Source organism: Mixophyes fleayi, chromosome 2, assembly GCF_038048845.1.
Source record: "Mixophyes fleayi isolate aMixFle1 chromosome 2, aMixFle1.hap1, whole genome shotgun sequence".
Classification (NCBI taxonomy): Eukaryota; Metazoa; Chordata; class Amphibia; order Anura; family Limnodynastidae; genus Mixophyes; species Mixophyes fleayi.
The window spans coordinates 17679741-17751829 of NC_134403.1; the positions used below are offsets into that span (position 1 = coordinate 17679741).

General features: G+C 42.2%; 1 protein-coding gene across 1 annotated transcript; it reads left to right on the forward strand.

Annotated features, from left to right (window-relative positions):
• The first annotated feature begins 3717 nt into the window (after positions 1 to 3717).
• Positions 3718 to 33177, forward strand: LOC142140744 (antizyme inhibitor 2-like). The gene is made up of 4 exons (XM_075198587.1): positions 3718 to 3878; positions 28844 to 28991; positions 31160 to 31273; positions 32811 to 33177. The coding sequence occupies exons 1-4, from the start codon at positions 3732 to 3734 to the stop codon at positions 32828 to 32830; spliced, it is 429 nt and encodes a 142-aa protein (XP_075054688.1). The 5' UTR covers positions 3718 to 3731; the 3' UTR covers positions 32831 to 33177.
• Positions 33178 to 72089: the final 38912 nt, after the last annotated feature.

Below are 72089 nucleotides of genomic sequence, written 5' to 3' on the forward strand. Positions count from 1 at the left end.
CATTCACAATTTATATATGAATTACTAACCCCTATATATTTATTACTTTGAATTACATTTCCTATAGTGCAAAAAAAAAAAATGACAAGTTGAAAAACCATAAGTGTAATATTATGATGGTTATTAAAAATATAACCATGTGTCAAGTGAATAAAGTGATTAGTGTATATTATTAAGATGATCAATATATATGTATATAATGTAAATATAACAGTAATTATATTTTTAAGTGAAATAATGTGATTATTATACTAACATTTAAGGTGTTATTCTATTGTGGGTAAAATACTTGAGAACATTACCTGTATAAATTTTAATATAGATTAAATTATTTTTGGTTACTGTTATTATGCTACTGTGAATATGTTCATAAGATACTATTAAAACCAGTACTGACCCTAGTATATGTATTTAGTGTTATATATATATATATATATATATATATATATATATATATATATATATATATATATATATATATATATATATATATATATATATTGTGGCAATGGGAGTGGTTTTCCACAGGCCTCTAATAGTGGAATTAGCTATGGAGCTTACAGTCTGCAGGTAAAAGGCTGCAGACCTAGTCCCACACATGAGTGTAGCACTGTTCTTATGTTAAGTAATGTACAGGTCAGAGACATGTGGTAAAGTAAATGTAAAAAGTGATTTACTTGCATGCTTTAACGTGTTTGTATCCACAGAGCTGATTGGGGTGGCTGTGCTGATTAGGCGTTACAGAACACCTGAGGAGCCATCCTTTAAAGACAAGGTGAGAGTGTCGCCTGTCAGTCATCCAAGCCTGTGGGAGGGGACATGTGTATTTAATCCTGAGTTGTGCTATTGTTAGGGTTGACTGATGTTGAACCAGTTGGCCAGTCAGTAGGGAGCTGTACTGTGTCTAGGTAGTGTTTAGGGTCACCAGGAGGTGCAAGTAATAGGTAGTTGTTTGCTGGTGTCATCCTGACGGAAGTTGTGCAATTTATTGTGATGAAAACAATAAATATATTTGATTTATAAAAGAAGTTTTGTGTTGCTGATGTCTACTGGGTATTCTTGCAACAGAATATAACAAAAGTGCCAAGAGAAGGGTGCGGTTTTTTTACAATTGGTGTCAGAAGTGGGATCGCCAAGGACAGCCAACACACAGCTGTCCACCCAACCTCCAGATGCAAAAGGTGGTGAGTGGAAAATATTGACTACCACCAAACTGTATATGCTGTCAGTTGCAGTGAAGAGATTGCTATTGCTGAGCAAGCAATTTTTTTTGTCTGTAGAGAGACAGAAGCAATGTTACTGTGAACTATTCAGCATTTGTTATAGCAAAAGGAAAGCAAAGTTTTTTTTGTATAAAATGACTGGGCATTGTAGTGCCATACCTTGTTTATTCACTGAGCTGTGAGTTGGGTGTTGTCCACAAGTCTGCTGTCTTGCCTATGCATTGAAGTTGCTGTTTTACCTGTGTGGGAGACTAAAGCACCTGTTTCACTAATTGCCTGTGGAAGTGCTGGACATATGTGAAGCTTAACAATTGAAAGCTGCTAGTACAAAATTGTCTTTACTCCTTAAGATGGGCAAGAAAAAGAACAAAATGTCTCAAAAGGAAAGTGTGCAAACAGGTGTGTCTGAGGTACATTCTCAACAGGAAAACATGGAAAATCAGAGAGGAGAATCTCATGCTCTCTGCACAACCCAAGTGTTACCTGGGTCAGAACATGTGACCAGGGAAGAGTATGATTCTTTAGAGAAAATGTGTATTGAGGAAAACTGCTGTCTTGTAAAAGAAGTGTGGAATTTAAAGCAGCAGAGAGAGCAAGAAAATGTGATTTTTGAATCTGTGGAAAATGAGTTGCATGCATTGCAAAAAGTATGTGAAGACAGACAAAAATCAGAGAAAGCTCTTAATGAAATAGTAGCAGAGAAAGACAGAGAAATTGCTGCTTTAGAACAGAAGCTTGTCTTGGCTCAGCAAGAGGTATTCTTAGCCAGAGAGTCTGCAAGAGAGCTTGAGGAGTGCAAGTTGGAGAAGCTTGTACTTGATGAACAGCATGAAAAGCTGGAACAGTTGCTCCAAGAGGAAAAAACTCTGTCTTCTAGGTATGCTGAGGATCGTGACCAAGCAGTGGCCTTGACATCCACTCAGAGGAGTTTAATGAACACCAAGGATGAGAGTGTTCAAGTGGGTAAATCCAAAATCAAGGGCCTAAAGGGGAACCCTGCTGCTAGTTTAGGTCAAAATGTAAGTGTGCCTGACAGGAGGTGCTTCAGGTGTGGAGAACTTGGTCACTATAAAGCCAGGTGCACTAGTCGCCAAAACCTAGTGGACTGTTCGGTTGGCCAAGCTGGGTCGTCTTTTCGCTTTGCTGTTGCCAGAGTTTCACAAGTGGTGGTTCACCTTTGTTTAAAGTGACAATGTGTTTGAACAACAAGATTGTACATGCAGTCGTGGACTCTGGGAGTGACATTACGCTGGTTTCCAATTCTGTCCTAGCTGGGGCCAAGATCTCGTGATTGCCCAAAATGTATGTGTGCTGCACACATGGTGTAGTCAGGAGATTAAAAGGAACTCTTTTGGCCATTAGTCTGAAAGGCCAAACTGTGAAGGTAGTGGCTGCTATAGCGCCCAAGCTGCCTTGTTCTGGGGCGAGACTTCCCACTCTATAAAGAGGTCCTCAGTGAGCAAATCCGGCCGGACATGCCGGCAATTGATTCACTGGTCGGAAGGCCGGTCTTAAAGGATCTGCTAAAAACACCACAACGTCTGAACCTCAATCACTGGGAGCCGTCAAGCCGGAGTACTTTTGTGGGGGTCACGGCAGAACTTTCACAGGCAACTGTACAAATGGAATCAGCATTGGCAGGTGACATCTCAGATGTGCCCACCTTACCGGTTGGTGACAATATAGACTGGTCTGAATATCCCGAATTGTTATCTGTGCCAAACCTTGCACGTCAACAGAAAAATGATGTAGCTTTAAAGCGTATCTTTAATTTGGCTAGAAATGTTGGGAATATATCAAAGCCGGTCAATTCGACAGACTTTTGGCCATCGTATATTGTTAAAAATAATGTGTTGTTTCATGTGACTACTGTTAAAGGGAGAAAAGTAGAACAGTTGGTAGTCCCACAAAACCATGTACCCTTAGTGCTAGAAGCTGCACACACGCAGGAGAGTGGCAGACACTGAGGGGAAGGCAAAATGAGGGAGAATGTTCTACGCAGATATTACTGGCCCGGAGTCTGTGGCAGTAAAAAGTTTTGTAGGGCTTGTCCGGAATGCCAGAAGGCCTATCCCGCTGTAACAGTACAACCACAATCAGAAGGAGCTCATAGACGTCCTATTAAGAAAATAAGGGGTTATGAGTGGAGAAAGAGATAGGATGGGCTGTTTCAAAACAGGGTTCTCAGGTGTCAAGAAGAGAAGGTACAATGAGTGCACTGGTGGGTGTGATTGTGAGGACAGTTAAAGACACAATAGAACCTTCCTTGTCTCAGGCTATAAAATGTCAGGTGGACAAAATGGTGGCAGAAGCTCTCTTCCATAGAGATGCGCTCCTCGCGAGATCCACGCCACCTTACATGGTAAAGCTAGGGGAAGGGATATGTGGCAATGGGAGTGGTTTTCCACAGGCCTCTAATAGTGGAATTAGCTATGGAGCTTACAGTCTGCAGGTAAAAGGCTGCAGACCAACTCATACATGGGTGTAGCACTGTGCTTATGTTAAGTAATGTACAGGTCAGAGACATGTGGTAAAGTAAATGTAAAAAGTGATTTACTTGCATGCTTTAACATGTTTGTATCCACAGAGCTGATGGGGGTGGCTGTGCTGATTAGGCGTTACAGAACACCTGAGGAGCCATCCTTTAAAGACAAGGTGGGAGTGTCGCCTGTCAGTCATCCAAGCCTGTGGGAGGAGACATGTGTATTTAATCCTGAGTTGTGCTATTGTTAGTGGTGACTGACACTGAACCAGTTGGCCAGTCAGTAGGGAGCTGTACTGTGTCTAGTTAGTGTTTAGGGTCACCAGGAGGTGCAAGTAAAAGTTAGTTGCTTGCTGGTGTCATCCTGACGGAAGTTGTGCAATTTATTGTGATGAAAACAATAAATATATTTGATTTATAAAAGAAGTTTTGTGTTGCTGATGTCTACTGGGTATTCTTGCAACAGAAGGTGACAAAAGTACCAAGAGAAGGGTGCGGTTTTGTTACTATATATATATATATATATATATATATATATATATATATATATATATATATATATATATATATATATATATATATATATATAATTATATATTAGTGCCAAGACCCCACTACTGCTGAAGCACACACAAGCAACTTCTTACTTTTGATGCAAGGATGGTTGCTGTATTTACCCCCATACAGATTTTAGTTTCTTGAGACCCCCAAACACTAGCAAGTCATGGACCAGCCAGTTTCCCCAGCACTGGTCTCCTTGATTAATGAAACAAGCAGCTTTTATAGAAGACACTCCTCCCACAGCCCTAGTTTGATGGGCAGGTGACACACCCAACTCCCCTTTAAAAGGAAACTCCTATCAGTGTTCTGTTTGCTCTGTCACAGATACACCCAGGCTGTTTGCTGGGAGGAGGGCATTTCAAACGATGTAAGTTAAACAAACTTAAAACTTGTTTGTCACATATAAGTCTTCAGTCTATGTGCATTACTGCATGAAAGTATTATCTTGCTGCATGCTTTCTCTGCGTATTGCCAGCTAAATGCCTCCCTTTGTTAGTGATATAGATATATATATATATATATATATATATATATATATATATATATATATATATATATATATATATATATATATACTTAGTTAATCCTTCCTTATAAGAATAAATCATTGCTTTTACATGCCAATTAACAATTAACCATTCACAATTTTATCATAATGAAATTGATTTTAACACTTGTCATGAAACAATGTGGATTATAAATGGACTTCATTTTCTAAATATAAAATTGACATTAAGAGTACACTAATCAATCCCATTGATAAAATATTAATTATGCAACCTGTACTATTTTGAATCCCATAAACAATTAGTTACCATAATTATATCTGCTATAAAAGATGAAAGATTGATACTCTCTCATTACAATTTGTTATCATAATTCTATGTGCTATAAGAGATGACTGATTGATACTCCATTACAATAATTTTGAGCGTAATCAATAACATCACTTCATTAATATATATAGTAACATTCCTAAATATATAACATTATACAGGCTATAGATTATCCTACTGAAAAAAGAGTTTATATTTAGTATATTATAATTTCCATTCTACAGTGTACCTACATAGAATAACTACATTTGTAGGTAAACCATATAATTATGATCATTAAATCCATGGGGAGTAATTCTCCCCATCAGGAAGATTTTCTTAACTTCCTTTTTAATAATTCTTGCTGAAAGTCTCCATCTCTGATGCCTTACGTAACATTTTTTCAAGATTTTAGTAATTTAGGATTACTCTCATGAGATATTAAGATGCTTTGCCATCGTTAATGGTTTAACATTTGTTCTTTCTATTGGGGAATTTCTAAGATTGCCCACATATTCAAGAAGACATTTTTTATCCAACTACTGCTACATGGGCATACTGCCCAATTTGTGCCATGGACCTTGTGCCCAAAGTGTAAAAGACAGAGTGCAGGCGTGGGCTTAGGGAGGGCTGCCCAAAGGGCCTCATGGTAGGTCTCCAGGGTTGAACTGAGCTAGCGCCGCACGGGGCAGCTTTATAATAGCCGTCACACGGGCCCATAGTGGCGATGTGGCCAGCAGTGATTGGCTTTCCGTGGCTCCAAAAATCCAAATGGCAGAAGGTAAACCCTGATTGGCTAATTTTAATAAATGTAAAGAAATATGGCTTTTTGTGCAAAATGACATACTCAAGAGGAGCAATTATAAGACAAGGACATGATAGTGGAAGAGGCTTATTTAATATGGCTCCTGGAAAAAAATACAAAGATATTTCAATAATACAGTAAGGTGACATATACAAGTTTAAATTAAATTTTGTGTTAACGCAATAAAACTATAAAATACCCTCATGGATATTAAGCACATTTTCTGCTAGCCGGGGTGGTCTATTTCCCAAGTATTTGAACTGTAATTTTAAGCACTGATAATACTCTAATTTTAAGTCTTGCCTTGCTATTGCTGACTTCTAGCATCTCGTCGCATTGTCACTAGTCACTGCCCAGCATATCAACATCACTGGGGCTCACTACCATCATCCACCATTAATATGGGGTGGAGTAACCTGACAGTGGGGCACACTGAGGATTTACCTGGTGGACCAGTCCGACACTGCATATGTGGACCTCTGAGTGATGTGGGCTGGGGGGCATGTGAGGAGGTGTGAATGGCATGTGTGGGGCATAAGCGGAGGTTTGAGTGACATGGCTTCCACTGATCATCATTAATGTTAATTTCTAAGGTGTCACAAGGTATAGTAATACAAAACAAATATATACTCTAATAATACATAAGTAGATTAATAATACATAAACCAATACATAAACAATTTCAACAATACAGAGCCATAAATTAAGATTTTAGCTCCTGTGGCGAGAAACAAAAATGTCACCCCTCTAATTTTAACCAAATGAACCTAAAATATCCATAAACTGAGCCCCCTTTCACCGATGCGCCCTGGGCGGTTGCCCTGATTGCACAGCCCTAGGTACGGCCCTGCAACAATACACGTAGCTAACTCGGTAAGTAGCACAATACAACATACCATATGCAACGTGCAATTTAATACATATAGACAGGGCTGACAGACAGAAGACTAAGCATAGAGAGGAGCCTGCCCGTGAGTGCTTACTTTCCTGAGGAACTTTGGCACATGGCTTAAATTCCTCCTGTACAACTCTCATATAATAATCCTTCAGGCTGTCTCAGTTCTCCTCTGTGACTCTCACACTGCATGCTTCCTCCAGGTAGGACTCTCAATGCAGCCACACTGTTAGAGGGAGCAATCCCCCATCAAAAGCTCCTCTCTGGGTCTCTTCTTTGCTCTACTATGGCTCCTGGTCATATTCATGGCTCATACACTCAGCTGATGGATGTGCATAAGAAAAAGTGTAAACTTCCATTTTAATAACTATGTACATGTCTCTCAAACTGAGTATCTACAGTGAATACATAACAACTTATTACCCTTTGATTGCATGTGGGGGACATCCTGTGGGATTGAAAGTACAACCCCTCCAGACCCTGGCAGATAGTGGGATCACAGTTTTAAAACGAGGGTAGGGGAGCAATCCTCATCATTGTTCATTCATAAGGCAACACATAATTACACATTGAGATCTTAGCACCCCTAGAGGTGGAAAAGTAACGTCTGATCGTATCAGGGCTCGTACATGCTTGGGTACACATTGGAGGTCTGTGTAAACATACAATCAAGTCCCTTCCAGTTACTCCTGACTGTGATTGTCTTTTGGTATTAAAAACTATGCGGCAAAATTTTATTTGACTGTAGTGAGAACAAGAGTCTCAGAATGAGGGTGTTCGGAGAAGGATGCCATGAGTGAATACCATGAGGAGTCGGAGGGATGCTGAGCACACAAGTGTTTGATGTGAGAAACTTGTGCAGTGTTTAATAAGCCTGATGTGTTTTATTAAATAGTGAGGGTTGCGAAGCCCAGCCAGAAACACTGCTGCCAGAGGCATGTGAATCAAGTCTGCCCCACTGATGATCAATCAAAGCTAGGAGCGTGTGACAGCCCGGAGGGAGAGAGAGTGGTAGATCTTGTGATCATCTGTTTGAGCAACAGTCTTTACAAAGAACTGTGCCAGAGAGAAAAAAGGTGATAAAGTGCATTTATTTTATCACGAGAGAGTCTGAAACCAATTCTTTACTACAACTGTGCATGTTCTATCCTACTACTGTACTTCTGTGTCTGGTGGGCACCCTGGTACCAGGCTTACCATGTTCCTCCAGCTCTGAGTGTCATCCTAGACTTTAGCGGACTGTGCCCAATCATTTTACTGCACTGTATCTGCCATATCTAGTTATTAAACGTACCCCTTATAGGTCTGCAGGTGCTTTCACCGCACATTTATTTAGAAAACATATAGAGGCATAACGGATACATTTTCTAATGACCTACACAGGCCTGGGGCTACCAGGCTATCTATCCATATCTATCTCTCTATCTATATAGGTAGCTAGATATCTATCTCTATCTCTATCCATCGATAACTAGATGTATCTATCCATCGATAACTAAATGTCTCTATCCATCGATAACTAGATGTCTCTATCCATCGATAACTAGATGTCTCTATCCATCGATAACTAGATGTCTCTATCCATCGATAATTAGATGTCTCTATCCATCGATAATTAGATGTCTCTATCCATCGATAACTAGGTGTCTCTATCCATCGATAACTAGGTGTCTCTATCCATCGATAACTAGATGTCTTTATCCTTCTTAACATATCTAGATCTCTCTATCCCTCTTTATATATCTATATCTCTCTGTCCCTCTTTACAGATCTATATCTCTCTATCCCTCTTTATATATCTATATATCTGTCCCTCTTTACATATGTATATCTCTCTATCCCGCTTTACATATCTATATCCCTCTTTAACATAGCTATTTCTCTCTTTACATAGCTATTTCTCTCTTTACATAGCCATATCTCTCTATCTCTTTACATAGCCATATCTCTCTATCTCTTTACATAGCTATATCTCTATCTCTCTTTACATAGCCATCTCTCTATACATATCTATATCTAGATAGATAAGGGATCGATGGATAGATGAACAGATATATAGAAATGTATATATAAAACTCTACAGTATGAAGATTTTTTTTTTCATTTGTAATGTATATATTTCAACATATTTTATAGCAGTGTACAACACCTAAATAGATTAATATAAAAGGGTTAAATAAGAATATATATATTGTAACAAAAGGAGGCAATTAGCTGGCAATATGCAGAGAAAGCAGGGAAGTAGAGTAAAACATTGGCACAGTTATGTACCTAGGTGGAGATTAAACCAGGTAAAAACATGTGTAGTTTAAAATTGGTTTACTTACATGATTTAAAAGCTGCTTCCTCTCAGAAAACTGACAGGGTGGGTCTGATAGTCTAAACAGAGCCAGGGATGGGCGTTTCCTTTTAAAGAGAAGGTGGGTGTGTTGCCTGTCCATCAAGCTAGGCCTGTGGGAGGAGTGTCAGGTATAAAACCCTGCTTGTTTCATTGTTCAGGGAGATCAACGCTGGGCTAGCTGGCTGATCTGGACAGAGAGCTGGACTATGTATAGTAAGCGTTGAGGGTCTCCATAATTGCTGTGCAAGTATACGGTGTCAAAACATTATTACCATCCTGACAATAAAGAACCATAAAAAGGAAGAAGTTGTACGCGTGTGCTTCTGCAGTAGCGGGCTCTTGCCACTATATATATATATATATATATATATATATATATATATATATATATATATATATATATATATACACACATACACACACATACAGACACACACAGTGTATATTATTGTGGCACGCGCAACCTTCAGGTGCTTTTTACTTTGCTTTTATTGTCAGGATGGGAAAGGCATTTGACAACATAAAATTTGACACACTTTCTTGCGACCCTCATGCTAAGTTAACAAAGACTAGCTCTCTAGACACTAGCCGACTTACTCAGAATTGGTCACACTGAAAAATGAAAACGGATAGGTTTAAATATTTTATACTCCTTATACAGCCCTAGCTTGAGGGACAGATGCCCACCCTGTCTTTAAAAAGGAGTTACGATAAACAAAGTTTTAAAATCCCCTTAACCAGTCTGCACCTCGTTTCTCACAAAATGGACTACAAAAACATACTTTTTCTAGCCCTCTGGTTCCCCATGTTTGTCATTCATATTTAAACTTGTATATATTTTATTTGTAAGTAGCTAAAATGTCTGGCAGTATGTTTTTTTTTATCTTGCAGACTGGTCCATTGTTTCAGCCTAGGCAAAAGGATTGTCCACTATTCCTGAATGAATGTACATCACACCAGGGTTCTCCTGTGTCAAGATAGGGAAAAGGTCCACAGATAGAGCTCTGTTTAATTACAGAGGGCTACATTGTGTATTTAAATGTAATGTGTCTGGATTGTGATCTCTCCTGTTTAAACAACTCTGCTGTGTAGCTATAGAACAATACCTGTCCCTAATTGTATCAAGAACAAATCATCTGCTATGAAAAGGTAAACACAGGAAAGAACCAATTGTTGCCTTTAAAAATGAACACCAGAGAAATGTAAATTGGCATTCAACACCCAGTGATTGCTGAAGTCAGGCTGGTGTTGAGATTTAGATCTTTGCCCCTGGCAGGAAAGAGACAATTGGTCCTTGAAATACTGCCTTTGCCCTGATCTACCTCTCCATGTCTTGGGGAGCTGTGTGTCCGCCAAGCAGAGTGTCAGTGACTCAAGACCACTGCCTTGCTGGTTTCCTTTAACGAGAGAGGGGGAGAAGCTTGGATGGATAGACAGCAGTCCCTGTGTCACTCACCGGACTGTGAGTGCCATTTCCCGTGTGTTCAGGAACTGTGGCCGTCCGCCATCCTGAGGGTCTGCGCATGTGCAGCCCTTATCAAGCCTTCAATACCTGTTGCTTTTAATTGATTGGATGATCAGACAACCCTCCCTATTTAAACCACCTGTGATCATTACCTGGTGGCCTGATCTTGGAGTCTCATTCCCCATGAGCCTCTGAAGGTGTTCCTGTGTTCCTCGTGTAGTCAGCTTCTGCTGATTCCTGTTTTCTGCTATTGTGGTTGCCAGACCACTTCAACTCTCCTGTGTTCATCGTGCCTGCACTCAGCTAATTCCTAACCGCTGCCTCCGTTACTACTACAGAGTTCCTGCTCACTTCAACTTTCCTGTGTTCATCGTGCCTGCACTCAGCTGATTCCTATCCGCTGCCTCCGTTACTACTACAGAGTTCCTGCTCACTTCAACTCTCCTGTGTTCATCGTGCCTGCACTCAGCTGATTCCTATCTGCTGCCTCCGTTACTATTACAGAGTTCCTGATCGTCTCAACTCTCCTGTGTTTATCGTGTCAGCTCTCCGCTGCCCCCACCACTACTACTGGATACCAGACAGCCTCAACTCTCCCGTGTTCATCATGTTTCCAGTTTCACTTACTACTGCTTCCTGAGTATTGCTTCGTTGATTCTGGATTACCTGCCGTGCGCTGCACCAACCTGATTACCGCTTCCACCCTCCAGTGGTCTCTCCTCCTGGCGGCCTTCAGCCGTTCAGGTATCCCTGCACGTCGCTCTGACAGCCTGCTCTCCTGAACCGCGGTATGCATACTTTCCATTGACTTTGCTTTTGTATTGCATATCCATCTGGACTGAGTTGTGTTCTTCTCCGGAGCCTCCTATCCACTGAAGCTATTGTTACCATTGACTTTGTTTTCTATTGCCTGGATTGCTATTGTGACTTTGTATACTTCAAGCAGCGCTTGTCAGTTATTGTTGTATTGTGGATATCATCGTGGGATCAGTTCTGTGTGCCCCGTGTATACTCTGCTATACATTCATCTCCTCGTGCCCCTCCTCACATATATAGCAGTGGTACAACTTGCTGACGCAGACCACTGACTCCTGTTCCCTGTGACACCAGTTTCAAAAATCCTCTCACATAGCAGTGGTACAACTTGCTACACGCAGACCACTGACTTCCCCGTTACCTACCTTCACCTGGATTCCATTCCTTCACTATAGACAGCGGTACAACTTGCTATACGCAGACCGCTGACTCTCACTACCTCCTCGCTACTCCTGGACATTCCTCCTCACTATAGCAGTGGTACAACTTGCTATACGCAGACCACTGACTCTCCTCACGTTTCCTTGTCCATCTGGTTCCTCGTGTACATTCATCTACTCATTACCAGTTGCTGCTAGTCATAGACTTTCCTTGAGCATTCTCTCACCATCTGCTGTTTCTCCTGTTCCGTTGTCACCCTGCTACCAGAGAACCATAGTACCAGCTATATTACTCTGGTAAGTCCATCATCTGGTGATATCCTGGGCAAAGACTCCTAGTGCCCGTGACAGTAAGATCAGGCCATGACAGACCCAGGTGCGGAACCTACGGCTAAAGAGATGCTCCAGTATCTGGTTACCCGTATTGAACAACAGGATGTTCGCCAACAACATTTGCTGCAATGTTGCCAGGCGTTAGCCTCCCAAAGAACATCTGTGCAAAATATCACAGCTACTGTTGATGCTCCTGTGCCTTCCTCCGTTTCCCCAGTGCCATCCCAGGTGTCTACTGCTTCCACGCTACACCTGCCTACTCCCTCAAAATATGATGGAGATCCCAAAACATGCAGGGGTTTTCTAAATCAATGCTCAGTTCATTTTGAGCTTCAACCTCACAATTTCTCTACTCATCATTCCAGAGTGGCCTATCTCATTTCCTTGTTTTCCGGACAAGCTCTCGCATGGGCTTCCCCTCTATGGGAAAGAAATGATCCATTATTACAGGATAGTGCCAAATTTATTTCCACGTTTCGAAGTGTATTTGATGAACCTGGTCGTGTTATTTCCGCTGCATCCAGCATCCTCCGTCTACGTCAGGGTTCTCGTACTGTAGGCCAGTACGTCATTCAATTTCGGATATTAGCCTCTGAACTTCAGTGGAACACTGAGGCGTTAATTGCCGCCTTCTGGCAGGGGCTTTCTGATAAAATTAAAGATGCACTGACTACTCAAGAATTACCTACTTCTCTAGAAGATTTGATTTCTCTTTGCCACCGTGTAGACATGAGATTTCGTGAAAGAGACAACTTCATTTAAGGCACCTCTTCGTTCAAGCCCTCAAGTTCGCCCAGTTTCATCTCCGGCGATACCCATGGAGATAGGTCGCTCCAAATTAACTTCAGAGGAGAGGGACCGAAGAGTAAAAAATAGACTTTGTATCTATTGTGCTGATTCTACTCCTATGCCCAATTCATGCCCTAAAAAATCGGGAAATGCCATGCCCTAACCAGTTCTGGAGAGGTGAAGTTAGGGTCCCTGGAGTCCTCTCCATGTTCTACGAAATTAAAAGTTTGTGCTTTTGATGTTACAGTTTCCTTTGCTACCAAATCCTTTAAGTCCCAAGCACTTATTGACTCTGGAGCTGCAGGAAATTTTATTTCTAAATCCCTCGTGAATCAATGGTCCCTACCAGTGATTACTTTGAAAATACCTATTACTGTGACTGCTATCGATGGATTACGCATTATTAATGGTCTTATCACCCAGAGTACGTCACCAGTAACCCTTCAAATTGGTGTATTACACCAGGAAGAAATTTCATTTTTAATTCTTCCTGTTACTACCAGTCTGATTGTATTAGGCCTTCCATGGCTTCAACGTCACTCTCCTCAGATTGACTGGCACACTCCTCAAGTTACGTCTTGGGGTCCTGAATGTCATCATCGTTGCCTCTCTCAAGTCGTTCCTCTCAAAATACAGCAATCCTCCATTTCACCTTCCTCACCGGGACTTCCTCCTCAGTATGCTTCTTTTGCCAAAGTATTTGATAAAACTCAGTCTGAACGTCTTCCTCCTCATCGTTCATGGGACTGCCCAATTGATCTTCAACCTGGCAAGACTCCTCCTAGGGGACGTGTGTATCCACTTTCGTTACCTGAAACTCAAGCTACATCTGAATACATCCAAGAGAATCTCCAGCGGGGATTTATTCGACCTTCTACCTCTCCCGCTGGAGCAAGGTTTTTCTTCGTAAAAAAGAAGGATGGGTCATTACGCCCCTGCATAGATTTTCGTGGACTTAACGCCATAACTATCAAAAATCGGTATCCCATTCCATTAATTACTGAGTTATTTGATCGTATCAAGGGAGCCCGGATCTTTACCAAGTTGGATCTTCGTGGTGCCTACAATTTAATTCGAATCCGGTCCGGTGACGAATGGAAGACCGCTTTCAACACGAGAGACGGGCATTATGAATATTTAGTAATGCCCTTCGGGTTATGTAATGCCCCCGCTGTTTTCCAGGGTTTCATTAATGAGATCTTCCGGGACTTGTTATATGTTTGTGTCGTCGTCTATCTGGACGACATATTGATCTTTTCGCAGGACCTGCCTTCTCATCATCAACATGTGGCAGAGGTCCTTTCCAGACTCCGGAAAAATTCATTATTCTGCAAGTTAGAAAAATGTTCATTCGAGTTGCCCCAGATTCCATTTCTGGGATATATTGTCTCCGGAGTTGGTCTGCAGATGGATCCAGAAAAGGTGAATGCTGTGTTACATTGGCCTCAGCCAACTACTCTTCGTGCAATTCAGCATTTTTTAGGTTTTGCCAATTACTATAGACGCTTCATTCAAGATTTCTCCTCGATTGCATCTCCTATTGTGGCCCTAACTCGTAAAGGGGCCAATACTAAACAATGGTCCTCTGAGGCCCTTCAAGCCTTCCAGTTTCTCAAAGAGTCCTTCTCCTCTGCTCCTGTTCTTTGACAGCCTGATGTGACGCTTCCCTTCTTCCTAGAGGTAATGTTGGTTTAGGAGCCATTCTCTCCCAAAGATCGGAGCAACAAAAATTCCATCCTTGTGCCTTTTACACTCGGGGTCTTCTGCCTGCGGAGAAGAATTATACCATCGGGGACAAGGAGTTGCTGGCCATAAAAGTAGCATTAGAGGAATGGAGATATTTGTAGGAGGGAGCTCGTCATCCTGTGACAATTTTTACTGATCATAAAAATTTGTCATATTTACAGTCTGCTCAATGTTTGAATCCTCGTCAAGCAAGATGGTCTCTTTTCTTTTCTCTTTTTGAACTAATCATAACCTTCAAACCAGCTGCAAAAAATAAAAAAGCAGACGCTCTATCTCGAGCTTTTGTGACGTCCTCAGACGTTGAAGATGGTCCCAACCACTCTATATTAGACCCCAAATGTGTTTCTCTGGCTGCTTCTTCCACTAAGGTGCTACCATTTGGGAGAACCCTCGTGCCTCCTGCTCTTAGGAAGAAAATCCTTTCGTGGTTTCACTCTTCTCGTTTTTCTGGACACTCTGGTGAACGCAAGACCTTTGAAATTCTTTCTCGAATTTACTGGTGGCCTTCTATGAGGAAAGATGTCAAAGATTTTGTGGCTGCGTGTGATTTGTGTTCCCAGTTTAAGACTCCCCGCAGAACTCCAACGGGTTTGCTTCAACCACTACCCATTCCTTCCAAGCCGTGGACCCATATTAGTATGGACTTTGTTACTGATCTTCCTCCTAGTAAAAACTGCAATACTATTTGGGTAGTGGTGGACAGATTTTCGAAGATGGCACATTTCGTTCCTTTGACCGGTTTACCTTCTTCATCTACTCTGGCTGATTATTTAATCAAAGAAATCTTCCGTATTCATGGATGTCCTTCCGAGATTGTTTCAGATAGAGGAGTACAATTCGTTTCCAGATTCTGGCGGGCCCTCTGTAAGACCTTGGGTATCCGATTATCACTCTCATCCTCCTACCATCCTCAATCAAACGGACAAACCGAAAGGGTCAATCAAGATCTTGAGACTTTTATAAGGATGTTCTCTTCAGCCAACCAAGAAAACTGGGTAGATTTGCTTCCATGGGCTGAATTCGCTCATAACAACATGTATCATGAGTCATCTTCTAAAACTCCATTCTTTGTGGTTTACGGTCACCATCCGTCTTTTCCGGAATTTCCTGCCCTCCCTCCCACCCAAGTTCCTGCTGTAGAGACTGTTTGTCAGACCTTCAAAAATATTTGGTCTCAGGTCAAAACCTGTTTAAAGAAAACATCTGCCAGATATAAGTCTTTTGCAGATAAAAAGAGACGGGCTATTCCACCACTGAAAATCGGAGATCGTGTGTGGTTATCAACCAAAAATTTTCGTTTGAAGGTTCCATCTATGAAGTTCGCTCCTCGTTTTATTGGTCCGTATAAGATCATTGAAGTGATAAATCCAGTTTGTTTCAAACTTCTACTACCTAAGAACCTTCGTATTTCCAATGCCTTCCATGTGTCTTTGCTCAAACCGCTTATCAACCGTTTCTCAGTCCCTCCTTCAGCACCTCGGCCAGTTCAAATTCATCAAGAGGAGGACTTTGAGATTACTCACATATTGGATGCAAAAATTTCGCGAGGAGTTCTTCGTTTCCTCGTTCATTGGAAGGGCTTTGGTCCTGAAGAGCGGTCATGGATCAAAGCAGAAGATCTTAACGCTCCAGCTCTTCTTAAGAAGTTTTATTCCAAGTTTCCGGACAAACCCGGTTCCAGGTGTTCTGTGACCACCTTTAAAATGGGGGGTACTGTCACTCACCGGACTGTGAGTGCCATTTCCCGTGTGTTCAGGAACCGTGGCCGTCCGCCATCCTGAGGGTCTGCGCATGTGCAGCCCTTATCAAGCCTTCAATACCTGTTGCTTTTAATTGATTGGATGATCAGGCAACCCTCCCTATTTAAACCACCTGTGATCATTACCTGGTGGCCTTATCTTGGAGTCTTATTCCCCATGAGCCTCTGAAGGTGTTCCTATGTTCCTCGTGTAGTCAGCTTCTGCTGATTCCTGTTTTCTGCTATTGTGGTTGCCAGACCACTTCAACTCTCCTGAGTTCATCGTGCCTGCACTCAGCTGATTCCTAACCGCTGCCTCCGTTACTACTACAGAGTTCCTGTTCGTTTCAACTCTACTGTGTTCATCGTGCCTGCACTCAGCTGATTCCTATCCGCTGCCTCCGTTACTATTACAGAGTTCCTGATCGTCTCAACTCTCCTGTGTTTATCGTGTCAGCTCTCCGCTGCCTCCACCACTACTACTGGATACCAGACAGCCTCAACTCTCCCGTGTTCATCATGTTTCCAGTTTCACTAACTACTGCTTCCTGAGTATTGCTTCGTTGATTCTGGATTACCTGCCGTGCGCTGCACCAACCTGATTACCGCTTCCACCCTCCAGTGGTCTCTCCTCCTGGCGGCCTTCAGCCGTTCAGGTATCCCTGCACGTCGCTCTGACAGCCTGCTCTCCTGAACCGCGGTATGCATACTTTCCATTGACTTTGCTTTTGTATTGCATATCCATCTGGACTGAGTTGTGTTCTTCTCCGGAGCCTCCTATCCACTGAAGCTATTGTTACCATTGGCTTTGTTTCCTATTGCCTGGATTGCTATTGTGACTTTGTATACTTCAAGCAGCGCTTGTCAGTTATTGTTGTATTGTGGATATCATCGTGGGATCAGTTCTGTGTGCCCCGTGTATACTCTGCTTTACATTCATCTCCTCGTGCCCCTCCTCACATATATATAGCAGTGGTACAACTTGCTGACGCAGACCACTGACTCCTGTTCCCTGTGACACCAGTTTCAAATATCCTCTCACATAGCAGTGGTACAACTTGCTACACGCAGACCACTGACTTCCCCGTTACCTACCTTCACCTGGATTCCATTCCTTCACTATAGACAGCGGTACAACTTGCTATACGTAGACCGCTGACTCTCACTACCTCCTCGCTACTCCTGGACATTCCTCCTCACTATAGCAGTGGTACAACTTGCTATACGCAGACCACTGACTCTCCTCACGTTTCCTTGTCCATCTGGTTCCTCGTGTACATTCATCTACTCATTACCAGTTGCTGCTAGTCATAGACTTTCCTTGAGCATTCTCTCACCATCTGCTGTTTCTCCTGTTCCGTTGTCACCCTGCTACCAGAGAACCATAGTACCAGCTATATTACTCTGGTAAGTGCATCATCTGGTGATATCCTGGGCAAAGACTCCTAGTGCCCGTGACACCCTGAAAGGGACTAGGAAACTGATGAGGTGTTCATTATACTTTGTATGTTGTCTGTGCCTTTTTGTAGTGTTATTTGTTGCAGGTTATTTAAATATATTGTGGTTTGGTGCTACCATTTTGTTAAATAAAACTGTATTTTATTTTGGAAATTTGTCTGGGTAATTTTGAACCTTGGATAGGTACCGGGTAGGCCACCTGTGCAGCACAGAAGGTTAAATTAGACCCAGTATCACAGAAGTCTCTGCAGGTGTTCTATTTTGATTAGCATCAGTGCAGACCCACCCTGTCAGCCTGCTGCTAGCTGTTGAAAAAGACAACTACAAATAGAGATGCTCACGGACCCCCGTGTTTTGGTTTTGGTTTTGCCAAACCGCCATTGCGTGTTTTGGTTTTGGTTTTGGTTTTGTTTGGTTTTGTTTTGCTATTGTGTTCAAAAATCAATATTTTTGGTCATAAAAGAACCAAATTTAGTGCTCCACCTGTTTCTTGGATAAGTAATGTAGTTGTAAAGCTAATAATTATCAAAAAAAACTGTTTAATTTCTGGTAGGCCTTCATTAATTCTACACACAAACCAGATTGTCTTCCTCTCCATCTATGCATATTGGCAATGCAGCCCTCGTCTTTGGATGTTTATTACACCCTACACTTATAGTTAAATATGTAAAGAAATGGACAAGGGCAGGTTGGTTTCTGTTTCTCTAGGCCCCCCTCCACTTGTAGAAAATACCCCAAAAGTTCAGCCGTTATAGACTGTACAATATTAATTGAAATGGACAAAGGCAGTTTGGTTTCTGTCGCTATAGGGCCCCCTCCACTAGTCGAAAATACAAAAAAATTCAGCCGCTATAGACTGTACAATATTGATTGAAATGGAGAAAGGCAGTTTGGTTTCTGTCTCTCTAGGCCCCCCTTCACTTGTATGAAATACCAAAAAATTCAGCCGTTATAGACTGTACAATATTAATTGAAATGGACAAAACCAGTTTGGTGTCACTCTGTGTATGACACCCTACCCTTAAGGAGAAATTGCCCAAACAGCCTTTCAAGACGGTACGTGATATGGAAATGCCCCAAGTCCCTTTCCTCTTTGGGGGTAGATTGCACCCTACACTTAAATAGAAAATTTTAAAAAGATGTTATCGTCATCATCTTCAGCTTCATCCTCACCCTCATCAGTGTGTACATCATCATCACAGACTATCAATTCATCGCTGCTTGAATCCACCATTAGAGAACAGTCAGTGCTTGGATGTCTTGGATGGTGAAGGCCTTCCTCGTGGAAGATGTAGTTCATTTTTATAAACATCATTTTCTCAACATTTTTGGGAAGTAACCTTCTACGGCGATCACTGACTAAGTTCCCTGTTGTGCTGAACACTTGTTCAGAGTACACACTGGAGTGTGGGCAGCTTAAGTATTGCAAAGCAAGTTTGTACATGGGTTTCCAAATTGCCTGCTTTTCCTCCCAGTAAGGAAAGGGACTGTCTGACATTTCCATATCAATTACCTCTTGAAAATAATCCTCCACCATCCTTTGCATATTAATACTCATATTGGATGGAGTTATGGGCAAGGTCACACATTTTTTTGAAAAATCCTTCAAACCAGCCCAGATGTTAAACTGTTCTGGTCTGCCTTCTGCGTCTTCCCTGCTTCTTTTTGGAAAATTTAATTTTTTACGAGCAGCAGCTGCTTAAGAAACTGAAGGAGGACACGTCGTCAAGCCAAGGCCCAGTTCAGCGGACAATTTGCTGAGCAATAGCTCCTTGCAAAAGTTCACATCTCGTTCATTTTGAAGCAAAGACTCAATGTAGGTCTTGAACCTTGGATCAAGCACAGTGGCCAAAACGTGCTGATCCGAGTTCAAGATCTTAATAACTCGAGGATCACTGTGAAGCGAATTAAGTACTTGATTGACAAGGCCAACATGCTTTGTGGAATTGCTTGCTTTCAGCTCCTCCTCCAATTTCTCAAGCTGCTTTTCCAATAGTCCAATTAAAGGAATGACTTGGCTCAAACTAGCAAAATCTGCACTCACTTCACACGTCACAACTTCAAATGGTTTAAGCACCTTGCACAGCACTGAAAGGATTCCCCACTGTGCAAGAGTGAAATACATCCCCTCTCCTTTCCCAATGTCATGGCTTGTGCAATACGCTTGAATGCCTTTGCGCTGTTCCTCCATCCTCTGAAGCATGTACAGGGTGGAATTCCACCTAGTTACCACCTCTTGCTTAAGTTGGTGGCAGAGCAAGTTAAACTGCTCTTGGAGCTGCTGCAATCTCCTACATGCTGTGGCCGAATGCCTGAAATGGCCTGAAATTTTACGGGCCACCGAAAGCATCTCCTGCACCTCTCGGTTATTTCATAGGAAGCTCTGCACCACCAAGTTGATGGTGTGAGCAAAACAGGGAATGTGTTGGAAATCACCCAGCTGTAATACTTGCACTATATTGTTGGCATTATCAGAAATGACATATCCTGGGGAGAGTCCAAGTGGTATAAGCAATGTATCAATCACATCTCTCAGTTTGCGTAACAAATTGTCAGCTGTATGCCTGTTAGTGAAGCCGGTGATAGAAAGAGTGGCCTGCCTGTGACAAATGTTACATAGTGGTGTACATGCTGCTGCTGATCCTGCTGGTGAAGGTGAATGACCAACCCAGTGGGCTGTCAGTCATATAGTCTTTGGTTTGGCCACTTCCACTTGTCCACATATCTGTGGTTAAGTCGACAGTGGGCAGAATGGCATTTTTCAGCCCAATCTCTACATTTGTACACACTTTTTGGTATAGTTGTCGAATAGCTTTATGGGAAAAATGGTGTCGCGATGGAATTCTGTAACACAGACACAAAACCTCAATTAACTGTGAAAAACGAGCTGCTTTTATTGTGGATATTGGACGCAGATCTAACACTAACATGGCAGCCATGGCGTCTGTGATTCACTTGGCGACTGGGTGACTGCTGTCATATTTGCTTCCCCTCGCAAATGATTGTTTCACAGTTAATTGTTGAAATGTAGGACTGCTCTTTTTCTTGCCCTTCCTCTGGGCTGACGATTCACCCCCAGCAGCAGCCACAGCAGCAGCAGTGGGACTAACGCTTTCTTCAGAGGAATCAATAATAGTGCAGGAGTCATCCAGCCTTAATAAGTGGGATGCAGGGCTAACTCCGAGCACTACTGAGGATATTGATGAGGATGGTGTGGTGGGTGTATTTTGTAGCCGTCGGGATGTAGGTGACCGGAGGGTCCAAGCTAATGATGGAGTGCCTGTAATTTTTTTGGAAGAACTTTCAGCTTTTCACAACACTTTGCCATGAACTCTCGTCAAATGGCGTAACATAGACGAGGTTCCAAGATGGTTAAGGTCCCTCCCTCGACTGACTGTGGCTTGACATACACTATAAATGGACACTACAAATGGCTATACAATTGTTGTCTGGATTGGGGTAGAAATAATTCCACACATAGGAAGTGGATTTTTTTGTTTTATGGCCAGGCATGGCAATGGCCTTTTTCTTGTCACGGGCCAGAACTGCTGCCACTGCTGCAGGACTTACACAAACAACCTCATCCTCATCAACATCCTCATTAGCGCCCTCGTCGCCTACACAAATCTCCCCCTCATCCTCCTCTAATTCTAAAGTAGCATCCTCAATTTGTGTATCACCGGCTACACTCGGGCTGTTCAGGCACACATCAGCAGAACTGCTGAAAGGGCCCTTCTTTAGGGGTACACTAACAGAATGCTCACGATTAGACATACCACTGTTGGATGGACTCTCCACAGGGATTGTTGTCATTTCTGATTCATAGCATACATTATCCTCTAATGCCATACTGTTATCTTGCAGCTCGGCTTTGACGCGTAACAGTAGTTGTGCATCACTTGGTCTTGCTTGGTCACGAGTGACCGTACAAGAAGAAGGCTCGGTAACAATTTTGGATCTGCCACTAATAGAGGAAGGCAAAGGCCTCATTCTTTCTTTGCCATTGCGTGTGTAGAATGGCATGTTGGCAATTTTATTTTTATCGGCATTTAACTTTTCCTCAGTTACACTTCTTTTTCGCTTCAACACAGTAAAAATATTTTTGGTGTGTGTTTTTTTCCCCCTGATTTAAAAAGACTATGTACTTTGACATCGCCTTTCCCAGATGACGTACTGGAAACACTATCATCAGGACTGGTGACAGAACCGAGTTGCTGCCAAATATGACTTTTGGCAGCCAGAAAAATTACTGTAAAAGAATGGGGAATAAGGGACACCCCAAAAGCACTTGGAGTGCCAGAAATTGAAAAAAAAAAACCCTCCTCTATCCTCCTCTTACTGCTGTAACAATTGGTATTAATATTAGATTTGTCTAGAATAGAAACAATAATGTGTTTAATTATTGCTCTGTCCCTGTGCTGATATAGCGTGTGACCTAACCCTGCTCTCTCCCTTTGTCAAATGGCGATGGATTGCTGTGGAGGCGGGTATTTATGCTTTTCAAATCTCGCGAGAACCGAGCTCAGAATACGAATACATCTCGATGATGTTTTGCCTCGATTTCGATTCCGAATGGGCGGGAGAGTACCGAGCCTGCTCAGCTCGGTACTCGGATAGGCTAAATTCGGATGAATTCGGATCTCGGGGAACCGAGCCCGCCCATCTCTAGCTACAAACCCTTTCAAAACATAAGTTGCGTTACTATTATTTTGTCACACATATGTCCTCTACCTGTATCTCTTTAACCTAGGTGCGCTGTTGCACAAATGTGTAACTCTGTTCGCAGCCTTGTTTTGCAGATTTTCAGTTAAATACCTAACTCCTCTCTTAGAAGACTGTGGCAAACACCTCCTTTGGTCACAAAACATATATACGACAAACTGTAAACATACAAGACCAGCTTGCTACTCCTATTTGATCACTGTTCGCTTATATAGGCGTACACCAAATTTTCACTCTTTACAAGTGCCCCACTGTGGATGCTTTGCACAACCATTTCTGAAATTGTGGGCTGGTAATACGCAAACCTAAAAGTAAAAATGTCACTAAATCCTCTTTGCTATAGCTTGGGCACCACCCTCTTAGATGCGTACAATTTACCTCTAGAAATAGTGCTCACTTGGGCCTACTTTATAGCTTTAAGTGTGAAGAAACAGAGGGTTAACTTCGCCCTACCACTAAGGCTCCTCATTTTTCACAGAAATTGGACTGTGTTCAGGGTACTTTTTACTCCTTATGTCATATTATCCCAATATATATATTATACAGAATATATTTTCAAAAACTGTATCCAAGAAAGAGCTGTAGTCATCCTGGGGGACCAATTCATCAAAGATTAGACCAAGCACACGCTGTCCAGAGGTGCGCTAAGCGTTGGCTCTTGCCATTGCTTTTAATGGAACTATACACGCATAGGGCCAGCTAACGCACACAGGATGTGGAGTCTTGAACTTTGCAAGGGGTTAATTCCTGGAGGTTACCATAACTAGCCTAATCAGTTACCAGATGGGCTTACTTAACTGCCTGGTCTGGGGGGATCTTACATGGTTTATCTGGATTGATTTCACACCATCAGTAACCGACTGTTACTGATCGCTTCTACTAGTGTCAACTTGCCACCAGACACCCAGCGGCTTGGTCATGCCAACTATGCAATAGTTGTAGGAGGATAGGGCTGCCACCACTAGGCTTCTTCACCGGCACTTGGAAATGCTTACTCCTGGGTGGCTGGTTAGTTGCTGTGTAGGTGAAGACTCCAGGGTTGTAGCCCTTACTGGACCACCAGGGACCTGGAACACTATCAGCATTTCAGCACTCCCGTCCCCATGAACGGGAACCGGAACAGGTGTTTTAAAACAGTCGGTGGAGCCAAGATCCCCATTGGACCACCAGGGAAGGTAGGAGACATAATTATTTTTATTAAAAACATTTAATATACACTTAGTTTAAATGTACATATACACTTTACACTCCTGGTGCCTAGCCAGTGCTGCAGTGCCGATACATTCAATATTAGCATATATTTAGATAAATATATATATTTTTACACTCCCAGAAAAGAGGGTTAAACCATTTAATGCTGGGGCACCGGTTATTACTCTTTATATTTATCATTTGCACTTTTAAATAACTATTTAATACCATTTCGAAGCTGGGTATTAACCCTCCCGGAGCCAGAAACACATTTATAGATGGTCAAACGTGCGGCGACCAGACACTGGTCCCGGCCACACTCAGTCCTAAGGCACCACTGTGCAAGTCTGTTATCTTCAGACTTCATGGAGCCAGGCTGGTAGGGTGTTCAAGAGTGAGATGGGCACCTGTTGGTCCATGTGCAGTCCCCAGGAGTAAAGGGCTGCCAACTAGGTAGCCAGTAGAGATGGCTCCCTTCTCTACTCAGAAGCTGAAAACATGGGAATCAGAGCCAGATTATAAATCTTTGCTGGGGAACAGACTAGAAGATTCTGCCATGAGATTATGGAAGTCGGAAATCAGGGCTGGTGATGGGTTATAGCTCTTAAGTATAGGTTACAGCGAAGAACTACCAGGACTAGCAATCTTCTATCATTTATTATGGAATTGTGTGCTGCCAAAATCGGGTGACAGTGAAGCAGGAGAGTTGCCGTGCTGGCAGCGGCAGGAGATGAGCCTCATTTTCATTGGATTGAGCCTGAAGCAGAAACCCCAAGTTGGCTTAAAGTAGACCTGTATTGTGTTCCATGTGTGTTCTTGAAGATTATATAAAATCTATTATAGATGCCATTTCCTTTCTTAGGAGCCATTGATAAAATAACTGTTTTCCCTGGACATTCCCCTCACCCACTTTATATGGCAGGTGTCATTTGTCTAAAGAGAGCTATGAGGCCAAATGCATTTACATTTCAATAGACCTGGCTTCCAATCATGTACATCAACCACTCTCAGAAGGTTTGTAACTCTACATAAAGATTTACTATAAATACCAGTGCTCAAAGTGTGCTGGTACAAGATGTGGCATACCGGCACTTCTAAAATGGAACTGTCCTCAACTGTTCTTGCTTGCAGATTGTTCCAGGGCTCTGAATTATTTTTCTTAGGGTGGTTTGGTGTGCTGCGGTCACTAGTCACACAAAGGGAGGGGGGGCTGTAGATCTGTGGGTCGCAAGGGGGGGGTGTTAGTGCCGCAAGTTGCAAGTCATGCGGGGGGTGTCAGTAGAACCGTGGGTCACAACTTTCACTGGCACAGACAAACTAGTGTCATCAGTGGGGAGGGTGTAGTAGAGCTCTCGTGGCGCAGCAGTGTGGCAAACTTTGCTCCCTTTTGTGGCGCGGACAGCGGATCCCGACACCCATGACACAAAACTGTGTTTAAAGGAGCTCTGGTCAAGTAAGTTGTAACATATGACCACATTGAAATTAAGTTAAAATACTGAATTCTGATAGGGAAAGAAAGGAGGCATGTCAGGTGTTATATTTGCTTTTCATTAAATTTGTTCTACTCCTCTCCTCCAGATATAAATCAGGAAAGACGATATCCATATTTTACTAGTTTTACATTAGTGAAAACCTTTCCAAACACATGTACTTTATATACAGCACAAAGATTAATGCAGCTGTGATTCTCTCAACAGCCACAATCATTTTCACTAAGCCAAAATCTGAATTTAGTCAGCTGAAATGTACCTGCTTCACATCATTTAAATGGGATCTAGATCTAGGTAAATACACATAGGGAAGTGGAGTCTATGAGCTAATGGTAGATAGGGGTTATGTAATCTATTACATTGATTCCCAAACATAAGGCTCGTCATCACATTTAACATCCAAAACATATGAAGGCCCCACAATACAAGCATATATTTCCTTTTCATAAAATTTGTTGTTGTTTTAAGCATAGTAGTTTTATGCCACCTTTTTACAAAGTCTACGTTTAATACCAAATTCTAAATGCATATTGTGACTATTTTGTGACATTCCAGAAAGTGAAAAAAGTATCTGGACTGCGTAGTGTAGTGGTCCCCACAATATAATAAAAAGATGATTTTAAGTTTCTCTTTTTGCTACTTTTACTGAACTTGTACTTTTTGGATTTTACATGCCCTGTACTAGGAGATTGGGCATCAGGCTTGCCAGACGACGTTGATGGCATTTCATCGTCTATGTCATGACTAGTGGCAGCAGCTTCAGCATTAGGAGGAAGTGGGTCTTGATCTTTCCCTACTTTATCCTTCAAATTTTTGTTCTGCATTATATGTAGCACAAGAGAGTGTACCCCGAAGCCACACACACTCGGCAAAGCCTTTAGAAATTATATGCGGCACAGGAGAGTACCACTGGACTTATACTGCAGAATCAGTGAAATTTGTAATATGGCAGTAACAACAATGGACTTATACTGCAGAATGAGTGAACTTTGTAATATTGCAGTACCAATGGACTTATACTGCAGAATGAGTGAACTTTGTAATATAGCAGTACCAATGGACTTATACTGCAAAATCAGTGAACTTTGTAATATAGCAGTACCACTAGACTTATATGGCTTAATCAGTGAACTTTGTAATATAGCAGTACCAATGGACTTATACTGCAGGATTGTTTTGGGATATTATTTTTTTTTTTATGATTACTTTTTTTTGTAATTTTTTATAATTTGGGAATAATGGGGAAATAACAATGCCCTTAGAAGGACAGAGCACAGGACACAGCACCACTGGACTGAACAGGACACAGCACAGGACCCAGCAGCACCGCTGAACTCAGAAGGACAGAGCACAGGACACAGCACCACTGGACTGAACAGGACACAGCACAGGACCCAGCAGCACCACTGAACTCAGAAGGACAGAGCACAGGACACAGCACCACTGGACTGAGCAGAACACAGAGCATAGCACAGAACTGAACAGCACGAGATATAGCAGGACAGAGGACCACCTAACACACCCTCCCTCTACCCTGATCAATGCCCGAGTGAAGATGGCGGCGACTAGCGGGGAATTTATAGGATCCGAGTATCGCGAGATCCGACAGCGGGATTATGACTCAGAGCCTCGGTTTCAGTTTTGCAATTGGTGGGAATACCCGGATCCGGCTCGGATCGGCAACATTCGGGTGGGCTCGGATTTCAGAAATCCGAATATATATATATATATATATATATATATATATATATATATATAATATATATATATATATATATATATTGTATAATTATTTACATCAATAAACGCAAATCCTTCATTGCAGAGCCGTAACTTAGATTTCTAGCGCCTGGGGCGAGAAAGACAAATGCCGCCCCCGTAGCCCTCAGTTTTAACCAAATGCACCTAAAATATTCCTAAATGGCACCCCCCATTCAGCGTTGCACACTGGGCGGTCGCCCCTGTCGCACAGCCCTAGTTACGGCCCTGCTTCACTGCTGCTATTCACAGAAGCCTTGCATATTTCTCCATACACTATACAAAAGAGACCACTAAAAAGAAGAGCGCTGTGAAACTACCCTAGATAATTCACCATACACCAAAACACACAGGCCCTGATTCCCAAACAAATTGTAACTTTGCACGTGGACAAAACCATGTGGCATTGGAGGGGGATGTAAATTAAAATGTGAGGACAGGTTTATAGTTAAGGTAGGGTATGTCCTAGATCAACTTTAAATTGCAGTGTAAACATAAAGCTAGCAAGTATTTGTGTGTAACATTAAAAAACAGCCAGTATTTAACTTGTTTGCAAAATAATAAACTAATATATACCCCTTGCATTGTAACATGGTTTTCTCCAGGTTTGCATGAAATCTCAGCTTCATACATCTGCGAGTTTCATCTCTCACGATAAAATCGCTGGATTTGCAAAATTGGGCCTTGATACATTTACCCCGTGGTCTGCTAAAGCTTTTCTTAATTTTACTATCAAAATATATTTCTGTATATCAACCAATATTTAAGAGGTAGGGGTAGGATGAAAGTAACACTTTAAACATTAAAAGAAACTGAACACAATTGGCACATTTACCCATTTACGAACTTTGTATTAAGAGTTACCTCCGACCAACTTAACCTCGCTAGTACAGGCACATTGAAACTGTAGGTCACACATGCTTACAGAACGGGACTGTTGAGTGCTGAAATTTGTAGAAATTGTCTGTTTTTGGCTGCAGTACTCACTACAGAGTTCTATACTGCTTCTGGCACAGGAACTATTCATTGGGAGCTCCATGGATTCCTTTTATATGGGTTGCACACAATCCTCAGATCACCATTTGCTATGCCAAAAGTCATGTGGGGTGGTGCAAAGCACACAGCATTGGACTGTAGAACATTGGATATGGGTTCTCTGGAGTGATGAATCACATTTCACCATCTGGCAGACAGATGAATATTGGCTTGGCGGATTCCAGGCAAACACTTCCTACACTAATGCGTTCTGGTGGAGAAGGAATAATGATCTGTGGGTATTTGTCATGATTTGGCCTCAGTCAGTGAAGATAAATTTACAATGATATTCTAGAGACATTCTAGAGAATTGTATGCTTCCAAATTTGTGGCAACAGTTTGTAGAAGACTCTTTCCTGTTTCAGCATGAAAATGCCCACAAAGCGAAGTTCATCAAAAAGTAGGTTCCCAAGTTTGGTGTGGAAGAACTTGAACGACCTGCACAGAGCCCTGACTTCAACCCCATCGAACACCTTTGGGATGATTTGCAACGCTTACAGTGAGCCAAGCCTTATCACCTAACATCGGTGCCTAATCTCTAGTGGCTGAATTGGTGCAAACCTCTGCAGCCAAGTTCCAAGATCTAGTTGAAAGGCTTTCCAAAGATTAGAGACTGATATATCAGCTAAGAGAGGACCAACTACATATTATTGCCCATGGTTTTGGAATGAGATGTTCAACAAGCACATATGGATGTGATGTTCGGGTGTCCACATACTGTTGGCCATGAATATAGGGATAGCATATGTTCCCAGCTCAGAAGCTCATGGTTCAGATGACATTTCATTTTCTTTTCCCAGTTTACAGCTGTGATAGTTGAATCATTGGATCAGTATTTTCCCAGTAAAGAGGACGTAGAAATCATTGCAGAGCCCGGGAGATATTATGTGTTCTCTGCTTTTACTCTTGCCACCAATATAAACACAAAGAAAGAGGATTATGGGAAAGGTGAGTAAGTATAATTACTATGTATGTGTGTGTATATACTGAGTATTCACTCAAGTTATACTTTCACCATTCATCTGAAACCCACTTTGATGATATTTGTCTTCTCTTTGCTTGAGTTTAATGATTTCCATGGAACAACTACCATTTCTGGAACTAACAGTTACTCATATGCTCTGTGGAAATCCTACATAATGATCTCTTAGTGTCGGAGAAGGGTGAAATCCACACTACTAGAAGTAACCATCGGCTCCTGTTTAGGAGTTTGCTACATTCATGTAATAAAGCCAACTCTTCTATATAGCAATGGACCAGACTCTGACACAAAGAGGTCCTTATCGGTGACTATGAAAGGAGCCCACCAAAGTAATAGCGTGGGGGTATGGGAAGTGATAAAAGGCAAGGCTAGAAAGTGGAAAACATAGTTATTATGTGTGGGGTTTTTATGTATGTTTTAACAATTTTTAATTTAATAAAGAATTACAAATTAATGCACTTCCAACATGAAAGTCAATTTAGAAATGTTTGCAATCAATTCAGAAAACAATTTATGTACAATTTTTTTAAAATTTCTTTAAGGGCTTCTTTCAAGATAATTATATAGATGTAGGTAGATGATTTTACAATAACACAATTTTTAATTTCCATTAAAATTACAAATTGGTCTCAATAACCTTTTATTTTTTTTTACCATTCCAGTGTAAATAGCTCTGTGAATATCATGTTGGTAGGATTTTAAGAAGAATTTTGAAAATTCCACCAGTAATTTTTTAATTTTAATTTTAATGCTCATACACATATAGAAAGTCTAAAAAAACATAACAATTGAACTTACTTGCAAAAAAGTACCAACCATAATTATATCAATTATATTATTTATATATCAATAAATGGAGAACACATTCCACAAAAGGGACAAAAAGCAAAGTAATTTAGGATTGTATATTTGGAAGTTTTCGATTGATGTTCAACTCCATATTCCCCATTGTTGTAGGATAGGATGAGCATAGTCTGTAAACTTATTATGGTATTTCTAGGTCTGTATTTTATGTATGTCATGCAGGGTCATGTTTACACTTGACACTGCCCATAAGCGAATATGTCCAACATTCTCAACACTTCCTCATTCCCTTTAACTATAAACCTATTTTAACTAGATAATACAGGTGGTTCATGGAGACCAAGATTCTGAAAATGAGTAAGTTTATCATTATTCATATTATTTAATTTTTTTCTGAATAGGTCTTACATAGGCATGTGACCAGATTGCCTATATATATATATATATATATATATATATATTTACCCCCCAGTAAATATATATCTCCCATTCTCCAATGAATACATTTACGCCATCTCCCCATTCTCCAATGAGTACATTTAACCTTCCCCAATCTCCTATGATCCCATTTACCCCCATTCTCCAATGGGTGCATTTACCCCCACTCTCCCCATTTTTCAATGAGTACATTTACCTCCACACCCCCATTCTCCAATGAGTACACATACACCCCCCTCCCATTCTCCAATGAGTACATTTGCCCCTTCCCCATTTGCTAATGAGTACATTAAGCCCCCCATTCTCAATTGAGTACATTTACCCCTATTTTCCCCAATTCTCCAATTAGTAAATTTACCCTCACTCCCCCCATTTTTCAATGAGTACATTTACTTAGCAAGGAGTACTCATTAGTATGTACTTCTACAATGTCTTCACTCTTGTCTACTTTATGTGACAAAGATATCAATATACTTAACACGTGTTCATTCACTGGTTTTATACAATAAGTATGGCATCTGTGTTTCTTTCCTCTTTACCTCTAGTTCATTAAGTTGGCTAGAAATTACACTGCCCACATTATGCCCAACCCCAAGCCAAGAAGCTTAAACAGCTGTGTTTCGTGATACAATTCCGTCTAGCAGCTTTCCACGCTCTCATTAAAACCAACATTACACAATTAAGCAAAAATTTAAGTATACCTTACCATATTTTAATAACAGTATATTTACCCCACAGTTTGATGCCCTGAAAAAGAGAACTGGCTTCTGTATACTTGTATTTTTATTTGGTCATGGAACTTCTCAGAGACCTCTAATATCCTTCTATTACACAATGTGTTATCACATGTAATATAAATGTAGAGCCGTAACCAATGCTCTTCATCTTATAGGAGCTGATGGGAAAGAAAGAAGAAAACTCTCCTATTATCTAAATGTTGGGCTGTTTGGGTCATTTTTATACTCCAACATATTCAGAGAAGAGCATAAAACCAACAGTGGTAAAGGTAAGTGATTATATTTATTGCTGATCAATACAGGAAGAAACTGGGACAGCACACACACAAAGGAGTATTATAGTTGTGCAAAAATCACTGGCAAAATGTCTAAAATTATGTAAACCGTTTCCTTTTAAAATATCAATGTTACTATGTTACCATGTTTTTAAACCATTTAAATAGTATTATTTTTTGTGTACCTTTTTGGGGCACTGGTCCCAGTGCAAACAGGAATCCAGTTCTTTTCCTCTTCTCCCTGCCTGGGGAGATTATAATGTACAATATCCAGGGAAAGCTACATGGTGAATTCATAGTGGTCTAGCGATCTTCTAGAATATGAGACTGCACGATCCTCTACATTGCTCAATATGAATGTTATGCACAATACTGCAGGGTCAGATCAAGTACCTACCTGTGAACTTCCCGGCTGTCATAGTCATAGTCCAGTAATGAGCTAGACCTTCTGTTCTTGCAGGCCATCAGATATCTTAGTGCCAAACATTCTTCCAGTGCTTATGTTATGCTTATAAATACCTGTAACTAATTGTTGTATGATAGGAGTATAGCTATACACTTACTATGTGCTTATGATATTTATATGAATGTCAAGCAGGACCATATTTACAATTAATGCTGCCCATAAGTGAACATGTCCCACATTCTGCATCAGTTCGGTGGTTGTGAAGAAAATAAGTAAATTTAGCTGTGTTGCTGCCCACTGAATAGGTCTTACCTATGCATGTGCCCAGTTTGCCTATATGTTAAACAGGCCTTGATGTTAACAAGGGTGACTTTATGTAATCTACCAATGCAGCATGTAAGAAACACATGTCAACTGTCATGGCTGGTGGAAAACACCATAAGCAGGGCTGGCAATAAGATAGCAAATTTATTGTGGCCCCATTCTCTCCCAAACTGATATAAAATAGCTCTAAATCTGGCTCTGTATCACTACCCACTCACTGCTGTATCATGATGCGAAACGCGTCATCACACAGCAATGGATACCTGAATCGTATCACACCCCACCCATAGATGTGTAATAACACTATTCACACCACTGTGCATCATTTGGTCGGCCATACATACATATATTAGGTTGCCCTGACTTGTAGACCTTTCCTCTGTATCTCGCAGATGCTAGGTCTACAAAATTGGAATGCATGATTTATTGTGACGGACAAGTGGGATTTAAAACATTTTTGGAGATTTTTTTGTGGGTCTTTTAGGTCCTAACTGTAAATGTTTTTTGAAACCCATCACTACCCTGAGCCCTAACATAACAACGGGACTCTGATGAGTATAGAAGGGTTATTGCTTCCAGCTTCAGTGTGTGGATTTATTCTAACACTTTGTTGATTCAATTATTAAATGTCAGTGGAGGAAGCCGTCTGATTAGGAGAACCACCGACTCTGAATAGGTCATTCAAACCTCATCACTATTGGATTTACCAATCCATGTAATTTACTTTCTAGAAAGAAAGTCCCAGCTATTCTAAAAAGCCAATCTAATAAATATAACCATGTTATAACTCTCTCCCCACAGGACGTCCTCCCTTCAGCTGAACGTTTCTCCAGTAAACTGTGGGGACCCTGCTGCACAGAAAAGGATGTACTCTTTGAAGAAATTGATCTCCCAGAGCTGGAAATGGGAGATTGAATCATTTTCCAAAATATGGGAGCTTATCGCATGACTCTGATAACCATCTTTAATGGATTTCTTCCCCCGAATGTGCAGTACATTGTCAGCAAAGGAAATAGAAGATATTTGAGAAACTGTGTCACAAGTTGAGCAATATATCTCTCCAGGCTTTTTTCTCATTTTAAGATTTCATATACATTTCTAATTGCACAATATTTAGCTTTTGCCTTTTACAGTGGTGGTGCATCACATGTTATCTGTCTTATTTATAACAAATACTGATTATATATTCTCAAATATACTGCTTTAAAATGCATATTATTATCCAAAATAAACTTTATTGAACATTATTAAATGAGAAACTATTATATATTTTATAACTGTGGCCAGTGGTCAAAGTGGTGGTAAGGGAATTTAAAAGTGGTAGAATGGCCTTGAGTTTGACGCCAACGTGGGTGCTATATGTTTGGAGTTTTTCTGTTTCCACTGTCTATCTAGTCCTCCTCTCCCCACCCCTCCCTATTGCCAATTTCCAATGTGTCCTCATCCTTCCCCTTTTTTCACAGTCCATCTTGTCCTCCTTCTTCCCCCTGTTCCACAGTCCATCTTGTCCTCCTTCTTCCCCCTGTTCCACAGTTCATCTTCTCCTCCTTCCCGCTTTTGATGCTGTATATCTTGTTCTCCTCCTTTCCCCTGTTGCCATAGTCCTGTCACAAATCCGGGTCTTAGTCCTGTTTACACCACTTGGCGGTATCATATCACTGTATATCTCCCTCCTGGTCTAATGCAGCATTCTATCCTGGGACAAGCGTGACTTTTGTCTGCAGTACTGGAGGCTGTCATCTTGGGTGAGACATTTGCTAAACATCCTGCTGAGTCTGAACACCTGATCTCATCCACCAATTAGCTTCCTCTGCAGACTATAAGAGTCTCCTCCTATACTCAGCCACTTGCCAGTGCAACACTTTCCTAGTTCCTGGTTCCAGATTACCACAGTTGCTGTTTGTTTGCTGCTTCACTCTGCCTGCTGTATATAGATCTCAACCATTTACCCTCTGAGTGACTTCCAATTCATCCTGTTGTTGTTATATGGACTTTAACCATTAACCCTTTGTGTGATTTCAGATTCATTCTGTCTGCTTAAATAAAGACTTTGGCTATTTATTCCTCATTTGGATCTACCTTCATTCTATCTGCTCGTGTACAGATTCTAGCTGTTACCTTCTGTGTGGATCCTCCTCTCACCAATCTATTCCTGTCTCTCCTACTGGCTATCTGGAGTAGTAGGCTGTTGTTCTGAGTTATCCCCTTTCTGGAGTCATCTCTGTGTCTCCGGGTACCGACTTCCGGCTCCAGGCTTAACCCAGGTTCTGAGTTGTTCAGGGCCAGTTCCAGGCTTATTCTATACAGGAGGTTGTCACCCCTGTATATCCTCTGCCTGAGTTCTGAGTCTTCACAGTTGTCGTTTTGGTACTATATTTGTTTGAGTTCCTGGATGTGCTAAGTCTCTGGTCGTGTGTTCAGGTTATCCTTGTTCCCACATCCAGGTTCCAGTCTATCTGGTCCAGATTCCAGTCATCTCTTTCAGCACGGAGTCCAGTCCAGCGTTCCTCCTCCTAACATCCAGTATACAGAATTAGAGCAAGCTCTATGAGCGAGACATTAATCCGGTCCTGTCACCCTCAGTTTTCCCTGCTGTAGTTCAATAATTCAGTGACATATGGGGCATCTGAGTACCTAAGCACAGTCACAAAGAGAAGAGCAGCCGCTATAGGCCCAAGAGCATGCTAAGACCATAACTCTGTTGTCCTGTTGTGGTGTGGATGAGAGGCCCTTTCCCATCCTCAGCTTTGTGTTGTTATTGTTTCAGTCTTGTCTGATATCCATTGTGTTTGTGCCCTGTTTGTTTTTTATTTCTTCATACTGACCCTTGCCTGGCTAACTACCTGTTATAATTTTAATGATTTGCTATATGAATAAGTGGGATGGACTCTGTATCCTGTCCTGTCTGACCCCTTCCATTGGTAAATATATCAGTCTTACTATGCACATAATCCATCCATCTCTGAATAATCTCCCAACCTGCATATCCTGTCAATTTATGTTTGCTCCCAAATGCTATTCTCCCTCAGTTTCTGATTAGTGACCACCTGCTAATCAATACACTATTTTTATAGTTGACCAGTGCACTAAGATTAAGTCCATCACCATTAGAAGAAAGTTATGAGATGGTGAAGCTTTTCTGAATGCTACCCTTGGATAAATCTCCACACTAAACGCCCGTCTTTTTACAAGAAGGTTCTTACTATATTAGCATTAGGGGAGGGTTCATTTCTAGAGGGTATTGTTCAAGTATTATCTACCCTCTATACAGCAGAAGCTGCTGATCCATATCTTACACTGATGATCTCTAACAAGATACTGTCACTCACCGGACGGTGAGTGCTTCTTCCCGTGTATTTAGGAACCGTGGCCGTCCACCATCCTGAGGGTCTGCGCATGCGCAGCCCTTTCAAACCTTCAGTACCTGTCCCTTTAGTTAATTGGCTGATCAGGCAACACTCCCTATTTAAAGCACCTGAGTTCCATACCTCGTTGCCTGATCTTGGAGTCTCATTCCCCATGAGCCTCTGAAGGTGTTCCTGTGTTTCCTCGTGTATTCAGCGCTGCTGATTCCTGTGGTTTCCAGACCACTTCAACTCTCCTGTGGTTTCCAGACCACTTCAACTCTCCTGTGGTTTCCAGACCACTTCAACCCTCTTGTGTTTCATCGTGACTGTTTAGCTGATTCCTATCCGCTGCCTCCGTGCACTACAGTCTTCAGACCACTTCAACCCTCCTGTGTTTCATCGTGACTGTTAGCTGATTCCTATCCGCTGCCTCCGTGCACTACAGTCTTCAGCTCACCTCAACACTCCTGTGTTTCCTCGAGACTGCCACAGCTGATTCCTATCCGCTGCTCTCCGTGCTCAACAGTTCCAGCTCAGCTCTACTCTCCCGTGTTTCATCGTGACTGCACCTGCTGATTTCTATCCGCTACCTCCGCGTACCAGCAGAGTCCTGCTGGCTGCTACTCCTCAGTTCTACTCGTGTCTGCAGCAGCTGATCCGCTCTCCATGCTTCTCAGTGTTCCTGCTGGTGTCTACTCGCCAGTCTGCATCGGATCTACGCCTCGCTGCTTTCATCTCGTCTAGACCATCGCTACTATTTAGGGTCCTCCAGGAGTTCAGTTCTACATACTACTGCTTCCTGAGTATTTGTGCTATCCCTGCTGGTCTACCTACCTGTGCGCTGCACCTACTTGATTACCGCTTCACCCTCCAGGAACTTCGTATCCTGCCGGCCTCCAGCCGTTCAGGTATCTCTGCACTCCTGTCTGACAGCCTGCTCCTGAACCACGGTATGCATACTTCTCATTGACTGTGCTGGTGTATTGCATATCTTGCTGGACTGAGTTGTTCTCCTCTGGAGCTTACTATCCGCTGAGACTATTGCCATCATTGACTGTGTTATCTTTTGCCCGGATAGTTTCTGTGACTTTGTATTATTGCAGTGCTGTTCAGTCATTACTATATTGTGCATGTCATTGTGGATCAAGTTCAAGGTGCCCGTGTATCCTCTGTATTGCAGTCTCTCCACGTGCTCCTCCTCACATATATATTCAGTGGTACAACTTGCTAGAGGCAGACCACTGATCCCTGTTTCCTGTGTCACCTGTTCCAGTGTCCTCTCACATAGCAGTGGTACAACTTGCTAACGCAGACCACGGACTCCCCGGATACCTCCACCTGGATTCCATTCCTTCACCTAGACAGCGGTACAACTTGCTACACGCAGACCGCTGACTCTCATCACCTCCTCGTTGCTGTTGGACATTCCTCCTCACCATAGCAGTGGTACAACTTGCTACCGCAGACCACTGACTACCCTCACGTTTCCTTTGTCCATTCAGTTCCTCATGTACTACTACATATATATTACCAGTGCTGCTAGTCATAGACTTTCCCGAGCATCTCTATCATCTGCTGTCTCCTGTTCCGTGATCACCCCGCTACCAGAGTACCATATTACCATCTATACTGCTCTGGTAAGCTTATCACCTGGTGATCCCTGGGTAAAGACTCCTAGTGCCCGTGACAGATACGCTGTATTCTAGTTGGTTTTCCTACTCTCCATAGCTGTTTCCATCTTAGTAATCAACAGTTTTGGATGCATAATTGAACGATAAAGGCAACTACGGAGCAATTAAGTATTTAATTGGGTGAGATGTAATTATTTGTTCTTTGTGGAATTGTACCTATTGTTCTACAGTACTGTAAGCTATGAGCATGTGAATATCTTCTGTTAAAAGAAAGTGGAACACAGCTGGATGTTGTACATGAGTTTATTCCATATAGCGTATAAACTCTTCTATAGGTAATACACCTGGCCAGGCGTTATGCTTTACTAGCTGGTGAATTTTTTTCTGGATATAAGTCCAACTCTTAGACTTAAAATTTTGTTTTGTTATACTATGTATAGACTTCTCATCTTCTGTCTTGCAGTAATACAAGATGAATCCAATGGAAAAATGAAAATTTGGGAATGGCTGCCCTAGCTTGCTGGAACTAGTAGTTCCACAGACTTCTTTTCACATTCTAAGAACCCCCCGTGCTGCTCATCACACCACTGATTTTCCTGGGGGAACATAGTTTTTGCAAGCACAATTCCCCTAAGGAATTCGGCCTCTGTTGACCAGGTTGGGTTTGGTCCCACTATGACAAGGGGTCCCCATGCTGCAGGTCTCCCTGTAGTAGTGTGACGAGCCCAGCCTGGCACAGCCTGGTGTTGGACGAGGTTTCTCCACACATTGTTTGTCCCCCACATGAACTGTAAATTGCCCAGACTAAGAGCGTTGGTGCTGAGTTTAATTTGAGAGGTTTGAGCGTTGTTTGTTTTGTTTTTTCATTTTTAAACTGGTCGCATTTGCATATCACACTGTGTGCCACTTCCTGCGGAAGGCTGTCTCCACCCAGAAGAAAGGTATTATCTGATTTAACACAAGGAAAAGAAGCTTTTTCTTCTGTGCTCCCACCATAAATGGACACACAGCTCCCAGCAGACGGAAACTGTAAGTTGAATGGAATGGAGGTTTGTGTGTGTGAGAGGTGGCCTGGAAGACCATTTATATCAGGGGTCGGCTAATTTGTGAAAATGAATTATATTGTATTTGAATGGATTGAATGGAAACTGTAAATAAATGTGATGTTGGAAATGAGAATTGTACTTTTTGACAATGGAGATAGGATTTTGGGACTAAGTTTTTAATTGAAGGAAAAATATTACAAGTGTGATTTGTAGCATAAATGATTATCTAAGGAGTTCCAAATTGTGCCCACTTGAGAGAGTCAGAGGACTATGCCATTATTCTATGGATTCTGACCAATGAATTTGAGTTGTTTCTGAGGAAGCAAAACAGAGAATTATATTTAAAGTCAAGTTTGAAAAATATACTTGCTAATATATGTTTATGATGTCAATGCTAGTTTATGATATGTGATTATTTATATTAAACGGGTTTAGAGATTATAGTAAAATTATAGATTAGTAGTTAGCTAGGATAATGGGGAAAGAGGTACCTCTTAAAAATATAGAGGGTTGTGATTTGTATAAAAATGAACTGTGATTATTGCCTGACAGCTATGTTTCTACAGTTTACAAAAAAAACATTGTAAATAATTGCTCTTTACTCTAGGCTTGCAAACTAACCCCAATTACCCATTCGAACTAGAGTTATATAATATTTGATAGTAAAAACTTACAAAATAACTTTAGGAGTCCATACCCACCAATAAATGAGCTTGTGTGGCTTTTAAAGATCCATTTGGTGCATTAATATTGTTGGGGTTCTTTACCTATGTTGACAGAATAACCACCTGTAATTGAATAAGTCAGTCAGCAGTTTGTCAAATATCTATAGTAACGATCGATCGGAGCACAGGATAAGAGACCACACAAGTGTCTGGTTTCCAAACTGAAACTGCTTTACTCCAGAAATAAATCATATAATTATACATACCAGTTTTTAGGGGTGTAGAAGTGTAACAACCAATTAGAAGTTTTAGAGGCATAGAAGCGCAACAATAAACTAGAAAACAGCAAATTATGAATACAATAAGCTGATGATACATTATGCGTATTCTGCAATTTGTAAGTTTTAAACAAATCTTTCTTATGTTTTTATCTTCTCAGGCATTTTCCCACCAGTCTTAATGTTACTTTTCATAAAACATTCAGCTGTGTGTCCTGGGCTTGTCCATATTCTCTGAGAACATATTTTGCAACATTTTTCAAAGCTTCAAACTTTGTCTTTTCTCATTCTAAGTACAATATCTACTAATTTCTTTTAAAGCTATAACATTATGATTCCTTATATGGATATATCATTTTTATTTTGCAAACTAATAACAATATATCATTTGTGTGTCTGTTGTCCTAAGTAGATGGCTGGAGGGTTCTTTAGTGTCTCTCTGGTGTTATTATTCCATCAACATTACCTAACGAAGATCGTACTGAGCCCTGTCTAAGGTGGAGGCACTGCGTAGAAGACATCAAGATAAAATTTGAATACTCAAAAAATAAAAACAGGATAGAGAAGCAGATAAGGAATCCCATGATGAGTAGATGTCTGGAATGGGGATAGACGTGTTATTGAGTTTATCATCACCATTTATTTATATAGTGCCACTGATTCCGCAGTGCTGTACAGAGAACTCATTTACATCAGTCCCTGCCCCATTGGAGCTTACAGTCTAAATTCCCTAGCATACAGGCAGACAGATAGACAGAGAGACTAAGGTCAATTTAATAGCAGCCAATCAACCTGCCAGTATGTTTTTGGAGTGTGGGAGGAAACCGGAGCACCCGGAGGAAACCCACGCAAACACAGGGAGAACATACAAACTCCACACAGATAAGGCCATGGTCGGGAATTGAACTCATGACCCCAGTGCCGTGAGGCAGAAGTGCTAATGACTGAGCCACCGTGCTATTATAGAGGGAAACTATATTAGTAAAGGCAAAAAATTATAAAAGTGTGGGTGGCGTCTTCTGAAAGTATGGGACATATTCTAAAAATGCGGGTTCTCTAGACTGTGGTCCTTAACTTACTCGCCAGCTGGATGATTCTTTGCAACCAGTTCATTCTCACAGTCAAACGTCATCCTGTTGACTCCATGCTTGGCTGCATATCTGATGTGGCACGGCTGTTTCCAGGGATTTGCATAAACAATATTAGCGGCAGCTAATCCCATTCCTATTATCTTAATTTCAGCCTGAGGACAAAATAAAAGTCTTGTGATGGCCATAAAGTGCTATATATATATATGATGAAATTTCTATGGAATAATATAGGACCTTATTTATCACTAATAATGTGTCACACGCCGACCCCGAGAGTGATTACCGGCGCCCTTACCCTCCTCCTGCAGACGGTGATCCCAGCATGTTGGCCGTGTCTGTCCAATGGTGGGCGCCATCTTGCCGTAGCGTCTGTGCAGGCGCAGATCCGCTCCCCCTTCTTCTGAACTCCCACTCACTCCTCATTGGGCACAGACTCCTGGAGGGATATTTAAAGCTCCTGCAAGTGCCTGTTCTTCGTGCTCACACCCTGCAGCAGTAAGGACCTGGCTCATTCTCTCCCTGCTCCTGATATTTAACTCCCGCTTTTCTAGTGGATCCATTGCTGCTGTCCTGAGTTACTATTATTGTGTCAGCTACAGTTCTACCTCTCTAGCCCACTGGCTATATTGAACTCCCGCTGTTCCAGTGACTCCATTGCTGCTATCCTGAGTTACTACTCGAAGTCCTCGTCATCAACAGTCTGAACCATTCCAGTCTCCCTACGGTATGTGTCTTCTGTGTATCGTTCACATGCCTTACTAGACTCGGGTGCTGCCGGAAATTTTATTTCTCAATCTTTAATTTTGCAGTGGTCCCAACCCACAATTCCTTTGGAGAATCCTATCATCATTTCGGCCATCGATGGCTCCCAGCTTCCAGGAGGTGTAATTCGCCTTCAGACCAACCAAGCCTCTCACCCTCTGCATAGGAGCTCTCCATTCTCGCAGTATTGCCGTCGCTTCAGCACAGGCGCAGATTCGCTCCCCCTTCCTCTGAACTCCCACTCGCACCTCATTGGCCACAGACTCCTGGAGGAGTATTGCCAGCAAATATCATGAAGCGTTGGAAGGATGCTGAGTACATAAATGCTTGATGTAAGAAACTAGTGCAGAGTTTTAGTAACACTGATATGTTGGGGAATTGAATAATGATGGTTGGGAAACCCAGCCAGGAAGACTGTTGGCACGAGCATATGAATCAAGTCTGCCCCTCAAGCATGACAGATAGGAGAGTATGACAGTCCTGAGGAAGGGAGATTGTCAGATATTGTGATCATCCATTTGAGCCACAGTCTGAACAAAGAACTGTGCGTGTACTACACTACTACTGTACATCTGTGTCTGCATGTTGACCTACTTACTTGTTGCTAAACTTATATGTGCAGGGGAACCTGTTTACTTTTTACCGACCTCTCTTTCTAAAAAGGAAAAGTGGAGGTGTTGCCCATAGCACCCAATTAGATTTTAGCTATCGTTTATTAGCATGTACTAGTAAATGCTAGATAGAATCTGATTGGTTGCAATGGACAACACCTCCACTTTTTCTTTTTTAGAATGTTTAGTAAATCGACTACTTTGGCTCAAGCCATAGAGCCAAATATCTGGCATTCCTAGTCATTAAACTTGCCCCTTATATCTCTTCAGGTGCTTTCACTGCAAATTTATTTGAGAAACATACAGAGGCAAAACAGTTACTGAATTTCCTAATGACATACACAGGCAGAACTAAACTCACACAGTTAACTGACATACGTACAGGGCTGGATTAAAACCCCATTGACCTAGGCAAGTCACTTGTCTGGGGCAGCCCTCATCTCCATCCCTGTTCAAATGGCTTTTCTAGCCTTGACAACATCAATATATATATATATTTATTTATAGTGACAAAGAGGGTTATTTGCCACACAGAGTCTGCAGGTACAGGCTGCAGATGCAGACAGGTTTAAATTCTTGCACAGTAAATCCCCTAGGCTGAACAGACACAGGTGGTGAACCAGAGCTAATGAAAAAATAAGACCAAAGGGAGGGGTTTATGGTATTTAAACCTGTAATGGGCATATGTGCTGTCACTCACCAGGCTGTGAGTGCTTCTTCCCGTGTGTTTAGGAACCGTGGCCGTCCACCATCCTGAGGGTCTGCGCATGCGCAGCCCTTTCAAACCTTCAGTACCTGTTCCTTTTAGTTAATTGGCTGATCAGGCAACACTCCCTATTTAAAGCACCTGAGTTCCATACCTCGTTGCCTGATCTTGGAGTCTCATTCCCCATGAGCCTCTGAAAGTGTTCCTGTGTTTCCTCGTGTATTCAGCTCAGCTGATTCCTGTGGTTTCCAGACCACGTCAACTCTCCTGTGGTTTCCAGACCACTTCAACTCTCCTGTGTTTCATCGTGACTGTATTAGCTGATTCCTATCCGCTACCTCCGTGCACTACAGTCTTCAGCTCACTTCAACTCTCCTGTGTTTCATCGTGACTGTATTAGCTGATTCCTATCCGCTGCCTCCGTGCACTACAGTCTTCAGCTCACTTCAACTCTCCTGTGTTTCATCGTGACTGTATTAGCTGATTCCTATCCACTGCCTCCGTGCACTACAGACTTCAGCTCACCTCAACTCTCCTGTGTTTCATCGAGACTGCACCAGCTGATTCCTATCTGCTGCTCTCCGTGCTCAACAGTTCCAGCTCAGCTCTACTCTCCCGTGTTTCATCGTGACTGCACCTGCTGATTTCTATCCGCTACCTCCGTGTACCTGCAGAGTCCTGCTGGCTGCTTCTCCTCAGTTCTACTCGTGTCTGCAGCTGATCCGCTCTCCGTGCTTCTCAGTGTTCCTGCCGGTGTCAACTCGCCAGTCTGCATCGGATCTACGCCTCGCTGCTTTCATCTCGTCTAGACCATCTCTACTCTTCAGGGTTCTCCAGGAGTCCAGTTCTACATACTACTGCTTCCTGAGTATTTGTTGCTATCCCTGCTGGTCTACCTACCTGTGCGCTGCACCTACTTGATTACCGCTTCCACCCTCCTGGGACTTCGCATCCTGCCGGCCTCCAGCCGTTCAGGTATCTCTGCACTCCTGTCTGACAGCCTGCTCCTGAACCACGGTATGCATACTTCTCATTGACTGTGCTGGTGTATTGCATATCTTGCTGGACTGAGTTGTACTCCTCTGGAGTTTACTATCCGCTGAGACTATTGCCATCATTGACTGTGTTATCTTTTGCCCGGATAGTTCCTGTGACTTTGTATTATTGTGCAGTGCTGTTCAGTCATTACTATATTGTGCATATCATCGTGGGATCAAGTTCAGTGTGCCCGTGTATCCCCTGTATTGCATTCTCTCCCCGTGCTCCTCCTCACATATATATTCAGTGGTACTAGGGATGTGCACCGGCGACTTTTGAGGTCTCTTGTTTTGTGTTTTGGATCCGGATTTTCGTTATTTTTGAGGTTCGGATTTGTCTCGCAAAACACTTGACGAAAGGTCTCGGTTCGGATTTAAGGTATTGGATTCGGATTTTTTTTGAAAAAAACATAAAAAGTTTAAAAATCAAGTTTTTGGGCTTATTTTCACTCCTAGGCTATTATTAACCTCAATAACATTCAATAACAAGCATTTCCACTAATTTACAGTGTATTCTGAACACCTCACAATATAGTTATTAGTCCAAAACGTTGCAACAAGGTATCTTTCTGGACTGCGTAGAGGAGTGGGTCACCACAATATATATTAAAAACCCTGAACTTTTATGATTCGCACCAATAAATGTACCTGGACTGCGTAGAGGAGTGGGTCACCACAATATATATTAAAAACCCTGAACTTTTATGATTCGCACCAATAAATGTACCTGGACTGCGTAGAGGAGTGGGTCACCACAATATCTTAAAAACCCCGAACTTTTATGAATCGCACCAATAAATGTACCTGGACTGCGTAGAGGAGTGGGTCACCACAATATATTAAAAACCCTGAACTTTTATGATTCGCACCAATAATTGTACCTGGACTGCGTAGAGGAGTGGGTCACCACAATATAAATTAAAAACCCTGAACTTTTATGAATCGCACCAATAATTGTACCTGGACTGCGTAGAGGAGTGGGTCACCACAATATATTAAAAACCCTGAACTTTTATGATTCGCACCAATAATTGTACCTGGACTGCGTAGAGGAGTGGGTCACCACAATATATTAAAAACCCTGAACTTTTATGATTCGCACCAATAATTGTACCTGGACTGCGTAGAGGAGTGGGTCACCACAATATATTAAAAACCCTGAACTTTTATGATTCGCACCAATAATTGTACCTGGACTGCGTAGAGGAGTGGGTCACCACAATATATATTAAAAACCCTGAACTTTTATGATTCGCACCAATAATTGTACCTGGACTGCGTAGAGGAGTGGGTCACCACAATATATTAAAAACCCTGAACTTTTATGATTCGCACCAATAATTGTACCTGGACTGCGTAGAGGAGTGGGTCACCACAATATATTAAAAACCCTGAACTTTTATGATTCGCACCAATAATTGTACCTGGACTGCGTAGAGGAGTGGGTCACCACAATATATTAAAAACCCTGAACTTTTATGATTCGCACCAATAATTGTACCTGGACTGCGTAGAGGAGTGGGTCACCACAATATCTTAAAAACCCTGAACTTTTATGATTCGCACCAATAATTGTACCTGGACTGCGTAGAGGAGTGGGTCACCACAATATCTTAAAAACCCTGAACTTTTATGATTCGCACCAATAATTGTACCTGGACTGCGTAGAGGAGTGGGCACTGGGCACCACAATAAAATATATAAAAAACCTTCAACAGATCTGCATTACACTACACATACGGCTGCTCCTCCATCCTCTCCATCATATACATGTTGGAGTTTTAGCGTGTGACAACCTCTTGTTTTTGATAATGTCAGTGCATTTTGAATATTTTTCAATTTGCCCCACACCACTGAATGTACTTTATCTATGATACGCAATACGCATCTATCTATCTTGACTGCGTAGTGTGGTGGCCCCGGTACACAATTTGGTACCGAGGCCACAATATAATTAAAAAACCCTCCACGTGTCTGAATTCCACCAAACAAGTATCTGGACTGCATAGTGGGGTGGCCCCGGTACCCAATTTGATACCGGGGCCACAATACCTCCTCCAAACATGGTACAGACAATTCGTCATTGAGATCCCAGACAGACAGGGTCAAAGTGTTATTGTTTGACTTTGTAAACCCAAAAAACTGTCCCTGTTGCACATAGTCGTGCAATGAAGACTGACTTTTTCATTTAAAGGCACGATCTTTAAAGTGTAGTGTTTGTAAGTCTAAGTCATATTATACTTTTGGTAAAATTGGTTTATTTTGTTCCTCTTTATGGTAATTAATTAGTAATAGAATTAAAGTATGAAATAGAATTAAAGTATGAAATAGAATTAAAGTATGAAATAGAATTAAAGTATGAAATAGAGTGGTATAGAGTTGTAGTGTGGTATAGATAGAGTGGTCCACACAATATAATAATAAAACCCTCAACTGCTCTGAATTCCACCAAACAAGTATCTGGACTGCGTAGTGTGGTGGCCCCGGTACACAATTTGGTACCGAGGCCACAATGTAATTAAAAAATTGGGCATCAACTGTCACCGTTGTTTAATATCTGATACACCTAAATATGGACTGCACAGTGGAGTGGCCCCGGTAGTAAATTTGGTGCCGGGGCCACAATACCTCCTCCAACTTCCAAGTGTAGTGTTTATAAAGACAGACAGCGTCGAAGTGTTATTAGTTGACTTTCTTAACCCTAAAATTGTCCCTGTTGCAAATATTCGTGCAATGGACAGTTACTTTTTTATTGAAAGACTCAAGTTTTCAAGTGTAGTGTTTATAAAATATAAACAACAATACAGTAGTTTTAGAGCACGTCAATACCTCTTGTTTTAAATTATGACACGGCATTTTACTTTTGGTTTAATTTCTTGTATTTTTTTAAATTTGGTTTTACTTTTTGAACATGGCAAACGACTGTTGATTGGTCATATAATGCCAAAAAAAAAGGTCCAAGATGGAATTGTCCTTGGGCCCTCACACCCACCCTTATGTTGTTGAAATAGGACATGCACACTTTAACAAACCAATCATTTCAGCGACAGGGCCTACCAAACAACTTTGGCTGAAATGATTGGTTTGTTTGGGCCCCCACACCAAAAAAGCTATTCATCTCTCCCTGTACAGACTAAACAGGCTCTACTGAGGCAAGATGTCGTCCTCATCCTCAACCTCTGATTCCTCTCCCCCTACAGTGTGTACTTCCTCCTCATCACACATTATCAATTCGTCCCCGCTGGACTCCACAACCACAGGTCCCTCTGTAGTATCTGGAGGGCAGTGCTGTACTTCATTGAGGAATTGATTATTCATTTTTATAAACATCATTTTTTCAACGTTGTGAGGAAGCAACCTCCTTCGCCGCTCACTGACCAGGTTCCCCGCTGCACTAAAAACTCTTTCCGAGTACACACTGGAGGGGGGACAACTCAGGTAAAATAGAGCCAGTTTGTACAGGGGCTTCCAAACTGCCTTTTTTTCCTGCCAGTAACAATATGGACTGTCTGACATGTCTACTTGGATGGTGTCAGCAAAGTAATCATCCACAATTTTTTCTATTGTGACAGCATCCAATGCAGCGAGAGTAGACATGTCTGCAATGGTTGGCAGGTCCTTCAGTCCGGACCAGATGTTATCAGCATCCCCGCCAGTGCCTCTTTTGGGAAAACTGAGCTTTTTCCTCGCAGCCATAGATGTGGAAGAAAATGAGGGTGGAGCTGTTGGCATGTCACGGTCCTCTTCAGAGGACAATCTCCTGACCAGCAGGTCTTTGCACCGCTGTAGACTTGTGTCCGCCGGAAACAGAGACACAACATACGCTTTAAACCGAGGATCGAGCACGGTGGCCAGAATGTATTCCTCTGACTTTAAAAGAGTGACCACCCTCGGATCCTGGCAAAGCGTACGAAGGGCTACATCCACAAGAGCTACATGCTTGGTGTAATCGCAATGGCTTACCAGCTCCTCCCTCACTTTCTCCAGCTGCTTCTGCAACAGCCTGATCAGGGGAATGACCTGACTCAAGCTGGCAGTGTCGGAACTGACTTCTCGTGTGGCAAGTTCAAATGGCTGCAGAACCTTGCACAACACGGAAATCAGTCTCCACTGCGCTTGACTCAGGCGCATCCCCACTCCTTTGCCTATGTCGTAGGTGGCTGTGTAGGCCTGAATGGCCTTTTGCTGCTCCTCCATCCTCTGCAGCATATAGAGGGTGGAGTTCCAGCGCGTCACAACCTCTTGTTTGAGGTGATGGCAGGGCAGGTTCATGCTTTTTTGATGTGCCTCTAGTCTGCGGTAGGCACTGGCTGAATGCCGAAAGTGTCCAGCAATTTTGCGCGCCACCGCAAGCATCTCCTGCACACCCCTGTCACTCTTGAGGTAATGCTGCACCACCAAATTAATGGTGTGTGCAAAACATGGGACGTGCTGGAAATTGCCCATATTTAATGCCCGCACAATGTTACTGGCATTGTCTGACACCACAAATCCCCATGAGAGTCTAAGTGGGGTAAGCCACTGGGAGATAATTTCCCTCATTTTCTCTAATATGTTGTCAGCGTTGTGCCTCTTATTAAAGCCTGTAATGCACAATGTTGCCTGCCTTTGCATGAGCAGCCATTTTGTAGATGCTGCTACTGATGCAGCTGTTGCTGTTGCTGCGGAAGGGGATGCATCTACCCAGTGGGCTGTCACAGTCATATAGTCCTTCGTTTGCCCAGAACCACTTGTCCACATGTCCGTGGTTAAGTGGACAGTGGGTACAACCGCATTTTTAAGAGCACTGAGGACACTTGATCGTACTTCTCTGTACATTTTTGGTATCGCCTGCCTAGTGAAGTGGAATCTCGAGGGGATTTGGTACCGGGGACACAATACCTCCATCAACCCTCTAAATCCCACTCCACTGATGGCGGACACCGGGCGCACGTCTAACACCAACATTGCAGTTACAGCCGCAGTTATACGCTTTGCAATAGGGTGACTACTATCGTATTTTGTGGTCATGGCAAACGACTGTTGGACGGTCAATTGTTTTGTGAAAGACTTAGCGGTCTTACGACTTCCCCTCTGGGAAGATGACCGACTAACAGCAGCAACAGCAGCAGTGGCAGTAGTAGGCGTACCGCTGCAGGATTCCTCGGATGAATCCCGTATTGAGGAGGACTCAGTCTGGCTGCTGACTTGGGCTGCAGGACTGAATCTGATGGAGATTGTGGAGGAAGTTGGCGAGGAGGGTGTTGCTGGTGTGTATCCAACTGGACCACGGGATTTAGGTGTCCCTGTACCGATGAGGGTCCTAGCCCCAGTTCCTGAACTAACCACTGAACTATGAAGGTTATTCAGGTGACGTATAAGGGAGGATGTTCCTAGGTGGGCAAGATCCTTACCCCTGCTTATTTGAGCTTTACATAAGCTACATATGGCCATACATTGGTTGTCTGGATTTGGATAAAAATAACTCCAGACCGAAGAGGTGCATTTTTTGGTCTTCTGACCAGGCATGACGATGGGCTTTTTCATCCCATGGACATCAGCTGTTTCCCCCCCTGGTGCCTCATTTACAATAACCACATCACCATCCTCATCATCAAGTTCCTCCACAGCGCCAGCTACATCATCAATAGCCTCCTCCCGAGCCACCTCTTCCCGTACAGTGATGGGAAGGTCAGGCTTGACAACCACCAACACCCTTGGACTCGCCTTGGGGATTTGTGATAATTTCTCTTTAGAAGGCAGAGTTGTTTGCTGTTTTGTTGCTGACAGCATAACTCTCTTCAATTTTTTGTAGGGGGGGGGGGAGGAGGAGGGCTAAGATCCGTGGGTGAAGCTGAACCACTAGTCATGAACACGGGCCAGGGCCTAAGCCGTTCCTTGCCACTCCGTGTCGTAAATGGCATATTGGCAACTTTACGTTTCTCCTCAGATGATTTAAAGTTTCTCTTTTTGCTACATTTTCTTAACTTGGGCTTTTTGGATTTTACATGCCCGGTACTACGAGATTGGGCATCGGGCTTGGAAGACGACGTTGATGGCATTTCATCGTCTATGTCATGACTAGTGGCAGCAGCTTCAGCATTAGCAGGAAGTGGGTCTTGATCTTTCCCTACTTTATCCTCCAAATTTTTGGTCTCCATTATATGTAGCACAAGATACTGCAGAATGTGTGAACTTGGTAATATTGCAGTACCAATGGACTTATACTGCTGGATTGGTTTTGCAAATTTGGTTATAATTATTATATATTTTTTTTTTATTTAAATTTTTTATTTTTTTTTACTTTTTTTTTATTTTTTAAAAACTTGGGAATAATGGGGAAATAACTATGCCCTTAGAAGCACAGAGCACAGGACACAGCACCACTGGACTGAACAGGACACGGCACAGGACTCAGCAGGACAGAGCACAGGACACAGCACCACTGGACTGATACTGCAGAATGTGTGAACTTGGTAATATTGCAGTACCAATGGACTTATACTGCTGGATTGGTTTTGCAAATTTGGTTATAATTATTATATATTTTTTTTTTTTTTAAATTTTTTATTTTTTTTTACTTTTTTTTTATTTTTTAAAAACTTGGGAATAATGGGGAAATAACTATGCCCTTAGAAGCACAGAGCACAGGACACAGCACCACTGGACTGAACAGGACACAGCACAGGACCCAGCAGCACCACTGACCTCAGAAGGACAGAGCACAGCACACAGCACCACTGGACTGATACTGCAGAACACAGCACAGCACAGCACAGAACTAAACAGCACAGAACTAAACAGCACAGAACTAAACAGCACAGAACTAAACAGCACAGAACTAAACAGCACAGAGGACCACCTAACACACCCTCCCTCTACCCTGATCAATGCCCGAGTGAAGATGGCGGCGACTAGCGGGGAATTTATAGGATCCGAGTATCGCGAGATCCGACAACGGGATTATGAGTCAGAGCCTCAGTTTCACTTTTGAATTTGGCGCCAATACCCGGATCTGTCTCGGATCCGACTCGGATCCGCAACGTTCGGGTGGGCTCGGATTTCATAAATCCGAGTGCGCTCATCCCTAAGTGGTACATCTTGCTAGAGGCAGACCACTGATCCCTGTTTCCTGAGTCACCTGTTCCAGTATCCTTACACATAGCAGTGGTACATCTTGCTAACGCAGACCACTGACTTCCCGGATACCTCCACCTGGATTCCATTCCCTCACCTAGACAGCGGTACAACTTGCTAAACGCAGACCGCTGACTCTCATCACCTCCTCGTTGCTGCTGGACATTCCTCCTCACTATAGCAGTGGTACAACTTGCTACCGCAGACCACTGACTACCCTCACGTTTCCTTTGTCCATTCAGTTCCTCGTGTACTACTACATATATATTTCCAGTGCTGCTAGTCATAGACTTTCCTGAGCATCTCTATCATCTGCTGTCTCCTGTTCCGTGATCAGCCCGCTACCAGAGTACCATATCACCATCTATACTGCTCTGGTAAGCCTATCACCTGGTGATCCCTGGGTAAAGACTCCTAGTGCCCGTTACAGTAAGATCAGGCCATGACAGACCCAGATTCGGAACCTACAGCCAAAGAGATGCTGCAGCATCTGGTCACCCGTGTGGAGCAACAGGATGCTCGCCAACAGCTGTTACTTCAATGTTACCAGGCGTTAGCCTCCCAAGGAACATCTGGACAGACCGTTACAGCTAATGTTGAAGCTCCTGTGCTTTCCTCTGTTTCCCCAGTGCCATCCCAGGTGTCTACGGCTTCCAAGCTTCACCTGCCTACTCCGTCAAAATATGATGGAGACCCCAAAACTTGTAGGGGTTTTCTCAACCAATGCTCAGTTCATTTTGAGCTCCAACCTCAAAATTTTTCTACCCATCATTCCAGAGTGGCCTATCTTATTTCATTGTTTTCTGGACAAGCTCTGGCTTGGGCTTCCTCTCTGTGGGAGAGGAACGATCCTGTATTACAAGATAGTGCCAAATTTATTTCTATGTTCCGAAGTGTATTCGATGAACCAGGTCGTGTGACCTCCGCTGCTTCCAGCATTCTCCGTTTACGTCAGGGTTCTCGTACAGTAGGCCAGTACGTCATTCAATTTAGGATATTAGCCTCTGAACTTCAGTGGAACACTGAAGCATTAATTGCCGCCTTCTGGCAGGGGCTCTCCGATAAAATTAAAGATGCACTGACTACCCAAGAGCTTCCTACGTCATTAGAAGATTTGATTTCTCTCTGCCATCGTGTAGACATGAGGTTTCGTGAAAGGGAATCTGAGAAAACAACTTCAGTTAAAGCACCTCTTTGCTCAACCCCTCAACTTCGTCCAGCTTCATCTCCTGTGATCCCCATGGAGATAGGATGTTCCAAATTAACTTCAGAGAAGAAAAACCGAACAGTAAAGAATAGACTTTGTATCTATTGTGCTGATTCCACACATATGCTCAGTTCTTGCACTAAGAAATCGGGAAATGCCAGGCCCTAACTAGTTCTGGAGAGGTGAAGTTAGGGTCCCTGGAGTCCACTCCATCTTCTACGAAATTAAAAGTCTGCGCTTTTGATGTTACGATTTCCTTTGCTACCAAATCCTTTGAGTCTCAAGCACTGATTGATTCTGGAGCAGCAGGAAATTTCATTTCTAAATCCCTAGTGAATCAATTGTCCCTACCAGTGATTACTTTGAAAACACCGATTACTGTGACTGCTATAGATGGATCACGTCTCATCAATGGTCTCATCACTCGGAGTACGTCTCCAGTAACGCTTCAGATTGGTGTGCTACACCATGAAGAGATTTCGTTTTTAATTCTTCCTGTTACGACAAGTCCGATAGTTTTAGGCCTTCCATGGCTTTAATGTCATTCTCCCCAGATTGACTGGCGCACTCCTCAAGTTACGTCTTGGGGAGCTGAATGTCATCATCGTTGTCTTTCTCAAGTCATTCCTCTTAAAATACAGCAATCTTCCATCTCATCTTCCTCACCGGGACTTCCTCCTCAGTATGCTTCATTTGCCGATGTTTTTGATAAAGCTCAGTCTGAACGTCTACCTCCTCATCGTTCATGGGATTGTCTGATCGATCTTCTACCTGGCAAGACTCCTCCTAGGGGTCGGGTGTATCCACTTTCGTTACCTGAAACTCAAGCTACATCTGATTACATCCAAGAGAATCTCCAGCGAGGTTTTATTCGACCTTCCACCTCTCCCGCTGGAGCCGGGTTCTTCTTCGTAAAGAAGAAGGATGGATCACTACGCCCATGCATAGATTTTCGTGGGCTCAATGCCATTACTATTAAAAATCGGTATCCCATTCCTTTGATCACTGAGTTATTTGATCGCATCAAGGGAGCTCGGATATTTACCAAGTTGGATCTTCGTGGTGCCTAGAATTTAATTAGAATCCGGTCCGGTGACGAATGGAAGACAGCGTTCAACACCAGAGATGGGCATTATGAATATCTAGTAATGCCTTTCGGGTTGTGTAATGCCCCCGCTGTTTTCCAGGGCTTCATTAATGAGATCTTTCGGGACTTGTTATATGTATGTGTCATTGTCTACCTGGACGACATATTGATCTTTTCACAGGACCTGCCTTCTCATCACCAACATGTGGCAGAGGTCCTTTCCAGACTCCGGAAAAATTCATTATTCTGCAAACTAGAAAAATGTTCATTCGAGTTGCCCCAGATTCCATTTTTGGGGTATATTGTCTCCGGAGTTGGTCTACAAATGGATCCAGAAAAGGTGAATGCTGTATTACATTGGCCCCAGCCAACTACTCTTCGTGCCATCCAGCGTTTTTTAGGTTTTGCCAATTACTATAGACGCTTCATTCAAGACTTCTCGTCCATTGCATCTCCTATTGTGGCCCTGACTCGTAAAGGGGCCAATACTAAGCAATGGTCATCCGAGGCTCTCCAAGCCTTTCAATTTCTTAAAGAGTCCTTCTCCTCTGCTCCCATTCTTCGACAGCCTGATGTGACACTTCCCTTCTTCCTAGAAGTAGATGCCTCTAATGTTGGCTTAGGAGCCATTCTCTACCAACGATCGGAGCAACAAAAATTCCATCCTTGTGCCTTTTACTCTCGGGGTCTCCTGCCTGCAGAGAAAAATTACACTATCGGGGACAAGGAGTTGCTGGCTATCAAAGTAGCATTAGAGGAGTGGAGATACTTGTTGGAAGGAGCTCGTCACCCTGTGACGATTTTCACGGATCATAAGAACTTGTCATACCTACAGTCTGCCCAATGCTTGAATCCTCGTCAAGCAAGATGGTCTCTTTTCTTTTCTCGTTTCGAATTAATCATAACCTTCAAACCAGCTGCCAAGAACAAGAAAGCTGACGCTCTATCTCGAGCCTTTGTGACGTCCTCTGACATTGAAGAGGTTTCCAACCATTCTATACTAGACCCCAAATGTATCTCGCTGGCTGCTTCTTCCACTAATGTGCTACCATTTGGGAAGACCCTCGTGCCTCCTACTCTTAGGAGGAAAATCCTTTCGTGGTTCCACTCTTCTCGTTTTTCTGGACATGCTGGTGAACGCAAGACCTTTGAGATTCTCTCTCGAAGTTACTGGTGGCCCTCGATGGGGAGAGACGTCAAAGAGTTTGTAGCTGCTTGTGAATTGTGTTCTCAGTTTAAGTCCTCCCGCAGAACTCCAGCGGGGTTGCTTCAACCACTACCCATTCCGTCCAAGCCCTGGACCCATATTAGTATGGACTTTGTTACTGATCTTCCGCCTAGTAAAAATTGTAATACTATTTGGGTAGTGGTAGACAGATTTTCGAAGATGGCTCATTTTGTCCCTTTGTCTGGTTTGCCTTCCTCGTCTACTCTGGCTGAACATTTCGTCAAGGAAATCTTTCGTATTCATGGATGTCTGTCTGAGATTGTGTCAGATAGAGGAGTACAATTCGTTTCCAGATTCTGGCGGGCCCTTTGTAAAACCTTGGGCATACGATTAGCACTCTCATCTTCCTACCATCCTCAATCAAACGGACAAACTGAAAGGGTCAATCAAGATCTTGAGACCTTTATAAGGATGTTCTCATCAGCCAATCAAGACAACTGGGTAGAATTGCTTCCTTGGGCTGAATTCGCTCATAACAACATGTACCATGAGTCATCTTCCAAAACTCCATTCTTTGTGGTTTACGGTCACCATCCGTCTTTTCCGGAATTTCCTGCCCTCCCTCCCACCCAAGTTCCTGCTGTAGAGACTGTTTGTCAGACCTTCAAAAATATTTGGTCTCAGGTCAAAACCTGTTTAAAGAAGACATCTGCCAAATATAAGTCTTTCGCAGATAAGAAGAGGCGGGCTATTCCACCACTGAAAATTGGAGATCGTGTCTGGTTATCTACCAAAAATATTCGTTTGAAGGTCCCATCTATGAAATTCGCTCCCCGTTTTATTGGTCCATATAGGATCATTCAAGTGATAAATCCAGTTTGTTTCAAACTTCTACTTCCTAAGAACCTTCGTATTTCCAACGCCTTCCATGTGTCCTTGCTCAAACCTCTCATCATCAACCGTTTCTCGGCTCCTCCTTCAGCACCTCAGCCAGTTCAAGTTCATCAGGAGGAAGATTTCGAGATTACTCATGTATTGGACGCAAAAATTTTGCGAGGAGTTCTTCGTTTCCTCGTTCATTGGAAGGGCTTTGGTCCTGAGGAGCGTTCATGGATCAAAGCTGAAGATCTCAACACTCCAGCTCTTCTTAAGAAGTTTTATTCCAAAAATCCGGACAAGCCCGGTTCCAGGTGTTCTGTGCCCACCTTTAAAAGGGGGGGTACTGTCACTCACCAGACTGTGAGTGCTTCTTCCCGTGTGTTTAGGAACCGTGGCCGTCCACCATCCTGAGGGTCTGCGCATGCGCAGCCCTTTCAAACCTTCAGTACCTGTTCCTTTTAGTTAATTGGCTGATCAGGCAACACTCCCTATTTAAAGCACCTGAGTTCCATACCTCATTGCCTGATCTTGGATTCTCATTCCCCATGAGCCTCTGAAGGTGTTCCTGTGTTTCCTCGTGTATTCAGCTCAGCTGATTCCTGTGGTTTCCAGACCACGTCAACTCTCCTGTGGTTTCCAGACCACTTCAACTCTCCTGTGTTTCATCGTGACTGTATTAGCTGATTCCTATCCGCTGCCTCCGTGCACTACAGTCTTCAGCTCACCTCAACTCTCCTGTGTTTCATCGAGACTGCACCAGCTGATTCCTATCTGCTGCTCTCCGTGCTCAACAGTTCCAGCTCAGCTCTACTCTCCCGTGTTTCATCGTGACTGCACCTGCTGATTTCTATCCGCTACCTCCGTGTACCTGCAGAGTCCTGCTGGCTGCTTCTCCTCAGTTCTACTCGTGTCTGCAGCAGCTGATCCGCTCTCCATGCTTCTCAGTGTTCCTGCCGGTGTCAACTCGCCAGTCTGCATCGGATCTACGCCTCGCTGCTTTCATCTCATCTAGACCATCTCTACTCTTCAGGGTTCTCCAGGAGTCCAGTTCTACATACTACTGCTTCCTGAGTATTTGTTGCTATCCCTGCTGGTCTACCTACCTGTGCGCTGCACCTACTTGATTACCGCTTCCACCCTCCTGGGACTTCGCATCCTGCCGGCCTCCAGCCGTTCAGGTATCTCTGCACTCCTGTCTGACAGCCTGCTCCTGAACCACGGTATGCATACTTCTCATTGACTGTGCTGGTGTATTGCATATCTTGCTGGACTGAGTTGTACTCCTCTGGAGTCTACTATCCGCTGAGACTATTGCCATCATTGACTGTGTTATCTTTTGCCCGGATAGTTCCTGTGACTTTGTATTATTGTGCAGTGCTGTTCAGTCATTACTATATTGTGCATATCATCGTGGGATCAAGTTCAGTGTGCCCGTGTATCCCCTGTATTGCATTCTCTCCCCGTGCTCCTCCTCACATATATATTCAGTGGTACAACTTGCTAGAGGCAGACCACTGATCCCTGTTTCCTGAGTCACCTGTTCCAGTATCCTCTCACATAGCAGTGGTACAACTTGCTAACGCAGACCACTGACTTCCCGGATACCTCCACCTGGATTCCATTCCCTCACCTAGACAGCGGTACAACTTGCTAAACGCAGACCGCTGACTCTCATCACCTCCTCGTTGCTGCTGGACATTCCTCCTCACTATAGCAGTGGTACAACTTGCTACCGCAGACCACTGACTACCCTCACGTTTCCTTTGTCCATTCAGTTCCTCGTGTACTACTACATATATATTTCCAGTGCTGCTAGTCATAGACTTTCCTGAGCATCTCTATCATCTGCTGTCTCCTGTTCCGTGATCACCCAGCTACCAGAGTACCATATCACCATCTATACTGCTCTGGTAAGCCTATCACCTGGTGATCCCTGGGTAAAGACTCCTAGTGCCCGTGACATGTGCATTGCAACCGATGCTAGTTAGTTGGCCGGTGACCAGGTAGGTGAACTATGTCTAGCTAGAGCGAGGGTCGTATGGTGTCACCCTAACAAAAGTTTGCTGTTCTATTTTGTGACGTGAACAATAAAAGTACTATTTTCAAAGAAAGAAGTTGTTTGTGTCTGTCATCTGCCGGGTGTCATCATCACACTAATTATATATATATATAAATTGGTGGTAGTCACTATTACGAATACAATAATGTCGACAATAGTTAGATTGACTTAAAAAGGTAGATTACTATAAGGGCAACATTGAGGAAATAGAGATTTTCCATAATTCAGATAGACAGTATGTCCATCACTTCTGATATCTGCCTGCAATAAATTGCAACTCGAGAAAACGCGGCTCGTGGGAATTCCTCACTTACAATGGACAGAATGAGATTGACGGTTTTAAGGCGGCAATGGGCGAACCAGCTGTATACAGTATACAGGCGGTGAGTAGTGGCTGCAAAATAAAAGAAGAATAGTGAACAAACTGAGCTGTGTACTGTCAAATTTCTGGGGGTAAATGTATTAAGTGACGATTTCTGCAAGTCGACGGAAATCGGCGACTCTGCAGGGGAAATTTAAATCAGCGATGGCTTGTAAATGCAAACTTGCCTTTACATGCCTTCGCCGCTTTAAATTTCCCCTGCAAAGTCGCTGATCTCCAGCGACTTGCAGAAATCGGCACTTAATACATTTACCCTCTGGTGTCTTTATTACAGTGATGTCAGAAGTGGAGTGGTCAGGGAAGCAACATTCAGCTTCCCTACCAGGCAACTAGCTAATATGAAGGAAGTTGTCAAGGCTGTTGTGAATGTGGCCAGCTCGCACCAGGAACAGCGCAGAGAGGTGCAACTGGTAGCAGAGAGGCAGGCAGAAAATACCAGGGTTCTGCAGGAACAAGTGGACCAACTGAGTTGTGACAGTTTACTCAGACCAATATGGGTCTACAGAAAATGTAAGCTTTTTGCGATGAGGACACAAAACTGTGTCCATTGAGAGGGCTGCAAAAAGGGCTAACTGGCCACTTTTTGTCTGAGAAGCTGGCACCTTATCTGGCTGGCCAGAGCACAGCGCTTCCATGAATAGTGCTTTATTGCAGAAAAAACAGTTTGGTAATGCGACGAAACTAGTGTGATAACACTGTAACCATCCTGTTCTCGATTCTCACATAATATAGATTATAGCAAGTACTTTTTATAGCCCATGCTTTTGTTCCCCAGCTCACCAGACTACAACTGCATTGTCTAATAACATGTGGCTAAGGGGACAATGTAGCTCAGTGTGAATATGTACATTGTGTATTGTATATTGATGACTTGGTAGTGTGGTTGTTATTCATTGTCTTTAAAGTGAAGCCAGGGGATTACGGGTAGGGATCAGGTTGAAATGTACTGGCAGGGCTCAACTAGTGTCCATTGCTCTCAGAAGACTATTCCAGACAGCCCATCTAGCAGGGGAGCTTCTGTGAAAGGACAGCTTATCTTCACTCCTCTCTCCAACCCCCCTTAGTCCAGCACTGACCAATGGTTAAAAAGAAAAGATCAAGGGGTTTTCCTAGGGAGGGGAAAACACCCCCTCCAGGGGAAGGGGGGTGTCCATTCTGGGATTTCATTCATGGAAGGTGCAAGATCTGGTTTTGAGTTCTCATTCTCTACATATGCAGCTGAGAGAGATCCATGAGTTGTCAAGTCTGGACAGCCAGGTGACTGTAACTCCTTAAGCTAGTGGGGTAAGGGACAGATGATGTGGTAAACCTTCCTAGTATTTATTTACTGTGTGTTTCATAATAATCTAGTGATTGGTTTTGTTACAATAAATGTATTCTTGTACTTTCTAACTGCATTTGCCTGAGGGACTATAGAAATCCTAGAAGGTACTGGGTAGACTTCCCTGGCATAGCGAGGCACCCGTGGGTGGCCAGCCAGCGTGAAGAGGGTAGCATTGTGCCAGAAACCCCGGTATCTTCACAGGTCCCAAATTTCTGATCTCAAAATGTGACTGCAGCCTGAGAAACAATCCCCAACCCAAATGATCAAAATTCTGGGGGTCGTATTAGCATCTTTAAGGTCTGGTGACCAATCCAGAAAAATATGCAGTGGCTATAAGGGAGACTGAGTACCTTGGCTGCATATTTCGGCAGGGACAGGTAAAACCCCAATTGGGCAAGGTGGAAACTGTAATGAACTTGCCAAAGACACTTTGGAAATCACAACTGTGTAGCGTCCTAGGGTTAGTTAGTATTTATGGGAGATTTGTAAGTCATTTTGCCACTAGGGCTGCTCTGCTAATGGAAATTTTTCAAAAGAGTGGCCCTGATAAAGTAATGTAGACAGAGGCAGCTACAGCAGCCTGGACTGATCTCCGATCAGCACATTTTTCTTCACCAGTGTTGCAAGCTCCAGACTTTAAATAAAGGTTCATTCTGCAGGCAGGTGCAGCTAGTGTTTGCTAGAGGACAGTTCTGTCCAAAGCAAAGAAGGGGGTTGAGAACCCCCGACATTACTTGAGTCGTAAGCAAAAATATGTGACTGTGGAAAAAGAGCAGTTGGATATAAAATGGGCCACAGAAGCCCTGCATTACCTGCTAGGCAGTGAAATCCCCATATGAACTGATCATGCACTCTTAAGTAGGATGCATACCAACAGGGAGGTGTATGTCTAGGTGACCGAATGGTTCCTGGCTCTCAAGGCTTCCCAATTCATGGTGGAGACTAGACCAAGTGTTCTAGAGTCCACACCACCATAGTTGATGACGCTGGGGGGGGATATGTGGCAAAGAGAGAAATTCCCCTAGACGGTTCAGGATGAACAGTGTGTGTGACAAGCTTAAGTGTGGGGAGACAGCCTTGCACGGACACACATGGAGTATAACCACACACAGGTGGAAGTCCTATTTTTAATGGCTGATTAGATTTATGTTTTGGTGGAAGTTATGTATTTAAGTGTGTGCTTTTGTTTGGGGCAGAGCGACCGATGACTAACTAGTGAGCCGGTGACTAGACAGTGCTAGGATTGCAAGTTGTTTGTCTTTTATGGTAATAAGGTAAATATTTTCTGCTAACTTGACTTAAAGAATAGTGAACCAACTGAGCTGTGTCTTGTCCAATAAGTGAAAGAGAGAGAGAGATCGATCCTTATTCAGATTTGAAGATGCGTCCGCTTGACAACAAACATAAACCTCAGTCACATACATCCAACTTGCACATGTTTATTTTATATGTTATGAACGCAATTGCTATCTATTAGGCTTGAATAACCTAGCTGATTAAGCAGAAGCAATTTACCGACATGCATAAAAAAAAAAAAAACATTTTAATCTTTGCTACAATGCATCCAGCAAATCATAATTTATTAAAACATTATTAAATACAGTGTAACCACATGTTAGATGGTGTCAGTGCCAAATAGAACATATAGCAAAGTAGGTGCACCTACACGATGTTCAAAAAAGGATAAAAAATTGCAGGTATGTACCAGTCCAGCAACTTAGCGCAAGAAGGTAGATTGTAATAATTATCTTCATTTCAAAAGTGCCCATTACCATAACTGGAAAAAGAATATACCGAAGGGACAATTTATGCGTATACGTCGCAATTGTTCAGACAAAGATGTTTTTTCACAACAAGCTAAGATGTCTAAAAATTTCCTTGATAGAGGATATCCACCTTTGCTTGTGCAACAAGCATTTGAGGAAGTAGAATTAATGAATAGGGGGACTTTGCTGAACCCTAATGATAGGCACTCAGATTTAGGAATGGAAGTGAGTTCAGAGATTAATAACAAGAAAATGGTAATGAAAAAGGTCAAAAATAACGCAAATGCAGAATGGGCTTTTATTTCTAAATATAATGAGTCTTCGACAGCAATAAGGAATATAATATGTTCTAATTATTCCATTTTAAAACAAGATCCGGTTTTGAAATCAATTTTACCAGAAAAATCATTAGTGGTTTTTAAAAAAGCCAACAATCTGAAAAATATGCTAGCGCCAAGTTTTTGGAAACCACGACCATCAGTTAATAACATAGGTGACAATTCCCTATTAAGTAATGATAGCTCCTTGACAGGATCACATTTGAAATGGTTTCCATCTGTTCCAGATGGTTCATATAAGTGTGGTGGTACACGTTGTATAACGTGTGGCCATATTAAGAATAAAGAACACTCAGTAGAAAACCAGGAGACCAAAAGAATATACAACATACGTGGTTTTATTAATTGTAACTCATCTTATGATATCTATCTATTAAGGTGTAGTTGCGACCTATATTATGTAGGTCGCACCACAAGAAAACTTAAATTACGTTTTAATGAACATAGGAGGAATATCTTGAAGGGATTAAGATCTCACAGTGTTTCGAGACATTTCTCTGAGAAACATAATAATAATCCAGAAAGCCTGTCAATTACAGGGTTAGAATTTGTAAAACCTACAGCAAGAGGAGGGGATCGATTTAAGAGATTATGCAAACAGGAAGTTTATTGGATTTATCTTTTAGATACATTACATCCTGTAGGTTTGAATGAACTTGAACAACTTAATGATATTATATGAATTGCATAAAATTGTTTTTTAAAATAAAATATATTGTGATTTATATCTGTTGTTCTATGTTTGATATAGATACATCTACATAAGTTGTCGTTTATATGAAAATATTTCTGTAGCCCGTTGATGGTATAGGTACCTATTGTAATATGGGTTTATGGATCTATAATTTATAGATTCGTATTTGATATTTAGGATATCCTGCGAGATGAACAAAGTATAATTAGATTGGTATCCATCTAAGATCGGATAATATATATATATTTGTCCACATGTCACCACCTCATCATTCTTCTCCATCACCTCATCCTTCATTTTCATCGCCACATCCAGACACAGGGATCTCTCTCAGCGGTCCTGAGTATCACACTCCTCTCGCTATGTCACCCCCAGCAACTACCAACCACTCCCCACTGTCACCCCCGGCAACCACCAACCACTCCCAACTGTCACCCCCGGCAACCACCAACCACTCCCAACTGTCACTTCTACTTCAAGAAATATATATATATTTTTTTTTTTTAAATCTTTATAAACACTTTTAACAATTAACAAATTAAAAACATCTTAGTATACCAAATTTCAGCCCTTTCTGAGTTGTTTTTTCCACACACACTAAGAATTTAGTAGGTCAGTGCATAACTCCGCCCAGCAGGTGGCACTGCAGCTTGGTTTTATTTTTTACACACACACACACACACACACACAGACAGACTAACACACGCCACTAGACATTTAAATTATATATATATATATATATATATATATATATATATATATATATATATATATATATTGGGACAAAATTGTATTTTGTTTATTTTTTAAAAAATGTCAACACCTGAAAAAGGCATTTGCTTATTGATTCAAATATCCTCTATGGGAATAGGGGCAGAGCACTCTTGCACGGAGAACAAAAGGTTAATTTTCACCATGTGTTAATTGTTTTGTAATTTGCTGTGGATTTAAAAAGACGACCAGGGTCATTGTGAAATTTATCTCTGAGGAAATCACCTATACGGTGATGAAACGCATCAGATGAGCAGTAATACTTTTGCTGGCTAAATTCAAGTGCCTTTTATCTAATAGTGCTTCTTTATCAGCAACCGCTAACTTTTTGAATATTTCCGGAGAGGTCCGTAGGAGACGGGTGCGCACCTCTATGACGTCGGATGTGCGCGATCCCATGCACTACTGTTTGCCGACAGTGTGGTACGGATAGAAGCAGCAATTGGAGCTTTGATCAATTTCTACAGTTACTAATGAAAGGAGGTTTATTCAATTCAGGATTCGGAACATACCATCAAGGTACAGGTCTTGTGATATCATGCCAGGGATCTGGTAAGAGACTTTGATATACCTTTGACACACCATTTGGAGTCCTGTTACTACCTATGTAGTGTTCCTCCTCCTATACACTGTTCTATAGCTCCAAACTGCAGATTTACCATATTGGGAACTTTGTCTCCATGAATGCTATAACATATAGCGCATAACAAAGATATGAGAAGTGGTTGCGCTAAGTTGCTGGACTGGTACATACCTGCAATTTTTTATCCTTTTTTGAACATCATGCAGGTGCACCTACTTTGCTATATGTTCTATTTGGCACTGACACTATCTAACATGTGGTCACACTGTATTTACCATTATTGTGGTTTTTAGAATGTTTTAATAAATTTACTATTCATTGTATATTACGTGCATGAGTGCTTTGTGGCAGACTCGATTTACCATCGCATAATTTGATTGGTTACATTTACATTTTTTTGGGGTGCAGATCCCTAGCGCTGGTGCCCTGTCTGAACAGCCATCTTTAGTGCCGGAAATATTTTGTACATTTGTTGAAATCATAATTTATGGTTGAGAGGCTACTAAAGTCTCGATTAGGGCAGCATGGTGGCTAAGTGGTTAGCACTTCTGCCTCACAGCCCTGGGGTCATGAGTTCAATTCCCGACCACGGTCTTATCTGTGTGGAGTTTGCATGTTCTCCCTGTGTTTGCATGGGTTTCCTCCAGGTGCTCTGGGTTCCCCCCACACTCCAAAAACATACTGGTAGGTTAATTGGCTGCTATCAAATTGACTCTCGCCTCTCTCTGTCTGTGTGTGTTAGGAAATTTAGACTTTAAGCTCCAATGGGGCAGGGACTGATGTAAATGAGTTCTCTGTACAGCGCTGCGGAATTAGTGCCGCTATATAAATAAATGGTGATGATGATGATGATAAGCGTCTGTGAATCGTTTGAAAACTTTTTTTTTTGTAATTGAGAATATTGCTGTTAAGGGTACAGAAAGCAAAAAGGAAAAGGGAAGAAGAGTATGGGTGAGGCAAGGAAGGGGCATATAGGGGATGGGGAGGGTAGATTTGCAAACATATACCAGATAATGCAATCTCACATTTTGATCATACTGATAAATGTGATAATAAGACAAGAGCTTCCTGGAGATTTGCAAACTTTTAATTACAATCAGTTTTGCTAATTTGGGTGTCTGTCATCATCATCATCATCTGCTAATTATACCCGCCCTTGACCACCCACAAATAAAACCACTTTTTTCAGCCATATCTGCAACTATGTCCAGCTTGAATCTGTACGCAATTGCTTGAACATTCCCTTGCATGTACATTGCCTATGTTAGAACACCCCTTCCTTCTCCCGTGACATTTCTTCAGGCGTAAGGAGTGGTAAGTGCTAAAATGTTGTAGGTCTGAACAATGTGTGGGAGCTGTTACCTTTTCAGTCACATTGGAGCAAGCACAGGGTTTGAAAGATTGACACATGTGCCAACCAAGGGGACAGGAAGCACCATACAAACCAGCACCGGTCCTGTTAAGAGTAAGTACTATGTGCATTTCTCCCTAAAGATAAGCAGAGGAGCACAGAGAGTACATTGCTTTTAGAGACTATAGGATATGAGAAGGGCTACACATTTCCCTGACAGAACAAGCTGCACTTTTAATAGAGAAAGCTGCCAACCTTATAGAGCAGGCTGACTGTCTAGTTACCAAAGCTGCTTTCAAGAAGAGCTTCAAGAGTGCAAGATTTAGCTGCCAGACTATCAATGGCAATTGCCAGTCCCAGAGAGGTCTCTGCCACATCTAAAGAGTAAGAGAGGGGAGGAGTAGTCCTAAGCAAGCTGCCAGAGGTGCAAGGGAAGTCCAGGGACAGCCAAGAGGACAGCAGAAGTCTAGATGAAGTCTTGGGATCAAGGGAGGGTTCATAGATGTTACAGTTGTCTGTTGATTGTCCTGTCTCTTTGTCATTTTCCAGGTTCATATTTCCGCTATTACTGCTATACCATTTATATTGCCTTAAGGTGCAGAAAGTTACTGGAGGTCATTCCAAGCCTTTTTTCATGTTAAAAAATATCTCCATGTTTCCAGAACTGGTCAGAGTCTGATGTAACTTACCTACCATTGCTTTTCACCACACCCAGAGCCATTTGCAAGAGTTATAGCCTGTTTGAGGCTAAGGAACAGCCTTACCTTTTCTTAAACTGTTTGAACTACTTCTCCCCTCATTCATTACATTTAATAGTGCCTGTTACCCAAGGGATTTTTATTGTTTATTTATACGGTACCACAATAGTTCCGCAGTGCCATACAGTAGGACTAAATGCGTCTGTGACAGGATGGACCGCCTATGCCACCATGTCTGTTGTTGCTGGGAACTGAACCCTTTCGTTATTCCAAATACGCCCCTCCTGCCGCAGTGGGAGGGGCCTGCTGCCACCACTGAGCTCCTTTTTGGCAGTCAGAACCACGTTCCTTCTGGGTAACTGAAGCTTCTAGAGTACCTCGTTGCTGGTGTACCTGGGCTGGTATCCCTGACCTCTTGCTATGGATCAGGGTTGCTGAGAATGGATCCCCCCTGGCCTATCACAATGACCAGGGCTGCTTGGGTAGCAAGCTGAGTGGTGGTACTGGAAAAGCTTGGGTCCAAACCTCAGAGACAGCCGAAGAGCGAATTAGATTTAGGGTCTAATCTGCCGGTCACAGGATTACAGCAATATTAAAGAAGTTGTCAAGCAGGTCTTTGAAGCAGAGTGAAGTTTATTGCTCAAGTGGCTGACAAGGACAGTTCTACTGATTAGAGGTATCAGTGGTCAGGTCAGATGGAACATCAGAATGATATATTACATGCTCAAACAGCTCACATTTTATACGGTTCTGACATAACTCCTAGCAGAGGAAAGCCAGCCCCTTGGACCTAGCTGGCTCCAACCCATCTAGAATATTTCCTCAGATCTCAGGATGTAATCTAATTTTGCATCTAACAATTGAACTTCCAGATCAACTTAATTTCCATCAGATCTCAGGATGTAATGTAGTTTTGCATCTAACACAATTTAACTTCCACATCCCCCCCTGATTTCTCAGATGTTCTGTCTCCATTCATTAGAGTTCCTGTCTGTCTAACAGGACCTGCATTCAGGTAACGGCCGTCTGTTGTGCATTCAAGTGTTGGTCACTCACATTGAATAGACTTAATTAGCCTTAATGAGGACATCCTCTAGACTACACAACAGACATACAAATGCTTATCAGCAATCAAACATATACCTTAGACATGAATGAATTTCCAAAGACTGGTACAACAAAGCATTTTCTTGCACCAAGATATGCAAAAGGCTTTCAAAACAAAGACTTATTGTATCAGGTATACATCAGAAATAAGGTATTTGCCTTTGAAAGGTTAAAACAGAAAAAACAAGTTTTCTACCTACGGTCTCAGAAATAACAATTTCCTATCTCACAATATACATAATACCAAAAATAAGTGCACGTGCAATTATATAAATAAGCACCATGCGCTATTTCCTTGAAATAAATGTATACCAAAAGTTATTTATTAGTGATCGAGTCACAGCATCATAATGTAGCATGACATAAATGTAACACCCCTATTCCATGCTCCCCTGAGAATTGATGTAAATGGTGTTAGTGCAAGATTTCCTCTCACCTCTTTTATTCAGAACAGTGCCTCCACACAATTTTGACAACTTCTCATCTGGGAAGACAAAGGAGGCGGCCTTGTAATTCAGGATGTGTCTGACTATTTGATGGAGGCATATAGAAAATTGAATAATGAGAATTCTATAAGAAATTGAAGGGGGATCCTACCTCATGTTTTCAGGATGAATTAAGATCTTTGTTTTGATGAGGCCATCACTGACAGTGTAATTACAAAAGAAGCTTTTTGTTTTTTTATACACATCGCATCCAGTCACGCCCACATAATATAAGTTGGCCAAAATCCACAAATCACTCACTGCACCCCTTGGGAGACCAATTATTTTGGGCGTGGGTTCCCTCACAAGCAATTTATTCATATTTGTTGATACACATTTACAAAGTTATGTTGGTATGTTAAAGTCACATATTAAAGATACCACCAACTTTTTACGTTTCGTTAAAACTAAATTGGAAAGAATCCTATCGCTTCCTGACATGTGATGTTTAGTCATTGTAATAACATTCCACATAGTCAAGGATTAGAATCAATAGTTTATTTCATTCTGAATGATAGCAAAATGGATACTAAATTATGTGACTTTATTCTGAAATCAATTAAGTTTATATTAGATCACAATTATTTTGTTTTTGATTCACAATGCTATTTACAAACATGGGGGACTGCCATAGGAACCAGGTTCACCCCGAGCTACGTGAATCTTTACACGGGCCTCTTTGAGGAAAGGTACATGTTGGGTTCTGCACTGCGGGTGGACTTGGTTCTCTATGGCAGATACATAGATGACTTATTTTTTGTTTAGGATAGTGATGGTGATTGTATTATAGCCTTTATTTCCCATTTGAATAATAATGACTTTGAAATCAAATTGACCAGTCATCGCAATAAGGAATCTATTAATTTTCTTGATGTTTGCTTGATGAATAAACAGAGTTGGAGATAGTTTCAACCATTTATGTAAATGCAAATCGTTTTGGATGAAGACCCTAACACCACAGGGTTTAAATGAAACAGTTGAATAACATTTAAAGCTGGATTTATATAAATATTGGGGAGGTTATATTATTATAAAGAAAATGGTTGACTTATTTTTAAGTATGTATACTTTTGGATTTAGCCTTTCATAATGGGTTTTTTATATATCTACACAAATTTAGAAAATATAAATTGAATTAATAAAAAATTATTTGAATGATTATTATAGAGCCCGCCACACATCGACACAATTTTTATGTATGCAAAGTTGAGGAAGAAGATTTAAATAATTTTTATTTTGTTATAATTAAAGTTAAAAACATGGTTTACACATAATAACGGAGTCATTTTGATTTAATTAGATCTAAATATTAAAACGTGTTAAACATAATAATGGATTCAGTAATTCTCTCTCTATATAAATAGTTGAATATTTTAATTACAGACCTCTAATACATCAGGACATTTGTCTGCTGCATTGGTTTGCTTTAGGGTAAATAATGACAGAAAAACTCTGTGATTTTCTGTTCCTGGTTGGTGGTTCAGATTTACGTGACCAGTAGCTGTCAAAATTTGGAAGTAAATCAGCCCGATCACTGAGACCTATATGGTATTTGTGTTAATAGGGGAGGTATAGATAAATACAATATTAAAGACTCTAGAACTGGTAAAATGTATAGCAATAGTCTATGCTAAATTTTATACCGTGTTAATGATTGCTTTACGTTAGGCCAGCTGTATTCTGGTATGAACTTGGGCCAGTGTAAATAACCCCTGACTTGAAACGGGTTTGAAAAAGGGTCATAAAAAACGTCATTTTTCATTTTGCACATACTTTCTCATCAGAGAAGGTGGGCCTGTTTAAAATGTCCTGTAAATCTAATGGATTTTTTCAATTTTGGGAGTCAATTCCTGTTCTCCCATCAAGCAGAAAACTTGTTCATTCATGAGTTTACCATTTTCTGTTGTTTATTCCTTTTTATTTGACCAGAAACTATTGAATACATCTTTGCATGTTATTTTGTTAATTGTTTTCATATTAAGCATTGTGGATTTATTTTCTATATTACATTACACTTAATAAGGTCAGGTCTCTGCGTTCTTACAAATTCACGTTTCAGACTTAGCTTGGTTTTAGAATGCTACATAGTTCAAACAGAGGTTCAAACATTTGGTTTATGATAACTCCAATGAAAGTAAATTGTGATAGATTGATTTAAAGGGAGAACTGAAGACTTCCTAAGTAAGGGTGTCAGCTCTTCCCAAATAACCTTGGTGGTGGCATAATTGGTAAGGCAAATTTATTGTGTGGGATGGACAGGGAGAGTTTTAATCTTTTTTAAACAGACCAGGGGGTAAATGTATCAGCGTGTTAGGATTGTGGCAAGTCGCGGGTGATAACCCGCGATTTTAGTCCAAAATTTCTCAAATGTACTAAGCTGCAATTTTTACCCTGATCTTCAAAATCGCTGGTCATCTCTGGCGCTTTGCTGTGATGTAAAACACTCTTGTGTAAGCTAACTCTCCTGGGTTGTAGCAGCGTGTTAGGTAACCACATCACTGTTACACTGTTCTGCAATACAGCCGGAGGTCCCGGCAGCTGTAAAAAGTGTTAAAAATAGATCACAGTGTAAAAAAAACGAGTGGGGTTCCCCCACCATTCAGTCTTAACCCTAGTGCTGCCAGCCTTGCTGCTGATTCCGTGAAAATCGGGGAACCATTTTGCGTGGGGTCCCCCCCTATTTTCACGGAACCAGCACTAGGCAAACCAGCCGGGGTTGGTGGCACTATAGCAGGGGTCCCCTGGCCATAATGACAACCAACCCCAGACTGTTCAGCGCTGGGCTGGATTCCCTAGGGAGTGGGGTCCGATGAAAGGAACAGCCAAGTGCTGATAGCACTAGGGCTCTTCCTACACCCCTGGATGGTGGGTGTATGGTAATAACGGCGATTATAGATGAAAAAATAAACTGGCGCCATTTTGTTTTGTGGAACTACAAGTCCCAGTCAGCCTGGGTGCCATAAATAGTGTGGGCATGCTGCTACTTGTATAGCTACAAGAACTAGCATACCCATGGGAGCCAGGGCATGTTGGCACTTGGAGAACCACAAGTGCCAACATGGCCTGACACCAACGACTAGCTGGGACCTGTAGTTCTACAAACCAAAATGTTTACAAAACCACAACTCCCTTATTAAAACCACTAACATATTTTAAAAATAATAAACCCACAATAAAGACAGTAAACACCCTCATTTGCACCATATATTTTTATTACAAATAATAAATTCCAAATATACTCACCACTGAAGTTTTCTTCTGTCATCAGCAGCTTTTAATCCAAAAATGACTGTCACCAAAGTCCTAAATAAATTGGTATCCAAAGTCCGGCTTGTACAAGTCGTTTAGATAATAGGAGAGTTTTCTTTTGTCCTTCCCGTCAGCTCATACAAGATTAAGAGCATTGGTTACGGCTCTGTATTCATAATATATGAGATGACACATTGTCTCGTAGAAGGAAATTAGAAGCATCTGAGTAGTTCTCATCACCAAATAAAAGAGCAAAGATGCAGATCCCAGTTCACTTAGTTAGGGCATCAAACTGCATGGTAACCACCCCTACATTTGAATACAGTGGGGGCATTATACCACGATTCATGAGTAAAAGTGTAATTTTCTTACCGCTATTAAAATAGGTTTTGGCAAAATAACCGAATTAAACAAAATGCGTATATATGGTGTTCTTAATAAAAAAAATGGAAAGCTGTTAGAATCTTATCACGGAATATAGCAGTTTAAATCGGTGACCGGCTGCTTGGCATGGGGTTTGGTATAATGTGGGCAGTGTAATCTCTAGCCTACTCCCACCTTGCCTACCTCCTCAACCTACCCTCTCCTCTGAAATCTTCCCCTCCTCTTTTAAACATGCTCTTGTCTCCCTCATACTCAAGAAACTGTCCCTTGATCACATCTCTCTCTCTAATATCGCCCTATTTCGCTACTTCCGTTTGCCTCCAAACTCATTGAACGGGTTGTCTACAACCATCACAACCCCTTTCTCACTCACTCCTTGACCCACTCTAATCCGGTTTTCGCCCCCTCCATTGAAACTGCCAACACTAATTTCACCAATGACCTCCTCCACGCTAAATCAAAAAGACACTACTCCCTTCTTATCCTTCTTAACCTCTCTGCTGCCTTTGATACTGTTGATCATGCACTCCATTTGCAACCTCTCAATTCTATAGGCCTCTGTAACAATGTCCACTCCTAGTTTTCCTCTTACCTCACAAACGTCTCCTTCTCAGTCTCCACACATGACTCTACATCCCCCCTCTTCCCTTACCTGTTGGCGTTCCTCAAGGTTCCGTTCTTGGCCCCCTGCTTTTCTCTCTCTACACCTCCTCCCTTGGTGTCCTCATCCGCTCCTTTGGCCTCCAGTACCATCTCTATACTGATGATACCCAAATCTATCTTTTATCCCCTGACCTCTCCCCTTCCCCTTCCCCTCTGTCTCGTGTCTCCTGCTATCTCTCTGCCACCTCATCTTGGAAGTCCCAATGCTTCCTCAAACTCAATATTTCCCTGACTGAACTTATCGTCTTCCCCACTTCCAGAACTCTCCCACCTCCCCCCTCTATATTTCTGTTAATAACACTACCCTCGTTTCTGTCCCTCAAGTCTGATGCCTTGGGGTCATCCTAGATTCCTCCCTCTCCTGGAAGCCTCACATTCTGTCCTGCTACTTCCACCTTTGGAATATATCCAAGATACACCCCTTTCTCACCACGGAAGCTACGAAAACCCTCGTTCACTCGCTTCTAATCTCTCACCTTGACTACTGTAACCTTTGATTTAAACTCCTCACCCTTACCTTTAAAGCTCTTAATCAATCCTCCCCTCCCTATATCTCCAAGCTCCATCTCTACCTACACTCCTAGCCTCCCACTCTGCTCTGCCTGTGACTGCCGCCTTACTGCTTCACTGATCACCTCTTCTAACTCCCTTCTCCAGGACTTTGCCCGCGCTGCTCCCCAGCTGTGGAACGATCTTCCACGTTCCATCAGGTTAGCATCTACTCTCAAAGGCTTCAAACGTGCCCTAAAGACTCATTTCTTTGTTCAAGTCTATCAGTCCTACTCCTAACTCCCTTGTCCTGGCTCTCTCCTCCCAGTTAGTGCCACCCTATTTGTGTCTCCCCCTTTCCTTTAGGATGTAAGCTCTCAGGAGCAGGGCCCTCTTTCCTTGTTTGCTCCTTCTACTATTCCATCACCCTCTGTAACTCTTGGCCTGCTTCCCTAGCCCTATTTTCTTAAGCTTCGGCCTACTTCTTGCTGATTTCTACCATCACTTTCACTCATTGTCCCAGAAATAATTTGATTTGCATTACCCTGTTACCTGTGTCTGTGTATATATTTTTTTTCATTTTTTGTTCTTTCTGTATCATGTTGTGTCATGGCTCACTGTTTTCTGTATATGTCATGTACGGAGCTGCGGACCCTTTGTGGCGCCTTATAAATTAAAGATAATAATAATAATAATAATACTAACTTAATGAGCTTGAGGAAGTGAGGAAAGAAACACAGATGCCATTGTTATTGTATAAAACCAATGAATGAACAAGTATATTGTTATCTTTGTCACTCTATGGCATAGATGAGGTATGTCCCAAAATGGAATGAAAGATATGGTCATCTGGCACATTCTTAACTCACTTCAGATAAGTATATCCGTTATACCTAAGGGAGTTGATGTCTTTGCCATGTTTATATTGGACAATTTTAGTCCATGCAGATAGGTTATTCACATAAAGCAGATAAGAGTGCGAACATTGTAGCTGTGCATACTAATAAGGACTGCTTGCTGAGTAAATGGACTCATTGGAGAATGGTGGGAGTGGGGGTGATGGTAGGTTAATGGATACCAATTAGTAATTTATTTTTTTTACTTAA

Bases quoted from the DNA above. Each gene is read 5' to 3' on its own strand.
- LOC142140744 (XM_075198587.1), top strand. From the start codon at position 3,732: ATGTACAGGTCAGAGACATGTGGTAAAGTAAATGTAAAAAGTGATTTA. The intron at 3,879-28,843 runs GTGGGAGTGTCG...TTCTTTTCCCAG, and splicing joins AGCCATCCTTTAAAGACAAG to TTTACAGCTGTGATAGTTGA. The intron at 31,274-32,810 runs GTAAGTGATTAT...CTCTCCCCACAG, and splicing joins TAAAACCAACAGTGGTAAAG to GACGTCCTCCCTTCAGCTGA.